This window comes from Panthera onca, chromosome B3 (assembly GCF_046562875.1).
Source record: "Panthera onca isolate mPanOnc1 chromosome B3, mPanOnc1 haplotype 2, whole genome shotgun sequence".
In the NCBI taxonomy this organism is placed as follows: domain Eukaryota; kingdom Metazoa; phylum Chordata; class Mammalia; order Carnivora; family Felidae; genus Panthera; species Panthera onca.
In genome coordinates, this window is record NC_138344.1 from 146,998,330 (window position 1) to 147,070,418 (window position 72,089).

The 72,089-nt window shown below is 43.9% G+C and overlaps 4 pseudogenes; all 4 read right to left on the bottom strand.

Annotated features, from left to right (window-relative positions):
* Positions 1 to 2,799: 2,799 nt before the first annotated feature.
* On the bottom strand, positions 2,800 to 4,325 carry LOC132675643 (immunoglobulin heavy variable 3-23 pseudogene; annotated as a pseudogene).
* A 10,150-nt stretch (positions 4,326 to 14,475) lies between these two features.
* Positions 14,476 to 50,753, bottom strand: LOC144616603 (disintegrin and metalloproteinase domain-containing protein 21-like; annotated as a pseudogene).
* Positions 50,683 to 53,612, bottom strand: LOC144616484 (immunoglobulin heavy variable 3-74 pseudogene; annotated as a pseudogene).
* Positions 53,613 to 66,267: 12,655 nt separating this feature from the next.
* Positions 66,268 to 68,618, bottom strand: LOC144616514 (disintegrin and metalloproteinase domain-containing protein 21-like; annotated as a pseudogene).
* Between the last annotated feature and the right edge of the window lie 3,471 nt (positions 68,619 to 72,089).

Genomic DNA, 72,089 nt, shown 5'->3' on the forward strand with positions numbered 1-72,089 from the left:
AAAATTCGCAAGAGAGTGTAGCAGCAGCGTTTCATGGATTATGGAAAATCACAACACACGTCTGGCATCAGGCTTCACCCTAAACGACCTTGTTCCACCAGCAGCGAATGTGGCCGTTTCCCGGGGTCTGCTGGGACCAGAGGGCTTTGGCAGTCTCCTCCAAATGTCCTTCCAGCAGTGCAACTGCCTCTCCCGGTGTGGCCTGAGAACATCCCGGACCCCACTCTGTTCCTGGGATTCTCCCTTCCCACCAGAGCACCTCCAGGTATCGAGCTGTGGAGTTGCAGCCTTTGCACTCCCCTTGTTTACAGTCTTAGTGGAATTTACATACTCTCCTTTCTCCTTTCTCCCTTTTTAGTTGAGTCCCTGTGGCTGTTTCCAATTTTCCACTTTCTCTCCAACTGCTTTTGGGGAGGGGTGCTTTTCCTTTATTCTCCCCCACTCCCCAGTCTCCGTCCTCTCTCCGCCTGCAAAAGCACCTCCCTTCCTGCAGCTTCGTGCTCTCCAAGGTCCCCTCTCCACGCCATGTACTTGTTGAATTCTGTGGTTCAGGTTGTGCAGATTGTTGTGTTAATCCTCAATCAGTTTTCTAGGTGTGTAGGATGGTTTAGTGTTGGTCTGGCTGTATTTCATGGACGCGAGACACACAAAAGTCTTCCATGTTGTTCCGCCATCTTGTCTCCTCCCCCATTGACTGCCTGATTTTCATTTGAACATTTGAGGATATTATGTCACTCCCTTCTTTCCTGCAGGTTTCTGTGGACACTTCTGCCATAATCTTTTATCTTCCTGTATTCATTAGCAAACTCTTTTGTCTTCATGTTTATAGGTTTTTTTAATCTGTGTATTTTGTGAGTTTTACTATGTTATGTCTCAGAGTCAGCCTGCTTTTTTTTTTTTAATTTTAATGGGAGTTCTCTGTGACTCATAGATGTGGACGTCTGTTTCCTTCACCATTTAGTGGAAATTTTCCACTCTAATGCACTCAGACAAAACTTCTCCCCTTTTTCTCCCTCTCTTCTTCTTCTGGGACTCCTTTGAAAATAATTTTATTACACTTTATGGAGTTGCTGATTCCCTAAGTATACGTATGTGATGCAATGTTTTAATTTTCCTCTTCTTTCCTGCTTCATTTCTCACAAAATTTTATCTTCCATGTCATTTACTCATTCATCTGCTTCTTTCTGCCTTGAGTTCATTATATCCAATCAGGTTCACGTCTCGGTTACAGCATTTTAAAAATTTCAGCCTGACTGGGTTTTAGGTCTTTTCCATCTGTAGTCAGGGTATTCTCATGTCTTCTAGGCTTTCTCAAGCATAGCTAGTATCCTTATGATAGTTTTTAAAAGTTCAGTTTCCTTATGAGAGGTATTAAATTTTGTTTGAGGCTTATTATTTTTATGTGTTTTAATTATATCCCTGGCAATGTCCGTTATGGCTTTTTCTTTTGGCATGAATTCCTCCATCACTCTGTATGTCCATGTCTCCGCTTTTTTTTTTTTTAACATTTTATTTTTATTTTTGAGACAGAGACAGAGCATGAATGGGGGAGGGTCAGAGAGAGGGAAACACAGAATCTGAAACAGGCTCCAGGCTCTGAGCTGTTAGCACAGAGCCCGACGCGGGGCTCGAACTCACGGACCGCGAGATCATGACCTGAGCCGAAGTCGGCTGCTTAACTGACTGAGCCACCCAGGTGCCCCTCTCCGCTTTCTTAAGTGTTTTAGTAAAATCCTGTTATGTTTTCTGCTTCTAGAGTAGTGTCTTTTTTGAGAAATGTTTACATACTGCTGACAACCTGACATTCTGGAAGCATTTCTTGCATGTGCTGTGTGCACTGTGCTGTCATGTATTGGCTGCTCTGTCCCTCAGGTCAGTCCTCTGCAGAGTTCTCCTTGCCTCCAGGGGAGAGTTTTTCAACTTTGTCCATAGTGTTGTGAGTTTTAACTAGGTGAGTTTGGTCTCCTTATTAAAAGAGGCTAATTCCTATTTCCCCTAGAGGTGAAGCTATGCCTCACTCTATGGTCAGTAGACTTGGTGCCTGTGGGGGTATATGGTGGTCTTTGGAGGGAGGGGTGCAATGGTGGTCTGGGTTGTAGGCACTCTTTCCCTAGTAAGGAAGCACCTGAGGAAGGAAAGGTGGGTATGTCTTGGTGTCAGTGGCTCAGTATCTACTGGGGGGTGTTGTGCTGCTCACTGAATTCTGTCCATGATAATTGGTGGGAGGAAATATTGGCATCAGCTCCTTCTCTAGTCCCTGCAGTTGGAGTTTCCAGCCACCCCTGTTCAGGAAGCCCCCACATAGAACAATCTGTACTCATGGGTCCCAGGCTTCCTTCAGAACCTGGCCTTCACCCTGCCTTTGTCCAATCCATTGGCACACCTGGCAGCTCAGGGCTCTTCTGTTTTATCTCAGGAGCTCTAGCTGGGTGTGAGTACACCAAATTGTATGAACTCAATGTGACAGGGACCCACTGATCCTCTGGGACAGTGTCTTGCTGTGATGTGGTTGGAGCTGGTTATCCCAGAAGGGCAGTTGCATGAACACTAGGAGCTTGGAGTTCATGGTGAGGAAGAACAAGAAGGCAGCATTCAGTTAGCTTCTCTCAGCAGAGGCTCCTATGCTAATGACCAGGGCAGTGCAATGGTGCCTGTCAGCTCTCCTGCCCCATGAGGGGCAATGCCCTGTCTCCCAAATGCACTCCAAGAAGGTAACTGTCTCACCCGATATGACCCAGGGGATCCTCAAACCGCAGCAGTCCCTATGGACCTCGGGGCTCCTTCTCCACAGGAGCACTGCTATACCACCAGGGTCCACCCCAGCGATGGCATGGAGTTGTAAATCTTCAGTTTTTGAACTCGACATTTACAGCAGGCTGACTTGTCATGATTACGTTTATGTGTCATCTTCACTGCGTCATGGGTGTCCAGATTCACGACTGTTTCTGTGTATGTCTGTGATGAGTTTCCAGAAGAGATTGGCATTTCCATCCATGGTTTCTTTCTGCCTGGGCATCACCCATTCCATCATAGTTCTGAGTAGAATCCACTGCAGAGGGAGGAAGAATTCCCTCATTTTTACTTCCCATGTGCTTGTTTGAACTGGAATAATTGGCATTGGTCTCCTCCTGCCCTTGTTCTTAGAGTTACATCATAGGCTCTGCAGGTTCTGAGACTACACACTAGTTCAGAATCAGGCGAGAATTATACCACAGGTTTTCCTGGCTCCCCAACTTGTGACAGTAGATCATGGGACTTCTCCACATATTTTGTCATGGAAACCAATGTGCCTTGGGTTCTGTTGCTCGAGGGAATCCTGACTAATACATGGAGATGATTTATCTCTTGTTTAGAGGAATTGAATAAAGCTGTAGCTCATTTAAAGTCCTGAGTAGCAAAGTGTCATGAAGGAAGTGTCACGTTGTTTGATTGGGACAAGGGCTGGGTGAAGATAATGGGGAGCTGTGGGAGCTTGTGGTCCTGGCTGCACAGGGAGTGCATCTGGGACTCATGTAAATGTTCAGCTGTTGTGCCTCAGGAAATCTGTAATTCACTCATGTTGAGGGACAGGAGTAAGGAATGCAAACAACTGTGTCTTTGTGCATTTTAGGGTAGTTTTCCTAGGAAAACAATGATCTAATTCACACAGGTTATGGTAAACACAGAATCCTGTGTCCAGAGAGGCTCCCTGGAGAAACTGCTGTGTGGACAGGAAGCCCCAGACCCTGAGAGGAAACCTGCCTGTAACCTCCATCTTCACCTGCTCCTGGCAACACAAAGCAGAATTGTGCATAGTGTGCGCCCCCCGGTGGTGCTGATCGCCTCCTGCAGGGAGGTTTGTGTCTGGGCTCCCAGCGAGGTCCCCTCGCCCTGTCTCTTGCATAGTAATATGTGGCCTTGTCCTCGGCCTGCAGCTTGTTCATTTGCAGATACAGCGTGTTCTTGGAGTTGTCTCTGGAGATGGGGAATCGGCCCTTTACCGAGTCTGTGTAGTATGTGCTACTTCCATCACTATAAATGCTTGCGACCCACTGCAGCCCCTTCCCTGGAGCCTGGCGAACCCAGCTCATTCCATAGCTACTGAAGGTGAATCCAGAGGCCACACAGGTGAGTCTCAGGGACCCGCCAGGCTTCACCAGGTCTCCCCCAGACTCCACCAGCTGCACGTCACACTGGACACCTGCAGACACAAGACATCTTGGTCAGGAAACTGTCACACATCCACTGTCTCACTCATATCCACTCACAGACTCAGTGTCTCCCATTCACCATGAATTACCTTTTAAAAGGGCAACCAGGAACACCCAGCCCAGCACAAACTCCATGGTGAGGTGTCTGTTCTGTCCTGACCAGAGAATGGGAACACCTGGGACTCCCGAGGCTGGGGCTCCTCTCCCAGCTGCAGAGTCTGGGATGGGCTGGTTTTATCAGCACAGAGAGGACCCCATTTGCATGTGCTCTGACATATACAAGCTCCAGTCTTAGATGTGATTCTTTAAAAGTGAACAACAGTGTTAGGGACGCACTTGTAGTTTAGTTTGTGTAGATGGTGCTGTGACAATTTGAATAATTGTATTCAGTGAGTACAGGTGTATTTGCAGTCCTGTGTGCATTTTTACAGGTCTTTCAACAACATAGAACATTTTCACTCTACAAGTATTTAATATACTTTTTGAAGTTTAACCCAAAATACTTCATTCTCTGCCATTTTCACTTGTATAATTTTGTTATTTATTTTGCATGTATTTTCATGCTGGTGTGTAGAATCACAGGTGGTTTATTTTTATTTATTTTCTTTGTTCATTTTGCATCCTGCTCTTTTCCTCATTTAAAAAAAACTGGTTCTAATATTTTTTGTGGAATCTCTAGGGTTTTGTTATGTTTAAGATCAATGTCACCTGCAAACAAGTAGTTTTCCTTCTTCCTTACTGATTTAAATGTCTTTTATTTTTTTTATTCCATATTTTTTTTCTGGTTACATCTTCCAGTTGTAGGAGAAGAAAGCTTTTCCCTTTTTTCTTCTGGGATTTAGCCAGTGTAAGGATTCAATTGACATAAGACATATCTACAGGAGAGAATAAATTTCATTTTGTAAGTGCATGGCCTTCCTAATGACATGACACCCAGAGAAAGGACAAAGCAGGTGGCACTTGTGTCTTTCAGACAACAAAACATTGGATTTGGCAAGAGTTAAGTTTGGGGTATTATGTTAGTCACCAAGTAAGTAGGTTTGTTTGCATAGCCTTCTTGTCCCTGTATTGTTTATTGTGGTGCTAAAGATGGTTCTTCCCTCTTGGTACACGGGAGGGAGATTTATATCCTGCTGTCAAGGGATGATGGAGAGTCTGAGTGTACTTGGGCTCTGTCTCAAGTGACTTTCACCCAAATAAGCAGTGTGACAAGATGACATAGTTTGAGGTGGCATATGTATTCTTCACGTTATCATGGGGAACACTTATGTTAGGGGTGACCATCATTGCCTGGCTCCTGATATGACAGGAAAGCCTTCTGCATTTTACCGTTCAATATGCTGTCAGGTGTGGGCTTTTCATAGTGGCCATGATCATGTGGAGGTAATTTCCTTCAGTTCCTTTTTAATTGGGTTCTTTTTAAATGATGAACATGTGTTGATTTTTGTCTAATGTTTTTTTGAATCAATTAATGATGGCTTTGATTCACTCATTCCCTTTGTTAATGGAGGATATCACATTTATGCATTTGTGTATGTTAAAGGATCCTTGCATCCCTGGAGTGAATCCCACTGGATTATGTTGTATGATCCTCTCAATGTTCTGTTGAATTCAGTATGCTCAGATTTTGTGAAGGAATTTTGCATGTATGTTCATTTGAGATAGTGACCTGTAGTTTCCCTTCTGGTGGTGTCTTTCTTTGGTTTTGGTGTGAAAACAATGCTGTCCTCACAAATTTCATTTGGGAGTGCTGTTTTTTTTTATCAGTGTTCTGTAATAGTTTGAGAAATATTGGCATTAATTCCTCTTTAAATACTTAGTAGAAGTTTTAATAAAGCCATGGACTCCTAGGCAGATTTTTTGGAGGGTGAGGTTTTAGATAGAGAAATGTTATTAATTTTTCTTTTGTTCATTTTGTATTTTTCCATGATACAGTCTTGGTGGCCTACATTATGGCATAAAATGTGTAATTTGTTCCTGGTGATCTAATTGTTGGCCTATAAATACCTAAGTTTTTCTTTAATGATCCTTTTCATGTCTTTATTTCAGTTTTGTCTCCATTTTCAATTCTGATTGCATTTGTTTGAGTCTTCCTTATTTCCCCAGGCTACGTATTTGTTTCAAATTTTACATACTTTTCCAAATACAAATTTTTATGTAATTGATTTGTTTTCTGTATTTGTGATAGTCTCTATTTTCTGTCTGCTTTATGTTTTTATGGTATTTTCATGTTTATCTTGTTATGTCAATAAAAATGCCAATGAGTTTTTTAAGGAATCTGAAAAATATACAATTCATATGAAAGCACACAACACATGGAAGCAACAAAACAATCATGACGTCGAGAGAACCTGGAGACATCACACTTCTCTCTTTCTAAAGATATTGCAGAGGTACATTAACCACAACAGTGTGCTGCTTGCATCAAATGAGACATTTAGGCCAGTGGAGCTCATTACGGAGCCCAGAAGTAGAAGTTTGCAGATGCAGTGAGCAAATCCTCCACGAGATTTCCAACAATGCACAGTGGGGGGAGGATAGTGTCTCCTAAACATGGTGTTGACTAGGGGCTCCTGTGTGGCTCCGTAAGTTAAGCGTCCCACTTCCACTCAGGTCATGATCTCACGGTTTGTGGGTTCGAGCCTCACATCAGGCTCCTGCTGACAGCTCGGGGCCTGGATTCTGTTTCTGCCTCTATCTCTGTGCCTCCCTACTCATGATCTGTCTCTCTCCCTCAAAAACAAAGTAAAAATTAAAAAACAGTATTGATATATACATGCAAAATAATAACATTTGGCCATAATCTTGCTTCATACATATACGTCGACAGAAAAAAATCTTAAAATGGATGAAGGATTAAGAAGAACACTTGAACCTAAATGCCTTCAAAGAAAACATGAAAGATAAATATGACATTCACTTGAGAATGGTTGATTTGATATAAAAGCAAAGTCACAGAGAACAAAGAAGGCAAGGGGGACTACATCATACTAGAAAAGGAGCAAGCAAATATTTGCAGAGCTAGAAGGCAGTCTATGGGAGGGTAGACATTACAATAAAAAATATCGAAAAGGAGTAATATCCAAAATGCAGGAGAGACAATAAGGTGTTCTCATTTCCCTGCCATCAGACCACACCTCAAGCTTCCCCCTTTCCCTATTGGAGACCCACCTCCATTCAAAGTGCTCCTCAGAGGATGAGTCTTAAAGATGTGCCCACTGGTGTCTGGGCCTCACATGCACAAGAGGATGGATTGCCCCCAGTGCAGAGCCTGTGCTCAGGGGGCCTGAGAAAGGAACTGCCCCCACCCATCAGTAGCCAGATGCCCTGTCTTGCAGCAGAGGGAGGACCTGACCCTGTAATAGACTCTGTTACCGCAGGATGTTCTTGCTTTACCTCCTCACCGTGTAACACCCCGATCTTGTGAGTAAAGAAAGAACAGAATTTGATTCAGATGGAAATCAAAGCTACTGATTTGTACAATGTAGGAACCATAAAGTCTTTTGTCATCTATTACACCCCCCACCATCTTTTGTCCCTAACTGGGCTGCTGCTCATGCCTCAATTCCTGGTGATGAAGATGCATTCCTGGGATGAACATCTGCTCAACTTTCTTGTCAATGCCATTGCACTCTGATTCACAAGTTCTCTTTTCATGTATGCTTGGGGAAGGCAACTAAGTTGGGCTCAATAGTACTCCAAGTTCTTGAAGCCAACTTACATTCTGTGACTTCACCCAAGGCTGCACTCTTGTTTCGTATGTCTGTGACTTGTCACTCTATTACCAAAGGAGTCAGAGAGCCCTTGCAGACTCCCCCACCCTCCTAAAGCACCAGCCGGTCAGGGCCATACACCCTCCTGTCTTCTTAATGTCCATGGTTGCAAACAGCTACTGCCAATGAGGACTATGTCACAGTGCTTCGAAAATCACCACAAAGTGTCTTGTCAGTTTTTCACATCCCTCTCACCTGTACAAAAATGCAGTTGCATAAGCTTCTAAGGAAACCTGGCTACTGCTTCCCAAGGACCCCTAACTTCACTGCCTTTGTCTCTGTGATCCCCTCACCCCTACCTGATGCTGCCACAGATTTCTTTTCGTGGCTTTCAGAGTCATTAACCTATTTTAAAGTGTTAATATTAGCTCTGTGCACACCCCAAACTCTCAACTGTATATCAACAACATGTTTCACCTTTCATTCCATGGAAATGGAGTGGCTGCAGGTATCCTGTGACAACCTGTGCCTCTCGGATATGTCCTATAACTTTCTTCCCATGAAAATTAGACCTTGGGCCATCAGGCCCCACTGCATGCTTGGGGTCTGGATACATTAGGATCCCCACTCACCTCTGTATTCCTCTCTGACAAGTTTGTAATTTCCAGGCCCACCACCTACCTACCAGCAGGCCACTGACCAACCCCTCCATCATCTTGTGTCATGTTAACAGTTTAAGTTGGGCTATCCCACTCCCCTCCCTAAAAAGGGAGACCCAGGACACCTGGGTGGCTCAGTTGGTGGGAATCCTACATCAGCTCAGGTCATGATTTCGTGGTTTGTGAGTTTGAGCCCTGCATCGGGCTCTGTGCTGTCAGCTGAGAGCCTGGAGCCTGCTTCAGATTCTGTGTCCCCCTCTCTCTCTGCTCCTCCCAACTCACACTCTTTCTCTCAAAAATAAATAAACATTAAAAACATTTAAAAGGGGAGACCCTACTTCATTCCACACGATTGCCCTCAGCTACAGGAATGGTTTCCGGGACATCTGGTGGTCAACCCTGAGTTCTATTTAAAAAAAAATTTTTTTTTTCTTTAACATTTATTTCTTATTGAGAGACAGAGAGACACAGAGCGTGAGCAGGGGAGGGGTAGAGAGAGGGGGAGACATAGAATCTGAAGTAGGCTCCAGGCTCTGAGCTGTCAGTCCAGAGCCCGATGTGGGGCTTGAACTCACAAACTGCGAGATCATGACCTGAGCTGAGGTCCATAGCTTAACCAACTGAGCCACCCAGGTGCCCCTCCCTGACTTCTATTTTGTGACAGCTTCTGTATGTGGGGAAACATAGGAACCACTCAGGCCAGTTTCCCTACTAGAAGTACTCCAGGCGTCGTCTCTGCCTGCTGTAAAATCAGTCTAAGCCACTGCGCTCCCAGGTTTTCCCAAGCTTGCACATCTGCAAAGGGAAAGACCGCCACTATTCACAGCCATTCCAGACATGCCCTGGAGTCTTCAGGGCTGTTGGCACCCTCTGGAAATCCCATAGGTCCTAACCGTCATGAGTACCAGAGGACAGAGGACATTTTGCCAGCAGGCCTATAATTGCTGCCCTATTATACGCAACTGATCTTTCTGCTAAAATTGCTAACAGTCACTCTCCAGCCCAAACCGTGAGGAGACTGTCACTATCTCTCCAGCGACTGACAGAGCTCACAAGGCTGTCAAATACACAGCCAAGATCAGAGGCCCCTGTCCTTTCCTTCACTTTAGAAGCCTGCCTTTTTCCTTGACTTGGACTACTGTTTATCATGTAAGTTCCTCACAATGGGAAAAGACAGGTGGACAGATAATGATCAGATGGGGTGTACATCGGGGTTGAGTGGGCCTCCTGAGACCCCTTTCTTCTCTCCTTTGGTCTTGCACCAACCCCATCAGATGGGATAATTAAGAAACTGAGAGACAGCGGGTTCTTCCCAGGCATCCACTAAACCTCTGACTAAATTATTTCCCAGGGTACTACTTGTAAATCTCTCCAAGTTTTGTGTAATATCAGCAGGCCCCAGGGAGTCCCTCTAGCCCCTCCCTGCCCACTGGGGCTCTCCAGATGGATTTGACAAATTGGCTTCCTGTTTGGTTAATGGCTGCTTGTTTGGTGGATGGACTGATGCTGTCTGACTGGACAGGCCATTGCCACGACTGTGGTGAAGAATGGAATGCCTGAAATGGTTCCTGGATTCGCCATTCCATTACGGATTTAGCCAGACCAAGGAACTCACTCCAGCACATAGACAAACTACGTACTTGCAAAGATTGGGGGTGATAATTAGAATTTCATACCCCACATCATCCTTAATCATCACAGAAGAGGACGATGAGGATATGTGGATTAGGGGAACAGATACGAAACATGAAAAACTAGACACAAAATTCCTTCAGGAAAAATCCGCCTAGAAACTGGCCTGGAACATCCAGAATCATTGTCCTTGGCCCTTAATGAGATTGGGAATGCTCCAAACATCAGGCAGTGACTGACCCCCTTTGCAAAGTATTTTAGAAAGGAATCCTTAACCCCTTCTCTACTGATTGAGTGAACTTTATGATAACTGATATGACCAAGTTGATGCCATGCATAGCCATGTCCAAGAACTAACAGGCGCACTTGGGTCATATCATCCACAGACAATAAGAACATGGCCTCTGCCACTGACTAGCCTTGCCACCCTTTGTACAGAATATGGGACACTCATCAGGTCTTCAGAGAGCACCCAGTGCCACCTCGCTGAGAAGGACCTTATGACGGACTGCTAACCGACTACACTGCCATCAGAATTAGGGAAAGATTCTTCTGGATTCACGCAAGCTGCACAAAATAGTTCCAGATCACCATTGTCAAGACCGTGTATGACCATCCCCATGATGACCATTGGTAAGGATTCCCAGAGCGAATTCCCAGGCTCCGGAAGCACATGGCATCACATAGTAGGTCACGGATCAAAAAACTGCATTTCCACCTAGTTTCATTTTCCGGCTCTTTCCTGTCAGGAAAGAAAAAAACCTTTTTAAAATGGAGGCTACCCGGGGCGCCTGGGTGGCGCAGTCGGTTAAGCGTCCGACTTCAGCCAGGTCACGATCTCGCGGTCCGTGAGTTCGAGCCCCGCGTCAGGCTCTGGGCTGATGGCTCGGAGCCTGGAGCCTGTTTCCGATTCTGTGTCTCCCTCTCTCTCTGCCCCTCCCCCGTTCATGCTCTGTCTCTCTCTGTCCCAAAAATGAATAAAAAACGTTGAAGAAAATAAAATTTAAAAAAAAAAAAATGGAGGCTACCCTTTCCCCACTATTAAAAGACCGACTACATTTCCTGCTCTCCCTCTGAACCTCTATGACTGTCTGTCTTCAGACTGCATCTGCCCCATTCACCTGTGTAGTTATCTCAGCAGGTCAGACACAGACCCTTACAGCAGTTTTCCAAGTCCCGTCTACAGTAAATAATCAGTCTGATTGTCAATCGTTTTGACATCAGGATAGCAAGTAAGCCCCCAAAGTCGTGTTATTTCCTGCCAATGCAAGCAGGTGAATGCACCATGTGGATGGACAAATGGAAGGGTGTAGTATCCACAACCAGAACGACAATGTCACTCTGCCTTTCCTTCCACTGCATTGATTGGGACCACAACTTTGATGGAGGCTTCAGGATGGTCCTTTGCTCAGGTGAAGTATTGGGAGAGAATACTTCCCTTTGTATGAAGACAGTCATGGTGCTGGGTTCTCTCTCTTGGTGACATAGCAAGGCAATCTGGTGCCAGGTGGTCACAAGGTGCTCCAGCATAACCCCCATGGCACAAACACTTTCCAGATCCCAAAATGTTTCATTGGCACTCAGACTACCTGTGCATCAAGTGGCATAGCTCAGCCACTTCCAGGTAAGGCTTCCTAACAGCACAAGTCATATGAGAGTAGACCGAAAATCTGGAGTAGCTCAGTCAGGTGACAAAACCCACCTTATAGCTGCTGAAGGACTGCAGGCCTCCCATGTCTCACAAACTTTCAGGAATGCATGATAATTGACCAGTGACAGTGACCCTCAATTGCCCAGACCAGTGGGAACTCATGACAGGCTCTACATGAGCTGGTCAGCCTAACATCTTGGCACTCTTTGGCCTGTTAGGAATTCCCAAGGCAGCAGGGTAGAGATGCACAGGTTGAGAGCAGACTGTGGCTGGGACTCCTTGGTCATCGATGCTGAATGGGACATACTGGCTAGCTCAGTCATGACAGAGTCTCCCCTGTAGCCCTTGAGATACCCTCAACTGCCTAGACAGTCTTGGGAATGTGAGCCATCTTATGGAGAGCTGGGCATTTACATTTCAGTAGTCAAGTGTAAAGCGCCACCTGTTAGGAGGGGGCTTTAATGCCCGTCAAGTGGGCAGACTGAAAGGAGAAATGGTGTGTTTAATGTCCCCGCTCCTTCAGCAAATCTTGAATTATGGGGTGCAATTACTCAGTCCTCTATTGCACACAATATTGATGTGCATATACTGTCTTAATTGGATGTAGGGGGGTGCAATTTGCAGTCCTACAGACTCCTGATATGTAGTTCCCCCCAGGAAAGCCAGGCACTGGGTTTGTTCCCACTGGCCTTGATGGCATGTGAGGGCATCCACATCATTAACAAGGAATTCCAGGAAACCTTGCATTTTCATGATGGTGTAGTGCCTGTCACCATTTCTCTCTTTCACACTGGTCCGTGGATATGTTGGTGTAGTGGTCTTGACAGGGAGGACCTGGGATAGAAGTTAGGTCTTTCCAGACACGTGTGCTGAGGCCTCCCACACTGAGGCGTCCCCCACAACACCTGTCAAATAGGGAGCCATTGTCAGCAGCAGTGAGGAATACAGCCAGTAGGGGGAGGTTGCCTTGGTCGTGTCCTCCACCCAGGGAGACATGATGCTCCTGGTAGAGTTGCTTCTGTCACTAGGTAGGCATGGCTAAGCAAACACAACACCAGGGTACTGGTTGCAACACAGTGGACCCAGCAGCTGGCGTCTTCTTCGACACTAATCTAGGGATATGGTCTTCGGCGTCCAGCAATATCTCACTTGGAGATGAGTAGGAAATACACACCTCTGGAACCCCAGGATGGTGCCTGATTGTTGGTCTCTGCAGGGAGTCTGACCTTTTATGGCACTGGTAACTTAGGGTGGGGGTTTCTGGCAACACCTGGCATCAGCCCAAAGCAAAGCTACAGACCACCGGCAAGCTCCAGCTCCTTCCCAGAGCAGCTGAGATGTGGGGGTGAGGAACGAGTGAGCCATTCTCAGTGCTAACACATTGTTGGAGGGCACCACCTAGGCCCCCAATCCCATCCCTGGGGACAAATGTGTTGGGGACCCCAGCTGTTGTACAAAATTAAGAACATGTAGACTGTATCCTGCTGAAGGAATAGGCAAGAGCCATTGCTCAGGGGGTGGACAGGTGGCTCCCTAGGCATCTGAGCTCTGGCTTTGGATACATGAGATGCATGGAGCCCTCCTGACTCAAGGTGGGGTTTCCGTGCACCCCCAACAAAGGAAATGGAGGCACAGGATTTATGACTCACAGGGCTCAGAAGCAAGCGTACACAAGGACCTTGGGAAGGGCAGGCCTCCTTCCCACAGTCCCAGTGATCAGGACATAGAAAACAGGGTAGCAAGTACCTGATTACTTGAGAATGGATGGGGCTGAAGTCCCTAACTTTTCACAGGCTCACCTCTTTGTGGTTATTCGAGAAGGCTCTCAGAAAACCAAAGTGGGAATCCTAGGCAGATCCTTATCTAAGATTAAACTCACTGAAAAGTAGGCAAGAGAAAGAGAGCAGGGATTCGCATTCATCGGGCTCCAACTGGATGCCAGAGTCATCCATAGGCACTTGTGCCTGCCTTTCTGATTCATTTCATTGGGTGCTCCATTCAGTCTCATGGTCTCAGTCTCCCACATTTGGAAATTTTGTCTCCAGGGAGGCACAGCTTGTGCTAGTGGAACCTAATGCCAGTCCCCTTCCCTCACAGCCCACAGACACCCCAGTGTGGAACAGGCAATGTGGGTTGGTGGTAGCCCTCCATTATCCTGAACCCACATTGGGACTGGGGGAAGACAGATTACCTGGAGAATGAGAAAATGTTCAGTGTGCAACCGCACAGTTTTGGAGACAACTCATGAATTTGTCCCTGAAAGAGCTTGTGTGAACGTCTCTTAATTCTGGAAGCATATACCTCAGTTCCGGACCCAGATGCTGACTCAGGTCCTCTGCACATAATCTCGGGCTCAGTTTGGGCTCTTGGAAGCTTAGATATATACGTAGAGGCCACAAGCATGCAGTGTTTAAGTTTTATTTCAGCGTTCTGGTCAGTGAGCCATGAGAGATGTGTGTCAGAGCCGTGATGTGCCTGTGGACCCCTGTGTCTCCTGCAGACCCCCGAAACGTGGATGTCAGCTCTGCAGCCTCATTACTGTATTTTCACACATGTGCCAGTTGGATTGTCTATAGTTGTTCAGCAGTCAGGAGGCTAATTATGGATTGTCGTCAGCAACAATCAGTCCCTTAACTTTCTCGGGGTTGATAATTTGACATTTGTGGCGACACCACAAGGAATGCAGCTATTATGGCTTAAATGGGACCAAATACTGCTCTGAGATATAACAGGGATTCATCACTTTGCCTCACTGGCCGCATTCTTGTTGGAGGGGTCCACTGTCCGTGCTCCCACCAGTGCCTCGTCCAGTGCACCATGGAGGATCCCGGCTTATGTGGCAATGGCAGTTCCTGTTAGTGTCGCACGACCCTCTGTGACTGCATTTCTCCAGGATACAGTCATAATTCAGCTGAGCCGCACTGCCAGTGCAGTAGGTATCCTGACAGATGTTTCCAGGAGCACATGACATACCAGTTTTCACATGACCAATATCGGTTGTGCTATGGCATGAATCCAGCCGCAAACACCAGAACCCTGAGATCTCAGACGGATGGAATCCAACATGCTCTTGCAGCTGAGGGAGATGTGTGATATTCCTACACTGCAGCCTTCCACACGGCTCGTCTGTGTGGGAACAGCGTTCAGCATTGAATTCCCCGGGGTCTTCTGCAGTGTCCATGTCGGCTGCTTTTTTGATTTATGGTCTAGCAGACATCTTCACCTTTCCAGAATTTTTGCAAAGATTTCTTGACAGTGCATAATGCAGTGAGTGCAGTTCCCATGATAGCAGCAGCCCTCTTCAGTGCACGGGGTTCCATCTTGCATATGGAAGTCATCAGGGCCCGACAAGGACACCCCACGGCAGGACTCTGGAAGATCACATATATTTTGGATTGGCCTGCCAAGTGTCCCAGCATCGAAATCGGTGCAGTTTGTATAGCATCTGCCTGTATTACATTTGTCCCCAGAGGTTAAAATACTATCACTCATACAGCATAGATTGCTATAGCACTGCTCTAAGGAGCTGCAGTCACAATGCTTGCCTGGGTCAGCCAAGTAGTTTCCGAAATGACTGTGGGTCAGGCTTTTATTTCAATGCACCATTTAGATGTTGAAGAGGCACTTGCCTAATCTGCCACTCATTTTGTGCTGCATGTGAATGAAGAAACACTTCCTGAAAGCTTCAGGTATACAAGGGAATTGGGTCCTAATGCAGTTGGACCTTTTCTGGCAAGCATATTCATCCGTGTCAACCGACAAACCAATATTTTTTGCAATCTGATGTGTTGCTATGACAGACAAGAGTAAATAATATCTGCCTAAATAACCCATCACGACGGGGCTTTGTGGATGGCATATACTACGTACAACTGGATTGAAATTAACTTCATGGGATCCATTTCGAATCGCAACTAAGGATGAATGTGGTTTAAGAATTCGAAAACCCTTGGACTCATAGTATTGAAAAAAAAGGGCTCTGATGCAACACATATTTGCCCATGTTAGCTGGATCTCTCTCATTATAAATTATCATGAAACCAATATAGTAACTTACATGAATCCCATGAAACAATGAGTCAATTAAGCTAACTAGCCTTATTAGGAATTGGGCACCTTTTGACCTGTGGTTGAACACACTATATATTGTTTTGGAACTGAGAGCAGAATTCCGTGATGGGATGACTACAACTTACTAGAGATCCTGAGGACTGTACTGGCATTTCCTTGAGGAACAGGGGTCCCTATGCTCCTTATATCCCAGGTTATAAGTAGGTCCCGTTGCATTGGTGTCTGCCACTATCTGAGAAACAATGTGTTCAAATGTTGGGAATCGCTGATGTGTCTGATTTCATAGGCAAGGTCATCCTACTTCATGATACCTTCAAGGCCCTGATAGCACGTGTCCATGGAGACCATGGAAAGAGGAATCTCCTCCAGGTAGCCGAGGTAGTAACAGTCTGGAGGCATGGAGGGGTAGTCCATCTGCAAGTCTCCCTGATCATCCTGAGTGATCATCAGCAGATGTCTGGACCTAAAGGGTTTCTTTGGCCACATGTGGATAACGGGTCTCTTGTCCCAAAACACAGGCTACAGGACAGCCAACCAGTCATCTGAATGCCCTTGCCATTGTGCAGCTCCTTCTTTGTAATTACCACCTCAAGGAGATGTAGAGCCATGAGGGACGACCTTGAGAACCCTGGACAGGAGCCAGCACTGCCCAGAATGCAAACTGCAAGAGGGATGCCCTCAAGGTGACCTGGCCCTCTGCCACCCTCATGCCCCTGCTCAGGGACATCTGCCAGTGAGAGTGGATAAGTGGGGGATCCTCAGCAAAGTGAGGTCTAGGCCATCTGACAGAACAGAGGGCTGTACCGGGTGGCCAGTCCCCTGCACCTGGGATCCACTTGTGGGTTTAGGTAACAGTCCCAGGGTGTGGCATTGTGTGACCCTGCACAACAGTTCAGCTGGGGTGGATGTGGGAGAAGTAGGTGAGCCAGTTCAAGCCGTGCTCACATGGACGTAGTAAGGACTTGGACCCAGAGACATGGCTGTATTCAACACATTCCATCTTTCCTCCAGCTAGTGAATATGGGATATGAAATTTTAACACCCTGAACTTCTCTACCAATTCCATGTCCTGTGGTACTGCTGGGTCACTTTCTATGGACGACTGCTTTTCCTCATTATGGAGACCAATGCTTCCTACTTCCTTGGGATGTGGAGGTGGACATTGTCAATTTTACCTTTATAGGTGACTAAAAAAATAGCTTTGTCGTTTTTCATGTCTCATTCTGGTTAGACATTAGTTTTCAAGCCATTTGATCCTTTGGTTTTTGGTTTGAAGCTTCCTCTGAGTTTACTGAGGAAACATTTCCCAGTATTCTGTCATGATTGGTGAAGTACAAGGTTGTATTTTAGTATTTTTTTATGCCAGCTGGGGAGAACAGAAAGTACTGCTGACCATGTGTGAGCCCCAGGGGTTTTCCGCTCTAATCCCTTATTGGGGTTCTTTCCTGGCCTCTGGCAGTCTCCTCCCATGCATGTGTGGTTCCCTCCTCAGCTGGAGATGCCAGGGAGTGGAGGTAACTTTGGCAGCTTGCACCGTGGAGTCTGCACATGATCAAAAGACGTTATCAACCATGGAACTCCCTTGTTTGATTAAATATGCTCTCCTCCTTTAAAACCCCCTGCGTCAGGGAGAAGCCTCAGAGTTGGCTTTTGGACAGGAGTCTGCATTCTTACCAGTGGCTGGCTTTGTGCATAAAGCTCAAATTCCTTTCCTACCAAAATTCAAACTTTGAATGTTGACCTTTCCAGCAACAGGTAGCTGAATTCGGGATTTGATAACAATAAAACAGAGTGGAGTGGCAGTTGCCAGGCGCTGGCAGAGAGGCGCAATGAGGGTTAGATATCAAGGTGTGTGATATTCTGTTATGCAAGATGACTAAGTTCTAGAGGTCTTCTCCACAACATTACATGTGTACTTAACAATATTGGGGGGTGGGAGGGAGGGCAGGGTGGGTGATGGGTATTGAGGAGGGCACCTTTTGGGATGAGCACTGGGTGTTGTATGGAAACCAATTTGACAGTAAATTTCATATATTAAAAAATAAAAAAAACAAAAACAAAAACAAAAACAAAACAATATTGTACTGTACGGTTAAAATTTAGTGAAGAGGGTGGATCTCAGTTTCAGTGAGATCTTACCACAATACACGAGTTTTGCTTCTCACACAAAGTATGCATGGACACACACTCTGTACTGATAAGTGAAAATAATTTAAAAAAATGTACATACTTTGGATCCTAACCCTGGGGATATGCCATTTACAAGTATCTTCTTCCATTCCATAGGTTGTCTTTTAGTTTTGTTTATTGTTTCCTTCACTGTGCAGAATTTGCTATTTTGAGGTACTCCCAAGAGTTCATATATGTATGTATTTAATTTTCTTGTAATATTTTAAATTTAAATTTAAGTGTGTTAACCTACAGTGTAGTATTGATTTCAGGTGTAGAATTTAGTGATTCATCACGTACATATAACACCCAGTTCTCATTTCAACAAGTGCCCTCCTTAATGCCTATCTCCCTTTTAGCCCAACTTCCCCACTTCCCCTCAGTTTGTTCTCTGTATTTAAGTCTCTTCCTGTTTCTTCCCTCTCTGTTTTTCTCTTATTTTATTTTTCCTTCTCCTATGTTGTGTTTCTTATATTCCACATATGAATGAAATCATATGATATTTGACTTTTTCTTACTGACTTATTTCACTTAGGTTAATACGTTGTTGTTGCACACACATTTTCATTCTTTTTGATGGCTGAGTAATATTCCATTGTATATATTTACCACCTCTTCTTTATGTGTTCATCTCCTGATGGATATTTGGGCTCTCCCACAATTTGCTTGTTGTTGATAGGGCTGCTATAAACATTGGGGTCCATGTGCCCCTTCGAATCAGCATTTTGGTATCCTTTGGATAAATACCTAGTAAAACAATTGCTCGATCACAGGATAGTTCTATTTTTAATTTTTTTCAGGAATCTCCACACTATTTTCCAGAATGGCTGCACCAGCTTTCATTCCCACCATGTTAATTTTAGCCATCCTGACAGGTGTGAGGTGTTATCTCATTGTGGTTTTGATTTATGTTCCCTGACGAGGAGTGACAATGAGCCTCATTACACGTGTCATTTCGCCATCTGGAAGTCTTCTTTGAAAAATGTCTATTCATGTCTTCTGACCATTTCTTCACCAGATTATTTGTTTTTTTTTCAGTGTCGAGTTTGAGAAGTTCTTTATAGATTTTGGATACTAAGCCTTTATCTGATAATGCCATTTGCAAATATCTTCTCCTATTTTGTCAGTTGCCTTTTAGTTTTGTTGATTGTGTCTTTGCTGTACAGAACCTGTTTATCTTGAGGTCCCAATAGTTCATTTTTGCTTTTGTTTCCCTTGCATCTGGGACATGTCCAGTAAGAAGTTGTTCTGACCGTGGTCAAAGAGTTTGGTTCCTGTGTTTTCCTCTAGGATTTTGATGGTTTCCTGTCTCACATTTAGGTCTTTCATGCATTTTGAATTTGTTTTTGTGTATATTGTAAGAAAGTGGTCTGGTTCCATTAGAGTTTCCTGTTGCTGTCCAGTTTTCCCAACACCCTTTGTTGAAGGGACTGTCATTTTTCCATTTGATACTGTTTCCTGTTTTGACGAAGATTAGTTGACCATATTGTTATGTGTCCATTTATGGGTTTTCTACTCTGTTCCATTAATCTATGTGTCTCTTTTTGTGCCAGGACCGTACTGTCTTGATGACTACAGCATTGTAATATAGCTTGAAACCCAGAATTGTGATGCCTCCATTTTTTTCTTTTTTAGGATCGCTTTGGGTGTTCAAGGTCTTTTGTGGTTCCATGATAATTTTAGAAATATTTGTTTTAGCTCTGTGAGGAATGCTTGTATTATTTGACAGGGATATTTGCATTGAATTATTTGCATTGAATGTCTAGATTGCTTTGGGTAGTATCAACATTTTAACAATGTTTTTTGTTTTAATCCATGTGCATGGAATATTTTTCCATTTCTTTGTGTCTTCTTCAATTGGTACCATAAATGTCCCAGGTTTTTCAGAGTAAAGCTCTTGTAACTCTTTAGTGAGGGTTATTTCTAGGTATCTTATGTTTTTTTGTGTAATTGTAAATGGGATAAATTCCTTGATTTCTCTTTCTCCTTCTTCATTATTGTTGTATCGAAATGCACAAATTTCTGTATGTTGATTTCATATGCTGCAGCTTTACTGGTTTATTGTATCAGTTCTAGTGGGGTTTTTTTGGTGGAGTTTTTTAGGTTTTCTGTATGTAGTATAAAATTCAGCTCCAAAACTGAATAATCCTATTAAAAAATGAGCAGAAGGCATGAATAGACTTTCCAAAATGCAACATACAGATGGCCAATAAACACATGAAATGATGCTCAACATCACTCATCAACAGGGAAATATAAATCAAAACTACAACGAAATATCAACTCACTCCTGTCAGAATGACTAAACTCAACTACATAAGGAACATCAGGTGTTTGTGAGGATACAGAGAAAGAGGAACACTTTTGCACTGCTTGTGGGAATGGAAACTGGTGCAGCTTGTCTGGAAAACAGCATGGGCATTCCTCAAAATGCTAAAAATATAACTACCTTATGATTGATCAATTGAACTACTAGGTATTTACCCAAAGGATACAAAAGTACTAATTTAAAGGGGATTGCAACTCTATATTTATAGCAGCCCTATCAAAAACAGCCCAGCTATGGAAACAGCCCAAGTAAGCATTGACTCATAAATGGATAAAGTATATGTGGTATATCTACACACACACACACACACACACACACACACACACACACTCATACTCATACACTGGAATGTTTCTCAGCCCTGAAAGGAATGACATTTGCTATTTGTAATGATATGGATGGAGTTAGAGAGTATTATGCTAACTGAAACAAGTGAGAGAAAGACAAATATATGCTTTCATTCATATGTAGAATTTAAGAAACTTCAAATGGGAAATGGGACAAAGAAGAGAGAAGAGCTACACCAAGAAATAAACTTTTTTCAATGTTTTTAAATTTATGTTGAGATAGAATGGGGGGAGGGGCAGAGGAAGCGGGAAGGAGAATCCCAAGCAGTCTCTTTGCTGTCAGTGCAGAAACCAAAATGGGGCTTGATTTCAGAATCCATGATATCAAGACATGAACCCAAATCAAGAGTCTTAGGCTTAAGCCATGGAACATATAAACCCAACAAAACAGATTCTTACCTATACAAAACAAACTTATGGTTACCAGAGGGAACGTGGGAGGAGGTTTGGGGAAGTAGGTGATGGGGTTGCAGGTCCGCACTCATAATGAACACTGGGTGTTGTATGGAAATGTTGAATCGCTATATTTTACACCTGAAAGTAATACTACATTGAATGTTTACTATGTGGAATATGAATAAAATCTCAAATGATGTATTTACAGTGTCTGCAAATGGCCTTCTTGGCATAGAGCCCATGAAGAAACATTTATTCCAGAAAATATACTGACAGACGGCAAAGCTAGAATTTTGAGCTAAGGTATGTGCCTTTCCTTCCCCACCCCAGCTCAGCAAATGGAAACTCCAGTGCAAGGAGCTGGGACTATAGGCATGTGCCACTGAGCCTAGCTGCAACCTCCCCTCCAGACTGTTGCAACCAATACCAGGGTTCCTGGTGACCAGCTCCTGTTCAGAGGACTCTTTCCCAGAGGGACAGGATGTCAGTGGCCCTAAGCTGTTTGCTGTTGAGGCCAAGCCCCAGCAGGTGCCACTGAGATGTGGGACTCACTCATTGTTTGCAGCCCCACTCCCAGGATGGAAACTCTGCCCTGGGCACAGTCCACTCGGGATGCTGGGAGCCTGGTCGCCCCAGACCTGACTTGTACGGCAGGGGTCTCATGCCACTAGGACAAGCAAGGCTCAAAGAAGTGCAGCTGCCACTCACCCCTAAACTGATCCTTCATTTTGTCCCCACCTGCAGCTGCAGAGTTTTGCCCAGGGCAGGGGGGAGCTGGAGCAATCCACTAAACCAAGGTGCAAATCTGTTTCAGTATAACTGACTTCATTTACAGATGAGGGTGAGGAAGGTCTGGGCCTCATGTTGTGGGAGAGTCAGGTGCAGGAGACAGATGGTTTCAGTGGAGTATTCCTAACCTACTCCTCCTCACCTGCAGGAGAGAGCCAGAGCCAGGGACAGTGGAGGGAACAGCTCCTGTCAGAACACATGTCAGATTATGGCCTCAACAACTCTCCATTCAGAGGAGTCCGAGGTTGTAGGGTTTAGTCTGTGGAGAGTTGAAACATGAGAGCATTGTTTGTTTTTTTTTGTTTTTTTGTTTTTTTATTTTTTAATATATGAAATTTACTGTCAAATTGGTTTCCATACAACACCCAGTGCTCATCCCAAAAAGTGCCCTCCTCAATACCCATCACCCACCCTGCCCTCCCTCCCACCCTGCCCTCCCTCCCACCCCCCATCAACCCTCAGTTTGTTCTCAGTTTTTAACAGTCTCTAATGCTTTGGCTCTCTCCCACTCTAACCTCTTTTTTTTTTTTTTTTCCTTCCCCTCCCCCATGGGTTTCTGTTATGTTTCTCAGGATCCACATAAGAGTGAAACCATATGGTATCTGTCTAAAACATGAGAGCATTGTTGAGCGCAGGACAGCATTCAACATGAGGCAGAGGAACTTATCATGTGAATGTTGGGCAGAAAGAGATAAAGAAACCCAGCCAAACACTGTCATCTGGGCTGGCTGTGTGAATGTCCCAGGCCACACCACCTCTGTAGTCTTTGAGACGACTTCCCTTCCCTCATATCATGTCTTTGAGGTTCTCCTAGTTTCAATTCTGCATCAATAGCGTCACATTTCTGTGGCAAAGCATCCCATTGATGGAAGTTTCATACTTGGTTTATTCCTTTTTATTTAGAAAGACTTTTGCCTTATTCCTAGCTTCTAACACTAAGATGCTATAAATATTTACACACCATTTATTTTGTGAGCATGGGATTTCACTCTGGAGCAGACACTCGGGAGTGGTATTTCCAGGTTACATGTTAAGTCATCCATGTATAATTTCATAAGCAACAGCCAACAGTTTTCCAGAGCTGGTGTTCGTGTTTCATTCCTACCTGCAGTGTTTGAGGCCCCACGTGTGCTGGATGCTCACCTGGATGGTGTTGCCAGTGTTCCCTTCATACCTGAGCCCTCAGGATGAGTGCATAGGGCATCTATTGCATTCTTGATTTGAATTTCCTTGACAGTCGATGGTGTGAAGAGTCTTTTCCTGTCCTTACCTAATGTGTCTATAACCTCTAGGATGGGATGTTTACTACGCAAGGCTGTGCTTGTTTTATAGAGTGTTGTTTCCTTTCTTCCTATTGACTGTTGAGGGTTCTTAGCATATTCGGGATGCAAGTCCCTTGGTGGTTATGCAATTTGTGAATATTGTCTTTTCCTCCGTCAGTTGTCTTACTACTATTGATTGCCACGTGTTCAGAAAAAAATTATTTGATTTTCACAAAGCCCATTTATACTATTTCTTTTTATGGGCCTTTGGTTCTTAGGTATAATTTTGGTTTTCATAATGATTGATTGCTTGTGACTGATAATTTTTTTTTTAATTTTTATTCTTGAGACAGAGAGAGAGAGAGTGCAAGTGGGCGAGAGGCAGAGAGAGGGAGACACAATCAGAAGCAGGCTCTAGGCTCCAAGCTGTAAGCATAGAAACTGACACGGGGCTCAAACCCATGAACCGTGAGATCGTGAACTGAGCTGAAGTCAGATGCTTAACTGACTGAGCCACGCAGGCACCCCAGTAATTTCTTGATTTACAATATAACTAAAATCTTTTTTTTTTTTTTTCTGGTGTCTCTCAATGCTGACTTGTTCGCTAACTGGTCTCTGGTCTCTGTTGTTTGTTTTTAAGTTTATAGTGTGTAGTAACTCATTTTCATGGCATGGTTTTTTCATAATATATGGAAATTCTGTTCTCATGCTGAAATTGAACTCAAGTTTCACAAGATATGCTGTGTGTGTCTTTTTGGACAGATTGTTTATCAGATTTGATAGATGTGCTCCGGGGCCAAAAAACACGTTAACCTTTCCAAGTTTTGGGGTTTCTATATGTGTCAGGAGCCATTGAGCTCTGTGCCCACAACCAAGTTCATGACTCAAGATGTTTCCTTCACAATTCTATGCGAAACGCTGACAATTCATTCTGTGCATTGTCACTGTCAGACACTTCATGAATAGAACACATGAAACTGTTTTATCATTTCCTGCATTTATTTTTTGTTTTGCATGTTTGGGAGTATAAGATTTCTTCTTCCTTCCAAGGGGAGCTCATACAGCATTTGTGGAATTATTCCAGGCTTCTCATGTCCTAATGCTTTTGCAACGTGCTGTACAGTGTTTCACTAAGTGCATATTTAGGTTTATTTGTACTCTGCCACTTTGGGTGATAGGAGCCCATGAGACAGGCTGCACCATATGGGTTTTTATTTGTCCCCATGTAAGTGATCGGTCATATTGAACATTTATAGAACACATAGCCCCTCACTTTCATGCACCAGAAACAGGGGACATGCTTCTTTTCAAAGAGAAGGGAAAGGAATAAAAGGGAGTGGAGCCAGCAAGGTCGTGGGAGGAAACCCAGAGCCTGGCAGGAATGGTCATCTCTCCACACTTTTCAGTCCTGCAGATGAGGGTCCCTGCTGTGGTCCAACCTGGGTTCTTGTGCAGGTGTCTGGACAAGTTGCCCATGGGGTGTCGGCACAGTGGAGTTGGGAAGGGCAGCTGTGGTTTGAATTCCAGCCCACCTGGAACCACTGTAAAAGTCATGAGTATGTTAATTAATGTCCACTAGCAGTTAGGGATAAAATGAGTAAATGCAAGAAGTTAGACTCACTACCTTAGATTCCATGTTCACGACAATTTGTGACAATGTTTCTCCCTTCCTTTTTTTCCACTTTTCTAACTTTTTAAGTTTGTGTTTAAATTTTTATTAGATTACATACTGTGTGATATTAATTTCAGTAGTAGAATTCACTGATTCATCACCCACATTCATATCCAGTACGCATCAGAACACTTGGCCTACTTAATCCCCATCATCCATTAACGCATCCCCTACACCCCTGTCCTCCAGCAACCCTCAATTCGTTCTCTATCCTTGGAGTCTTTTATATTTTTTCTTGCTCTTTTTTTCCCTTTCCCCTATGTTCATCTGCTGTGTTTCTTAAATTCCCTATATAAGGAAATAATATCATGCTTGTCTTTCTTGGACTGCCTTATGTCACTTAGCATGATATCCTCTAACTGCATCAACATCTTTGCAAATGGCAAGATTTCATTCTTTTTTATGACCGAATAATATTCTAGTCTATACATATATATGCATATTCATCACTCGGTGGGCTTTTGGTCTCTCTCCTCACTTTGGCTCTCATTGTTAATGCTGCTATAAACATTGGGGTGCATGTGCCTCCTCAAATCAGAATTTTTGTATCCTTTGGGTGAATACCTAGTAGAGCAATTACTGGAGTACAAGGTAGTTTCAGTTTTAAGTATTTAAAGTGTTTTCTGGAATGGCCACACCCCTTTGCATTCCCACCAAGAGTATAAAAGGGTTCCATTTTCTCCTCATCCTCATCAATATCTGTTGTTTCCTGAGTTGTTAATTTTAGCCATTCTGAGAGTTGTGAGGTCCTATCTCATTAAGTTTTGATTTGTGTTTCCCTGTTGTTGAGTGATGATGAGTATTTTTCATTAGCCATCTGGATGCTTTGTTTGGAAAAGTGTCTAGTCATGTCTTCTGCCCATTTCTTCACTGGATTGTTTGTATTTTGGATGCTGAGTTTGATATGTTCTCTATAGATTTTGGATAGAAAGGCTTTATGAGATATATCATTTGCAAATACATTTTTCAATTCTGTAGGTTTCCTTTTAGAGTAGTTGATTGTTTCTTTAGTTGTGCAGAAGCTTTTCATTTTGATGAGGCCCTGGCTGTTAATGTTTGCTATTGTTTCCTTTGCCTTCTGAGACACGTCTAGTAAGAAGTTGCGATGTCCAATGTCAAAGAAGTTGCTGCCTGAGTTCTCCTCTAGGATTTTGATGGTCTCCTGTCTCACATTTAGGTCTTTCACCCATTTTGAATTTATTTTTGTGTATGGTGTAAGAAAGTGGCTCAGTTTCATTCTTCTGCATGTTCTGGTCCAGTTTTCCCAACACCCTTCATTGAGAAGACTGTCTTTTTTTTTTTTTCCCCATTACATAGTCTTTCCTACTTCATTCAAGATGAGGTGACCATACATGTGTGAGTCCATATCTGGGCTTACTAGTCTGTTCTATTGATCTGTGTGTCTCTTTTGTGCTTGTAGCATACTGTCTTGATGACTACTGCTTTGTAATATACCATGAAGTCTGCAATCATAAAGTCTCCTGTTTCTTTGTGTAGCATAGACATGTCAACAATACTTGCTCCTTCAATCCTGAACATTGACTGTGTTTCCATTTCTTTGTGTCATCCTCAGTTCTTTCATCGTGTTTGTATTTTTCAGAGTATAGATCTTTTAACCCTTTAGTTATCCTATTATTTTTGGTGCAATTGTAAAGGGGATGGAATTTTTTTGGATTTGTCTTTCTGTTTCTACATTATTACTATATACAAATGCAATAGATTTTTGCATGTTGATTTTGTATCTTGTTACTTTGCTGAATTTGTGTATCAGTGCTTGCAATATTTTGGTGGATTCTTGGGTTTTCTATATAGAGTGTCATGTCATTGTGAAGAGTGAACGTTTGACTTCTTTCTTGCCAATTTGAATGCCTTTATTTCTTTTTGTTGTCTGTTTGTGAGGATAAGACTTCCAGCTATGTTAAGTAGAATGATGGGAGTGGGCATCCCTCTTGTGTTCCTGACAGTAGAGGAAAAGGTTTTTTCCCTACTGTGGATAGTACCTGTGGGGTTTTCATATATGGTCTTTATGATGTTAAGGTGTGTTTCCTCTATGCCTTGTTGAGGGTTTTTATTAAGAAAGGTTGCTGTACTTTGTCAAATGCTCTTTTTCACATCTATTGAGAGGATCATATAGTTTTTATCCTTTATCTTATCGATGTGTTGTATGACATTGAGTCACTTGTGAATATTGAACCACCCTTACAACCAAGGAATGAATCCCACCTGATCGTGGTAAATGATAATTTTAACGTATTTTTGGATTCAAGCTGCAATTATTTTCTTGATAATTGTTGCATCCATGCTCATTAGGGCTAGTGGCTTTTAAGTCTCCTTTTTAGTTGGGTTTTATTTGATTTGGAACCATGGTCATACTGTTCTTATAGAATGAGTTTGGAAGTTTTCTTTCCATTTCTATTATTTGGAACAGTTTGAGAAGACTAGAATATTCTATGCTACTTAAATAGATTATTTACACTCTTCTTTAAATATCAGGTAGAATTCACCTGTGAAGCCATCAGGCCCTGGTCTTTTGTGTTTCAGTAGAGTTTTGATTACGGATCAATTGCTTTGTTCATTATCAGTCAGTTCAGGTTTTCTGTTTCTTCCTATTTCAGTTACTGTAGTTTACATTACTGTAGGAATTTATCCAGTTCTTCCAGATTGACCAATTTGTTGGCATATAAATTTCCAAAATATTTTCTTCTAATTGTATTTCTGTGCTATTAGTTGTGATCTCTCGTCTTAAATTTGTGGTTATATTTACTTAGTCCTTTCTCTTTTGTTTTTGGCAAACCTGGCCTTGGGTTTATCATTTTTATTTATGATTCCAAAAACCAACTTATATTTTCATTGATCTGTCTAATGTTTTGTTTGTTTCTTTATCATTTGTGTGCTCTAATGTTTTTTATTTACCTTCTGCTGGCTTTAGGGTTCATTTGCTGTTCATTTTCTAGCTTCTTTAGTTGTGAAGTGGTTGTGTGTTTGAGATTTTTCTTCTTTCTTGAGTTTGGCCTGTATTGCTATATATTTCCCTCTTCCAACCACTTTTGCTGCATCCAGATGGGGCACTGGCATGTTTTCATTTTAATTTGCATCTATGTATTTTTTATTGCTTCTCTAATTTCCTGAAAACCTCATTCATTCTTTACCACAATGTTCTTTAACCTTAGGTATTAGTGGTGTTGCCAAAGTTCTTGTGGTTGACTTCACGTTTCATAGTGTTTGGTATGAAAATGTACATGTATGATCTCAGTCTTTTTGAACTTGTAGTGAGCTGATTTATGACATAGTATGTGATCTGTTGTGGAGAATGTTGCATGTGCAGTCAAAAAGAATGAGTATTCTGTTGCTATACGGTGGAATGTTCTGAATATATCTGTTAAGTCCATTTGGTCCAGTGTGCCTTTCTAAGCCATTGTTTCCTTATTAATTTTGGCTTAGGTGATGTGTCCATTGCTGTAAGTGGAGTGTTGAAGTTCTCTATTATTATTCTTTTATTATTATCAATAAGTTTTTTGATGTTTCTTATTAATTGATTTATGTATATATCAGTGCTTACCCTTTCAGTGTATAAATATTTAAAGCTTTATATCTTCTTGTTGGATAGACCCCTTCATGATGATGTACTGACTTCCTCATCTCTTGTAACAGACTTTGGTTTAAAATCTAGTTAGTGTGATATGAGTATGGTACTACACCTTTCTTTTGATGTCCATTAGCCTGATAAATTGTTCTCCCTCCCCTCACTTTCCATCTACAGTTGCTTTAGGTTGAAAATGAGTCTATCGTAGGTAGTGTACAGAAGGTCTTGCATTTTTTTAATCCATTCTGATATCCTTTGTCTTTTGATTGGACCATTTTTCCCTTTTACATTCACAGTGATTATTGATAGATATAAACTTTTGCCATTGTGTTATCTCTAAAGTCCCTGTTTCTGGAGATTTTCTCTGCTTATTTCTAGTCTTTGTTTCTTTTAGTCTTCCTTTTCCACTCAAAGAGTCCCCTTTGATAATTCTTGCAGGGCGCTTGTTTAGAGGCCATGAACTCCTTTGGTTTTTGCTTTTCTGGGAAATTCTATCTCTTCTTGTATCCGAATGACCCTTTCTGGACAAAGTATTCTTGCTGCATAATTTTCAACTGTGCATGTTGTGGATATCATGTTACTCCCTTCTTGCCTGAAGGTTTCTGTGGATACATCTGCCATAATCTTTTCTTTTGTCTTCCCTGTTTATTTAGCGACCTCTTTTGTCTTGGTGCTTATAGCGTTTTCCTTCTTCTGTGTATTTTACCAATTTCTCTCTGATATGTCTCAGTGTTGGCCTGCTTTTTTAGAATAATGGCATTCTCTGTGCCTCCTAGATGTGTATGTCTGTTTCCTTCCCCATTTTGGGGAATTTCCCATGGTAATTCACTCAGATAACTCTTCTTCCCTTGTTTTCTCCCTCTCCTTCTTCTGGGACTCCTTTGAAAAGAATTTTATTACACATTATGGAGTTGCTGAGATCCCTAAGTATATGTTTGTGAGGCAATACTTTAATTTTCCTCTTCCTTTCTGCTTTATTTCCCCCACAATGTTATCTTCTATGTCACTTGCTCATTCATCTGCTTTACGCCTTGAGGTCATTATATACCATCAGTTTCACATCTTGGTTACAGCATTTAAAATTTCAGCATGCTAGGTTTTAGGTCATTTCTATCTGCAGTAAGGGTTTCCTTCATGCCTCCTATGCTTTCCTCAAGCACAGCAAGTATCCGTATGATAGTTGTTAAAAATTCTATTTCCTTGTGAGAGTTTTTAGAAATTCTGTTTGAGGCATATTAGTTATATGTGCTTTAATAATATCCCTGGCAATGACCTTTTATCATTTTTTCTTTTGGGATGAATTCCTCCATCATGGTGTATGTCTATGTCTCTGCTTTCTTAAGTGTTTTAGAAAATCCTGTTTTGTTTTCTGCTTCTAGAGTAGTGTCTTTATTGAAAAGTGTTCAATTGCTGTTGAGGGCTTGACTCTTTAGGAAGCATTTGTTGCATATTCTGTGTGCACTGTGATGTTGTGTATTGGCTGCTCTGTCCCTCAGCTAAGTCCTCTGCAGAGTTTCTCCTTTTCTCCATCGATGAGTGTTTAGACATTGTCCACAATGTTGTGAGTTTTAACCAGGTGAGTTTGTTCTGCCTGTTAAAAGAGGCTAATTCCTATTTCCCCTAGAGGTGAAGCTATGCCTCACTATATGGTCAGTAGACTTGGTGCCTTTGGGGGTATATGTCGTCTTTTGAGGGAGGGGCGCGGTGCTGATCTGGTTTCCAGGCCCTCTTTCTCTAGTAAGGAAGCACCTGAGGAAGGCAAGGGGGGGTATAGCTTGGTGTCAGTGGCTTAGCTTCTACTGGGAGGTTCTGTGCTGCTCACTGAATTCTGTCCATGCTGATTGGTGGGAGGAAATATTGGCATCAGCTCCCTGTCTAGTCCCTTGAGTTGGAGTTCCCAGCTTCCCCTGTTCAGGAAGCCCTCCCACAAAGAGAACAATCTGTACCTGTGGGTCCCAGGCTTCCATCAGAACCCTGCCTTCACCCTGTCTGTGTCCAAACCATTGGCCCACCTGGTGGCACAGGGCTCTTATGTTTTATCTCAGGAGCTCTAGCTGGGTTTGAAAACTCCAAATTATATGAACTCAATATGACTGGGACCCCAGTGATCCTCTGGGAGAGGGTCTCGCTGTGCTGTGGCTGGAGCTGTTTATCCCAGGAGGGCAGTTGCATGAACACTAGGGGCTTGGAGTTCATGGTGAGGAAGAACAAGGAGGCAGCATTCAGTTAGCTGCTCTCAACAGAGGCTCCTATGCTAATGACCAGGGCAGTGCAATGGTGCCTGTCAGCTCTCCTGCCCCACGAGAGGCAATACACCTTTTACGAAATGCACCCTGAGAAGGGAACTGTCTCTCCCCAAGTCCCCCAGGGGATTTCAGACCACAATGCCCCCTATGCGACTCTGCCTTCCTTCTCCATAGAAGCACAGCTATGCCCACCAGGCTCCATGCCAGTCATGGCATGGACTTCTAAATCTTCAGTCTTTGACCTGCACATTTACAGGAGGTTGACTTGTCATGATTACCTTTATGTGTCATCTTGACTGCATCATGGGTGCCCAGACTCCCCACTGTTTCTGTGGATGTCTGTGATGTGTTCCAGAAGAGACTGGCATTTGTATCCATGGTTTCTGTCTGCCTGGGCATCACCCATTCCATTAAGGTTAAGAATAGAAACTGATGCAGAGGGAGGAGGAATTCCCTCAGTTTTACTTGCCATGTGCCTGTTTGAATTGGAACATTGGTCTCCTCTGGGCCTTGTTCTGAGAGTTACATCATCAGCTCTTCACGTTCTGAGACTAGAAACTAGTTCAGCATCAGATGAGAATTACACCACTGGTTTTCCTGGGTCTCCAGCATGTGAGAGTGGAATGTGGGGCTTATCAATGTACTTAGTCATGGAAACCAAGGTTCTTTGGTTTCTGTTCCTGGGGAGAATCCTGACTAATACATGGAGATGAATTATCTCTTCTTTAGAGGAATTGAATAAAGCTGTAGCTCATTTAAAGTCCTGAGTAGCAAGTGCCAGGAGGGAAGTGTGTCACATTGTTGGGACAAGTGCTGGGTGAAGATAATGGGGGTCTGGGGGATCCTGTAGTCCTGGCTGCACAGTGAGTGCATCTGGGACTCCTGTAAAGGTTCAGCTGTTGTGCGTCAGGAAATCTGCAATTCACTCATACTGAGAGACAGGAGTAAGCAATGCAAACAACTGTGTCTTTGTGCATGTTAGGGTAGTTTTCCTATGACAACACAGTTGCTAATTCAGAGAGAGTTAATAGATAAAGACAGAATCCTGTGACCAGAGAGGCTCCCTAGAGAAACTGCTGTGTGGAGAGGAAGCCCCAGACCCTGACAGGAAAGCTTCCTGTAACCTCCATCTTCACCTGCTCCTGTCATCACAAAGCAGAATTGTGCATAGTGTGCGCCCCCTGGTGGTGCTGATCCCCCCTGCAGGGAGGTTTGTGTCTGGGCTCCCAGTGAGGTCCCCTCACCGTGTCACTTGCACAGTAATATGTGGCCGTGTCCTCGGTCTTCAGGCTGTTCATCTGCAGATACAGCGTGTTCTTGGCGTTGTCTCTGGAGATGGTGAATCGGCCCTTCACGGAGTCTGTGTAGCTTGTGCTACTTCCATCATATTTAATATATGCGACCCACTGCAGCCCCTTCCCTGGAGCCTGGTGGACCCAGCTCATTCCATAGTTACTGAAGGTGAATCCAGAGGCCACACAGGTGAGTCTCAGGGACCCGCCAGGCTTCACCAGGTCTCCCCCAGACTCCACCAGCTGCACGTCACACTGGACACCTGTAGACACAAGACATCTTGGTCAGGAAACTGTCACACATCCACTCTTTCTCAGTCATGTCCACTCACATACTCAGTGTCTCCCATTCACCGTGAATTACCTTTTAAAAGAGCAACCAGGAAAACCCAGCCCAGCACAAACTCCATGGTGAGGGGTGTGTGTTCTGTGCTGATCACAGAATGGGAACACCTGGGACTCCCGGGGCTGGGGCTCCTCTCCCAGCTGCAGGGTTGGAGCTGGACTGGTTTAATCAGCACAGGGAGGGCCTTATTTGCATATCCTCTGACTATATATCAGGCTCCAGACTTAGATTTGTTTCAAATTTAAAACCAGTGTTTGAGAGGCACTTCTGGATCACTTCTTGCAGAAGGGACTGTGACAGTATAAATAATTCTGATCTGTGAACACAGTGATCTTTTCATCTGTGTTTGCCATTTTACATGTCTTTCTCCCAGCACATCATGTTTGGTATACTATTTTACTTTTTAGTGAAATTTAATCCTAAATACTTTATTTTGTGCCATATATTTTAATGTGTGTTTATTTTTGTGTGACAGAGGGAAGGAGAGAGAGATCAGAGAGAGAGAAGGGGACAGAGAATCCCAAGCAGGCTCTGCACAATCATTGCAGACCCTGCCTTAGAATTAAACTCAGGAACCATGAGATCATGACCTGAGCCAAAATCAACAGTAGGCACTTAACGGATTGAGCCACACAGATGCTCCATTTTGTGCCATTTTCAATTGTGTGATTTTGTTATTTTTTTCATATACTATGTTTTAGGTGTGTGGAAATACAACATATTTTTGTATGTTGATTTGTACCCTGAACTTTTCCTGAGTTTATTAGTTCTAATACTTTTTTTGTGGAGATTCTAAGGTTTCACTATATGTAAGTTCATGTGATTCTCAAACAAATAATTTTCTTCTTACTGATTTACATGTCTTTATTTCATTTTCTTACCGAATTTTTATGGGTACATCTGCAACTTATAGGAGCAGCAAGCTTTTTCCTTCTTTGCTTCTGTGTTCTTTGTCTGGTCTAAGGATTCAATTGACATAAGACAGATCTACAGAAGAGAATAAATTTCATTTTGCATGTGCACAAGCTTCCTAATAATATGACACCCAGAGAATGAAGAAAGTAGGTGGCCCTTGTGCCTTTTAGAAAAAAAAAATGGATTTGTGAAGAGTTAACAAGACAGAGATTTGGGTTTGGGCAAGTCAATTAGTGAGGAATTAACAAGGCTTGTTTGCACAGCCTTCTTGGTGCTAAAGTTCCCATTTCTGGTGTAAGGATGGTTCTCCCATTCTGGTAGAGGGAAAGGAAGTTTCCCAGGAGAGATTTATGTCCTGCTCTCAGGGGGACAAAGAAGGGTCACAGATTGCTTAGACTAGCTGTACTCTAGTGACTTTCCTCCAAATAAGCCATGTGACAAGATGACATACATTGGGTGCCATATTTTACTGGTCTTCATGTTACCATGTGGAATACCTATGTAGGGAATGAGCATCCTTGCCTGGCTCCTAATGTGACAGGAAAAGCTTCAGTTTTTCACTGTTAAATATGCTGTCAGGTGTGGCCTTTTCATCTATGGCCACGATTTTGTGGAGGTAATTTCTTTCTTTCCCTCAGTTGCTGAGATTTTTTAATAATGACAATTTGTTGAATTTTGTCTAGTTTTATATGTATCAATAGATGATGATCTAGATGATCAACAGATGTGACTGCATTGTCACATATGACCCTTTCATTGTGTTGTTGCATTCACTATGCTAGGAGTTTTGCATGTATGTCCATCTGAGATATTGGCCTTTAGTTTCCCTTCTTACGGTGTCTTTCGATTTTGCAGTATAGTAAGGTTGGTCTTGTAGATGAGTTGGGGCGTATTCCTTTCTTTTCAGTTTTTGGTAAGAGTCTGAGAGATATTGTCATTAAATATCTTTTATATTTTGATATAATTCATAGATAAAGTCCTCTGTTACCAAGCTGACTTTTTTCTTTTGGGGCGGTGTATGATTAGATTTTAGATTCAATCTTACTTGCTTTAATTCTGTTAATTTTCTGTTTCTTCATGTACAGTCTTGCGCATTGTATAACTCTAGAAACTGCCTAGTTGCCCCTTAGTTATCTAATAATGGGTCTATAATTATCTAGGCATTTTCTGTTATTGTTTTTCACTTCTTTGGTATCAGTTATGTCCCCTCCTTAATTCTGGTTGTATCTGTTTGAGTTTTACCTATTTCCTAGTAGAGATGCTTTTTCAATTGCATTTAGCTTTCCAGATATCTATTTCAATTTGTTAATTTTTTGTATTATTACACTTTTTATTCCTTTTATCTGTTCTAATAATTTCTAATATTAGTTGAGTTAATAAAAATGCCAATGAATGTATCTGGGAAATTCTTATTTATATGGTACCAAAAAGCTCACAGAAGTGAGAAAACAATCCTGAGAAAGAAGAACAAACCTGGAGACAGCACACGTCCTCCTTTCTAAGTATATTGCAGAGGTACATTGTCTATAACACTGTGCTGCTGGCACAGAGTCAGACACACAGACCAGTGGAGCAGATTACAGAGACCAGAGTGAAATGTGTCTGGATGCAGTCAGCAAATCCTCCATGAGATTTCATAGAATTAAAATTAGGGAAAAAATGGCCTCTTTCACAAATGGTTTTGAATTCCAGTGAGTAAAATAATGACATTTGGTCCTTATCTTATACCATACAGATATGTAGACTCCCATTCAGCCCCTTCCCTGGAGTCTAGCAGACCCACCTCATCAATTAGCTACTGAAGGTGAATCTAGAGACTGCACAGGAGATTCTCAGGGACCCCCTCCCCTGCCGGGCATCATCAGGTCTCCCCCTGACTGGAACAGCTCCACGTCACACAAGACAACTAGAGATACAAGTCAGGAAAATGTCACACACCCACTGTTTCTCTCACTCATATCCACTATCATAGTCAGTGTTTCTTGTTCATCATGAATTACTGTTTAAAATAGAACCATGGAAAACCAAAGTGAACCCAAACTCCATGGTGAGATGTCTGTGTTCTGTTCTGATCACTGAATGTGAACACTTAGGGGCTGGGGCTCTTCTCCCAGCTACAGTTTCAGGGATGGGAGGGTTTAATCAGCATACAGATGTCCTTTGACAATATAGTAAATTTTGCAACAGAATCCTCAAGAAGCCAGTGACCTTTGGCAGGTGTAAGGGATGGGGCAGTGTTTGGTGTCACAATATCTTTCAGGACATTGTGATTTATTAATTTGTGATTTTGCTGCAGTGATTATAAGTACCCATGATAATCCTTATTTTCACATATGAACCCAAACACTTGAGGTAAGAATCAGTATACCACCATTGTACAGGTTAACAGATACACTGCGGCAGAGACAGAGTGTGTGAATGTCCAAGATCACGTATGAGGTGAGAGTAGTCCCAGTATCTGGACCTGTGCTCTCCATCAGGGGACCCACCGGCCTCCTGAACCACATGCAGGACAAGGCTGGACATCCCAGTGAGGTTTGCAGGTTCCTGACTTTCTAGAAGTCCCAGGAGAGTGATGGGTGGAAGCCAGGTCTATTCTGTCACAAATTGGAGAGAGTGAGAAGCCTCGACAGAGACTCACAGAGCTGATGGAGATGCCAGGGGTTTTCTACAAACACAAGGGGTCATTTACACATGAACCCTATGAGGACATCAATGGAAACCCTCTATATGGAGCCTCTGGGTGGCTCAGTTGGTTAAGTGTCCGATTTTGACTCAGGTCATGGTCTCACAGTTTATGAGTCTGAGCCTTGTGTCGCGCTCTGTGCTGACAGCTCAGAGCCTGGAGACTGCTTGATATTCTGATACTGTGTCTCCTCTCTCTCTCTTCCCCTTGCCCGCTCGTAGTCTGTCTCTCCCTCCCATAACAATAAATAAACATTAAAAAAAGAAAGCCTCAATAACGTTAAAATGGTTGAATTTTATTAAAATATGTTGAAGGCAAAACACCTGAGAACAGGAAGGATGATGTTAATTAAAAATATTTCTTCATCTATGAAATGGAGATCATTATTCTTCTAAACTCTTGTTAATGTGAGAATGATCAAAGATGTATTTATCCCAGTGTCTGACCCTGGGAAAATTGTGTATTCCCCTTATCATGGTTTATTTAAACAGGGAGGACACTTGTGTGTTTCCACAGCTTTACAAACTCTTTGCTGTGTTCATATCAGAATAAGTGTGCAGAGTCTGGATCTGAAAGCCCTTCCGAGGAGACCAGTCCTCAACCAATCTCTTGTCCTGGATCATGAGCTCCGTGGTCTCTGAGTTCCCCCTGGTGGTTGTGATTGCCCCCCGGTGGTCCCCGTGCTCCTGTTGTTTCACAGACCCCTGCAGAGATACAGTGACTCCTTTCCTTCCCTCCCCATTTATGCAACATGCAAGGGTGAGACCTTTCCATCATGAGCACTGCAGACCCTTCTGTTCACAGGATGTCTCCTCCTACATATTTTCCATCTTTGAACCCTTCACTCTGCTTCTTGCCTATAAATATACAGTTATATTTCCTTTAATCATTGGTGAGGAACAATCTTGAATAGTTATCCTTATCAGCTGGCAAGAGTCAGAAGAACTTTTCATTTGATAATAGAGAGAACAAAAGAAAGATTTTTGGGCTCAGAAATTCTACCTTCATGAAACTGGGATAAATGTGCTCAGCTTCAGACATGTACCTCCTTTAAGAAAAAAGGAAGTGTCAATCCCAGAGACACGTTGGAGTCTGAGATTCAGAGCATTCTGTCTTTGAACCTAACGGGTTTCCCCAGATTGATAATCAAATTGTTTCTTGTTGGTGATGCACTTCTAAATTACACTGTATTTCTTCTGGGATAGGAATGTCAGTACCTGTTATGTTATGGTTACCATGCAGAAGCATTCAGAAAACAAAAATGGTTTTCTAGAAATGCAGGTCGGCTGATGGAGAGGGTTTCACCCCAGGATGGAAGGTACCACGGTCTCACCCTACCCAAGCTACATGGTTAGATTTGGGGTTTTAGAGGTAGTGAAATTTAGGAACGTTTTGGACTTGACTTAATATGTAATGATTTGACATGTTGCAGGATTTGGGGGTGTGGTAATGTGAGTGTCATGTGGGAGGGAGGTGAACTTCCCTGACATCAGTGTGGACTGTGGTCATCTATGTCATTCTTGAACCTGTGTAGAATAACTTATGTGGCCAAAGGGACTTGTCACATGAGATTAATTTTGACACACTGATATTACTGCCATGTGTATGAGTCTGGGGATGGAGTTCAGGACACAGATGGGCAGTCACCAAGTGTCCGCCTCGGAACTGAAGATGAGTGGGTCCTGAAGACAGCACATCTGTGGGAGGGAATACCTTGAGAATTGTGGGATGAAACCCCTCATCACCAGGCACAGACACTTTCTTGCATGAAGTTCAAGTCTCCCTCTGGATCTGAGTGTCTAACTGAACCCAGGTGGATATGCATGGATGTCCCCAAAATGCTCTGAGGTGAAGAGAAACAGTAAGGAAAGAAACATGAAGAAAGACAGATAACAGCAAGGAAAGTCACATAAAGGAGTCGTTGCCATTGAGAGAGGACTTCTGGGGCTGACATGCATCCCGTTTTCTGCAGCCTTGATTGGACGATGTTGGACAATAGCCAGTGGAGTTCGGGGGCAGCCCTACAAACTGGGCTCTGGGATGTAAGAACAGAACCATAGCCACCCCCAAAGCTGACTGTATTGTGGACAAGTGACATGACTCGGGAGGTCCCTCACCTGAGGGTAAAGAGATGTCCTGGCCACCCTGTGGCCCCTCCACCCTCTGAGGTCACTCCCTCCAGATGTTATACATTCACAGCTTCTATTGTATGTGAAATGTACCCTCTCTCAGTAAGGCGATGGTCCACTGCTGGTTCTGGGAGGATCCGTCCTTGTGACCTTGTCTCTGGTATAAACCTCTTCTCTGTCTTCTAAGAATGAAAGCAGAGTTCCCCTTAACATGCAGCTAAAATCCAATATTGTGCCCTCACTTGGATCCAATTATTTTTTGGTGTAAATCACTAGTGAAATTGTCATCTGTTTGGAAATTCCCTTCAGAAGCAAGTACTGGAATACATGGGTGGTGTCAGGTGGTGTAGACCAGTGGAACAGCACATGGTAACCATGCATCCTCAAGGCTGAGCTTGTTCCCTAGTGAGGAATGGGAAGTACAAGGAATGCCGGGTGACACTAGTCTGTGCTTTCTGAGTACCCAGCAGACCTGGGTGAATGAGCCTGGTCCAGGAGCAAGGACGTCTACACACAGGCAGTACATAGATGCCAGCTGTCTAGACAGACTGCCCATGAGATGTGGTCACAGAGAAGCAGGGATGGGCAGCTGGGGTTTGAATTCCCACTCACGTGGCACCAACATTGGGAATCCTGAGTATGTTTGTTAATTAATGTCCACTACCAGTTAGGGATAAAATGGGTAAATGCAAGTTGTTAGACTCACTGCCCTAGATCCCATTGGTTATGGCCATTTGTAACAACATTTGTCCCCTTCCTTTTTTCCCCTTGTTTTTTAATATATGAAGATTTTATTTATTTACATCTTTGTTAGTTAACATGTAGTGTAGTTTTAGTTTTGGGAATAAAATTTAGTGATTCATCACATACATTAACACCCAGTGTGCATCACAACAAGTGACCTACATAATCTCTATCACCCGTTTAGCTATTTGAATCAGAATTTTTGTGTCCTTTGTGTAACTACCTTGTAGAGAAATTGGTGGGACATAAGGTAATTCTATTTTAACTTTTTAAACTCTTCTCCAGTGTGGTCACACCACTTTGCATTTCCACCAAGAGTATAGGAAGGTTCCTCTGTCTCCACATCCTTGCCCATATCTGTTGTTTCCTGAATTGTTCATTTTAGCCATTCTGACAGGTGTGAGGTGGTATCTTATCATGATTTTGAATTGATTTTCCCCAATGATGAGTGATGTTGAGCATCTTTTCATGTGTCTCTTAGCCATCCAGATGTTTTCTTTGGAAAAGTGTCTGCTCATGTCTTTTGACCATTCACTGGATATTTATTTGTTCTTCTGTGTTTGTTAAGTTCTTATAGATTTTGGATACTAACTCTTACCATGTATGTCATTTTCAAATATCTTCACTCCTCTGTCAGTTGCCACTTAGTGTTGTTGACTGTTTCCTCCACTGTGCAGAAGCTTTTTATGTTGATGAGGTCCCAATAGTTCATTTTTTGCTTTTGTTTTCCTTGCCTCTAGAGGCGTGTCTATTAAGAAGTTGCTGAGGTCGAGGTCAAAGAGGTTTCTGTCTGTTTTCTCTTATAGATGTTGATGCTTTTTGGTCTTACATTTAGGTTTTTCATCCATTTTGAATATATTTTTGTGTTTGCTGTAGGAAAGTGTGCCAGATTCATTCTTCTGCATGTTACTATCCAGTTTTCCCAGCACCATTTGCTGAACAGACTGTTCAGCAAATCTGGTTCTCTATTCTGTCCCATTCATGTATGTGTCTATTTTTGTGCCAGTACCATACTTTCTTGATGATTACAGCTTCGTAATACAGCTTGAAGTCTAGAATTGTGATGCCTCCAGCTTTGGATTTCTTTTTCAACATTGCTCTGCCAATTCGGTGTTTTCTGGTTTTATACAAATTTTAAAATTCTTTGTTCTTTTTCTGTGAAGAATGTTGGTGTTATTTTGGTAAGGATCACATTGAATGTGTAGATTGCTTTGGGTAGTATTGATATTTTAACAATATTTGTTTCCCAATCCATGACCATGGAATGCTCTTCCTTTGTGTCTTGTGTAATTTGCTTCATATGCTTTCTATAGTTTTTAGCATACAGATCTCTAACATCTTTGGTTAGGTTTATTCCTAGGTATGTTATGATTTTTGGTGCAATTGTCAATGGGTCTGATTCCTTAATGTCTCTCTTTTCTGCTTCATTTTTGGTGTATGTATATAGTGCCAATAACTTGATGTTGTCTTTGTATCCTACAACTTTTCTGAGTTTTGTCTCCGCCCTAGAAGTCTTTTGGTGGAATCTTTTGGATTTTCCACATAGAGTATCATGTAATCTGCAAAGAGTGAAAGTTTGACTTACTCCTTTCAAATGTCTATGCCTTTTATTTTTTTCATTGTTTGATTGCAGAGACTAAGCCTTCTAGTACTACGTTGAACAAAATTAGTGACAGTGGATATCCCTGTCATGTCCCTGACCATATGTGGAGAGCACTCAGTGTTTCCCCATTGAGGATGATGTTAACAGTGCGTGTTTTGTATATGGCCTTTATGTCGTTGAAGAATTTTCCATCTATCTTTACTTGCTCGATGGTTTTTATCAAGAAAAGATAGTGTCGTTTATCAAATGCTTCTCTGCATTTATTGAAAGGATCATTTGGGTCTTATCCTATTATTGATATGGTGTATAACTTTGATTGATTGTTAATATTGATCCATCCTTGCACCCCAGGAATAAATCCGACTTCATCCTGGTAAATGATTCTTTTAATGTACTGTTGGATTCAATTTGTAAGTATGTTGTTGATAATTTTTGCATCCATGTTCACCTGGGCAATTAGTCTGTAATTATCCTTTTCTAATTCTTCCTGTTGAAATTTTGGTAGTTTACATGTTTCTGGGAATTTATTCATTTCTTCCAGATGGCCTAATTGGTTGGTATATAGTTTTTCATAATATTCTCTTATAATTGATTGTATTTCTGGTGTTGGTTGTGATCTGTCCCATGAAATTCATGATTTTGTCTCTTTGGGTCCTTTTTCTTTTCTGTTTGAATAATCTGGTCCAGGAAGTTCAATTTTATTCATTCTTTCAGAAAGCAACCTAAAAGTTTTGTTGATCTTTTCTACTGTTTTTGTTTCTTTCTATGCCATTTATAGGTACTCTATGATTGTTTACCCTCCTCGTCTAACTTTAGGCTTCATTTGCTCTTCCTTTTCTAGCTTCTTTAGGTGTAAAGTGGTTGTGTGTTTAAAATTTTATTTTTATCGTGTTAGGCCTGTACTGCTATCTACTTCCATCTTAAACCTGCTTTTGCTGCATCCCACAGGATTTGGACCGTCAACGCTAACATTTTCATTTGCTTCCATGTATTTTTATTTCTTCTTTAATTTCCTGGTCAACCGCTTTATTCTTCAGTGCAATGGTCTTTTACTCCAACTATTAGTGGTGTTTCCAAATTTTTCCTTGTGGTTGACTCCAAGTTTCATAGTGTTCTGATCTGAAAATATGCATGCCATAGTCTCAATCTTTTTGTACTTGTAGGGGCTGATTTATGACCCAGTGTGTGATCTATTCTGGAGAATGTTCCATGTGCACTCGACAAGAATGTATTCTGCTGCTTTAAGATGGAATGTTTTGAATATATCTGTTAAGTCCATCTGCACCTGTGTCATTCAAAGCCATTGTTTCCTTCTTGATTTTCTTCTTACACTATGTGTTCATTGTTGCAAGTGGGGTGTCCCCTACTTACAAGTGAAAGTCCCCTACTCCTAGTGTATTATTATCAATGAGTTTTTTTATGTCATTAATTGCTTTACATATTTCAGTGCCCCAATGTGTGGTCATAAATATTTACAGTTGTTAGTGCTTCTTGTTGGATAGACCACTTTAGGATATAATGCCCTTCTTCATCTCTTTTTGCAGTCTTTGTATTTTAAATCCAGGTTGCCTGACATGAATATGGTACTACAGCTTTCTTTTTATGTCCAGTAGCATGATAAATTGTTCTGCAACCCCTCACTTTCAATCAACAGGTATCTCTAGGTCTCAAAGGAGTCTTTTACAGGCAGAATATACCTGGATCTTGTTTTTTTAATCCATTCTGATACTCTGTGCCTTTTGACTGGACTCTTTAGTTCATTTACATTCACAGTGATTACTGAAAGATATGATATTAGTGTAATTGTGTTATCACAATGTTTCTGTAAAGTAATTTTTTTTTCTGGAGATTTATTCTATTCCTTTCTAATGTTTGTTGCTTTTGGTCTTCCTTTCCCCCTCAAAGAGTCCCCTTTAGTATTTCTTGCAGGGTTGAATTAGGGGTCACAGACTCCTTTAGATTTTGTTTGTCTGGGAAGCTCTTTATCTCTCCTTCTTCTCAATGACAAACTTCCTGGATAAAGTATTCTTCCCTGCCCATTTTTTTCCCATTCAGCACATTGAATGTATGATGACACTCCCTTCTCTCTTGGTAAGTTTCTGTGAATGGAACTAACCTTATTTGCCTTCCCTTCTTAGGGACTTCTTTTCTCTTGCTGCTTTTAGGATTTTTCCTTTATCTCTATATTATGTCAATTTTCTGATTTCTCTTGGTAATGGCCTACTTTTGTTGATTTTGATAGGAGTTCTCTGTGCCTTCTGGATTTGGATGTTCATTTCCTTCCTTGGGTTAGGGCAACTTTCAGCTACAATTTGCACAGATAAACCTTCTGTCCCTTTTTCCCTCTCTTCTTTTGGGACTCCTCAGAAAGGAATTTTACTACACTATACAGAGTGGCTGAGTTCTCTAAGTCTACATCCATAACCCAAGAAGTTAGTTTACCCTCTCTTTTCTGATTCCTTATTTTCCATAATTTTACCTTCTATATCCTTATATAGAAGGATATAACCTTCTATAACCTTAGTCATTCCTATGCTGCTTCCACCCATTATTATGTGCAGTAAGCATCATGTCTCTTTCATATAATTTTTAAATTTCACCGTTGACCAGTTTTTATGTCTTTTATCTCTGTGGTATGCATATCCTTGATGTCTTCTATGCTGTTCTCAAGCCCATCCATTATCCTTACTATTGTTGTTTTCAGTTCTGTTTTAGGCCTATTCCTTATATCTGTTTTGATTAGATCCCTGGATACGGTCCTTTCTTGTTCTCTCTTTGGGGATGAATTCCTCCATATTCTCATATTGTCTAGGTCTCTGTGTTCTTCTGTGTTTTAGAAAACCTGTTATGTTTTCTGCTTCTGAGAGTCATGGCTACATTAAGAAGAGTTCGTATGCTGTACGGAGACTGGCGCTTCAGGAAGGGTTTGTGGTGAGTGCTGTGTGCACTGTGTTCTTGCGTTTTGGTGTCTTGGTAAGTGGGCATCACCCAATCCATTACGGTTATGAATAGAATAAAAATAAAAGTGAAGCAAATTCTCTCATTTTTACTTCTTGTGTGCCTGCTTGAGCTGTAACATTGGCTTCCTCTTGCCCTTGGAGTGAAAGTTAAACCATCAGGTCCCCACATTCTCAGACTTGAGTCTAGTTTGGAATCAGATGAGAATTACACCTTTGACTTTACTGGGTATCCAGCATGTGATAGTATATCATGGGACTTCTCTTCCTATTTAGTCATGTAAGCCAATGTGCTATGTGTTCTGTTCCTCAGGATTATCCTGACTAATACATGTAGATGCTTTTTCTCTTGTAGTTTCAAGTATTTGAAGAAAACTGTAACACATATAAAGTTCTGAGAACCTAAGTGACATGAATGAAGTGTCATGGTGTTTGACTGGGACAAGAGCAGGGTGAGGATAACCAGGAGCTATGGGATCCTGGGTCCTAGATGCAAAGTGAGCGCACCTGGGACTCCTGTAAATGTTCAGTTGATGTGCATCAGGATACGTGTAAACCATCGATATTTAGTACAAGGGTAAGCAATTGTAAGAGACTCTATCTCTTGTTCATGTAAGTATAGTGTTCCTGGTAAAACAAACTTTGTAAACCAGACCCGAGTAGGTAAGCACAGAATCATGTGTCCAGAGAGGCTTCCTGGGGGAAACTGCTGTATGGAGAGGAAGCCCCAGGCCATGGCACAAAACCTTCCAACAACCCCTACCTGCACCTGCTCCTGGGAACACAAACAGAATGGTGCATAGTGTGCACCCCCTGGCGGTCTTGATCTTCTTCTACAGGGTGGTTTGTGTCTGGGCTCACACTGACAACCCCTCACTGTGTCCTTGCACAGTAATACATGGCCATGTCTGCAGACCTCTGACTGCTTAGCTCCATGTAGTCTGTGTTTGTGGATGTGTCTGCTGTCAGAGTGAGTCCGCTCTGGAAATTCTGTGCATAGCTTGTAGAACCATCTTCAGGGTTAATGCTTCTCATCCACTCAAGCCCTTGTGCAGGAACGTGTCGCACCCAGTGCATAAAGTAATCAGTGAAGCTATATCCAGATACTTTGCAGAAGATCTTCACTGATGCCCCAGACTTCCTCACTTCAGCCCCAGACTGCACCAGCAAAACCTGGGAGTGCACACCTGTAGAGAGGGGACAAGAGTGGATGAAATCAATGTTGACTGGTCCTGGTCCTCTCCTGTGTCCAGGGACTTGGCTGACCCTTACCTGTCGCCACTGCCACCAGGTAGAGGATTCTCCAGCTCCAGTCCATCGTGAGGGGATGTGTCTCAGGGTCTCCGGTAGAGGATGGCGTTGTACGGTGATGCTCTCAGGGCACAGACACACCCATACTTAACCTAGTGCTCTTAGGACTATTTGCATAGCCATGAGACAGAGTATTTCATACACAGGACCAGAACCATCTGGAGACGGTCCCAGAGACCATGTACATTGGGACTCAGAGAGCACCAGTCTAATCCTTGTTTGAGGACATGGGTCCTTGGCCAGGTTCCTGAACTGTGTGCAGACTGAGCTCCTGCCACTGAGTGATAAGACCTTACAGGAAATTCTCCCCATTGTGGACCAGTATTGAATGAGGCAGAGACCACCTGAACCTGTTGTTGGCTCTGATATCTGTACATCTTATTCCTGGATAAGCATGACTCCAAACTGTTGCACAAAATGGGGTAATATATGCATCCTGGCTTCCATCTCTTAGATGAAGATATCTATAAGCCCTGGACTAGCAGCGTCAAGTGTCTTCTCACTGCCTGAGTTCATTAAATGCTCTGATGGAACAGGATATTTAAACACCCTTTAGCATCCATCATCCTGCTCATATTTTAGATTGCTTTCTGGAAAAGGAAACACTGGCTTCTACAGAAAAGCCTTCCTCACCCCTTGTGCACCTACTCACCTGGGGTAGCAGCCTGGTGCTGGGTAGTACTGAAAGCTCCCTGCAGTCTAGGCCCGGCCCTGCAGGGAGGTTCCTGTCAAGACTCACAGGACATTTATTCCCGTGTCTCTACTCCAGCATTACATGGTAGAGGGGAGCAGAAAATGCCACCCCAAATATGCCACTGTAATGAAACATGCTTGAGAAACAGCCAGTACAGAGACGCACTGACCATCCTTTGTTCCCTAAACAGAATATAAATCTCCTATGTGAAATACACCCTTTTTGTACCAGGAGGGGAGAACTGTCCTTAGCACCAGAAAAAGGAATATAGGCCCCAGAATGCTGTGCAGAGAAACCTTAGTTCTTCACTATTGTAGTAACACTAAGCACATTGAAGCTCTCACTTTTTCCCCATTGAGGATGATATTAGTGTTGGGTCATTCATATATGGCTTTTATGATCTCGAGGTATGCTCCTTCTATCCCTACTTTCTTGAGGGTTTTTATCAAGAAAGGATGCCGTATTTTGTCGAATGCTTTCTCTGCATCTATGGAGAGGATCATGTGGTTCTTGTCCTTTCTTTTATTGATGTGATGAATCACGTTAATTGCTTTGCAGATATTGAACCAGCCCTGCATCCCAGGTATAAATCCCACTTGGTCGTGGTGAATAATTTTTTTAATGTATTGTAGTATGTGGTAGGCTAATATCTTATTGAGGATTTTTGCATCCATGTTCGTCAGGGAAATTGGTCTATAGTTCTCCTTTTTAGTGTGGTCTCTGTCTGCTTTTGGAATCAAGGTAATTCTGGCTTCAGAAAGAGTCTGGAAGTTTTCCTTACATTTCTATATTTTGGAACAGCTTCAAGACAATAGGTATTAACTCTTCCTTAAATGTTTGGTAGAATCCCCTGGAAAGCCATCTGGCCCTGGACTCTTGTTTTTGACAGATTTTTGATTACTAATACTATTTCCTTACTGGTTATGGGTCTGTTCAAATTTTTATATTTCTTATTGTTTCCATTTGGTAGTGTATATGTTTCTATAATTTGCCCATTTCTTCCAGATTGCCCATTTTATTGGCATATAATTGCTCATAATATTCTCTTATTGTTTTTATTTCTGTTGTGTTGGTTGTGATCTTTCCTCTGTCATTCTTGATTTTACTTATTTGCATCCTTTCCTTTTTCTTTTGGATCAAACTGGCTAGTGGTTTATCAATTTTGTTCATTTTTCAAAGAACCTGCTTCCAGTTTCATTGATTTGGTCTACTGTTTTTTGGGTTTCGATAGCATTAATTTCGTTTGTAATCTTTATTATTTCCTGTCTTCTGCTGGTTTTGGGTTCTATTTGCTGTTCTTTTTCCAGCTCCTTAAGGTGTAAGGTTAGGTTGTGTATCTGAGATCTTTCTTCCTTCTTTAGGAAGGCCTGGAATGCTATATACTTTCATCTTATGACCACCTTTGCTGCGTCCCACAGGTTTTGGGTTGTGGTGTTATCATTTTAATTGACTTCCATATATTTTTTAACTTCCTCTTAACTGCTTGGTTAGCCCATTCATTCTTTAGTAGGATGTTCTTTAGTCTCCAAGTATTTTTTACTTTTCGAAATTTCTTCTTGTGGTTGATTTTGAGTTTCACAGCATTGTGTTCTGAAAATATGCACAGTATGATCTCAATCTTTTTGTACTTACTTAGGGCTGATTTGTGTCCCAGTATATGGTCTATTCTGGAGAACCTTCCATGTGTGCTGGAGAAGAATGCATATTCTGCTGCTTTAGGATGAAATATTCTGAATATATCTGTTAAGTCCATCTGGTCCAGTGTGTCATTCAAAGCCATTCTTTCCTTGTCCATTTTTTGTTGAGATGATCTGTCCATTGCTGTGACTGGGGTGTTGAAGTCTCCTAATATTATGGTATTACTATCGGTGAGTTTCTTTATGTTTGTGATTAATTGATTTATATATTTGTGTGCTCTCCCATTTGGCACATAAATGTTTACAACTATTGGGTCTTCTTCATCTATAGACCCCTTGATCATGATATAATGCCCTTCTGCATCTCTTGATACAGTATTTTTAAGTCTAGATTGTCTGATATAAGTATGGCTACTCGTGCTTTCTTTTGTTGACCATTAGCATGATAGATGGTTCTCCATCCCCTTATGTTCAATCTGAAGGTGTCTTTAGGTCTAAAGTGGGTCTCTTGTGAACAGCATATAGATGGATCTTGTTTTCTTATCCATTCCGTTACCCTGTGTCTTTTGATTGGGGCACTGAGTCCACTGAGGTTTAGAGTGAGTACTGAAAGATGTGAGTTTATTGCCATGATGATGCTTGTAGATCTGGAGTTTCTGATGGTGTGCTCTGGTCGTTTCTAATCTTTCTTGCTTTTGATATATATGTATATATATATTTTTTTTTCATCTTTTGTCCCCTCAGAGAGTCCCCCTTAAAATTTTTTGCAGGGCTGGTTTAGTGGTCAAAAACTCTTTTAATTTTTGTTTGTCTGGGAAACTTTTATCTCACCTTATAATTTGAATGACAGCCTTCCTGGATAAAGAATTCTTGTCTGCATACTTTTCTGATTCAGCACACTGAATAGACTCCGCCACTTCTTTCTGGCCTGCTGAGATTCTGTGGATAGGTGTGCTGCAAACCTGATCTGTCTTCCCTTGTATGTTAGGGACTTTTTTTTCCTTTCTGCTTTCATGATTCTCTCCTTGCCTGAGTATTTTGTGCATTTGACTATGATATGCCTTGTTGCTGGCCAGTTTTTGTTGAATCTAATGGGGGTCCTCTGTGCTTCCTGGATTTTGATGTCTGTGTCTTTGCCCAGGTTAGGAAAGTTTTCCACTATGATTGGCTCACATAACCCTTCTACCCCTATTTCTCTTTCTTCCTCTTCTGGGACTCCTATGATTCTGATGTTCCTTTTTAATGAGTCACTGATTTCTCTAATTCTTAAATCATGCCCTTTTGCCTTAATCTCCCTCTTTTTTTTCTGCTTCATTATTTCCTATTAGTTTCTCCTCTGTATCGCTGATTCTCTGTTCTGCCTCATCCATCCTTACCACAGCTGCATCCATCCGTGATTGCAGTTCAGGTATAGCATTTTTCATTTCATTCTGGCTATTTGTTTTCTTACTTCTCTTAACTCTTCAGGAGGGATTCTAATCTATTTTTGACTCCATATAGTGTTCTTATTATCGTGATTCTAAATTCTGGTTCAGACATCTTGCTTGTACCTGTGTTGGTTAAATTCCTGGCTGTCGTTTCTTCGTGGTCTTTCTTTTGGGGTGAATTCCTTTGTTTTGTCATTTTGAAGAGAGAAAAGGAATTAATGAAGTAGAAATATTGAGATAAAACAAATAAAATTACAAAAATATTAAAATTAAAAATTAAACACACACACACACAAATCTAATAGTTAATGCTTGATCCTAGGTGTGTTTTGTTTCGGTGTTGAAAGTGGTTTGACAGATTAGGGAAAAAAAAGGGGGCAAAGGAAATCACTTGAGAATTTGAAAAAATGAATACACTGATGTAGAGTAAAATGGGTAGATGGGAGTAAAAGAGAATTTGAAAATAATATAGACAAAAGTAAAGTATATAGTAGAAAAAATTAAATAAAAATATTTTTAATAAAAATTATGAATTTTTTGTTGTGTATTTAAGAAAAAAGTAAAGAAATGAAAAAGAGAATAAAGATAAAGAAAAGAAAAAAAAGAAATAATTTGATAATTTGAAAAAGTGAATATACTGTAGTAGACTAAAGTAAAATGATGGAAATAAAAGGTAATTTGAAAAAATTTACATAAAACTAAAAAAACATACTAATGACAATTAAATATGATTATTTTGTAAATATGAAATTTATTGTCAAATAGGTTTCTATACAACACCCAATGATCATCCCAACAGGCGCCCTCCTCAATACCCATCACCCACCCTCCCCACCCTCCCACCCCCATCAACCCTCAGTTTATTCAGTTATTAAGAGTCTGTTATGGTTTGACTCCCTCCCTATAACTTTTTTTTTCCCCCTTCCAATGGTCTTCTGTCAAGTTTCTCAGGATCCAAATAAGAGTGAAAACATACGGTATCTGTCTTTCTCCATATGACTAATTTCACTCAGCACAACACTCTCCAGATCCATCCATGTTGCTACAAAAGGCCACATTTCATTCTTTCTCAATGTCAGGTAGTATTCCATTTTGAATAGATACCACAATTCCTTTATCCAATCATTAGTTGATGGACATTTAGACTCTTTCCATAATTTGGCTATTGTTCAAAGTGGTGCTATAAACATTGGGGTACAAGTACCCCTATGTATCAGCACTCCTGTATCCTTTGGGTAAATTCCTAGCAGTGCTATTGCTGGGTCATAGGGTAGACCTATTTTCAATTTTTTAGGAACATCCACACTAGTTTCCAGAAAGGATGCACCAGTTTGCATTCCCACCAACAGTGCAAGAGAGCCTTACATCAAATATAGTGCCTTACATCAATCCCTTGAAGCATTGAGTCAGTCAAACTAACAAGCCTTATGAGGAATCGGGCACATTTTGACACGTTGTTGAACACACTATACATTGTTTTGGAACTGAGAACAAGTCCTTTCAAAATCCCACGATGGGATGAATACAACTTACTAGAGATCCTGGGGGCTGCACTGATATTTGCTTGAGAGAACAGGGGGTTCCTAACCTCCTTATATCCCAGGTTATAAGTAGGTCCCGTTGCATTGGTGTCTGCCACTATCTGAGAAACAACGTGTTCAAACCGTTGGGAATGGCTGAGGGGTCTGATTTCATAGGCAAGGTCATCCAACTTCATGATACCTTCAAGGCCCCCATAGCACGTGTCCATGGTGACCATGGAAAGAGGAATCTCCTCCAGGTAGCCGAGGTAGTAACAGTCTGGAGGGATGAAGGGGTAGTCCATCTGCAAGGCTCCCTGATCATCCTGAGTCATCATCAGCAACTGTCTGGACCAAAAGAGTTTCTTGTGCCTCATGTGGATAACATGGCTCTTGCCCCCAAAATGCAGGCTATAGGACAGCCAGCCAGGCATCTGAACGCCCTTGCCGTGGTGCAACTCCTTCTTGGGAATTACCACCTCAGAAGAGATGTAGCGCCATGAGGGACGACCTTGAGAACCTTGGACAGGAGCCAGCAATGCCCAGAGCGCAAACAGCAAGAGGGGTGCCCTCAGGGTGACCTGGTCCTCTGCCAGCCTCATGCCCCTGCTCAGGGACATCTGCCAGTGAGAATGGATAAATGGAGGATCCTCAGCAAAACCAGGTCTAGACCATCAGACAGAACAGAGGGCTGTACCAGGTGGCCAGCACCCTACACCTGGGGGCCACCTGTGGGGTTAGGTAACAGTCACAGGGTGTGGCATTGGGTGACCCTGCTCATCAGTTCACCTGGGGTGGATGTGGGAGAGTCAAGTGGGCCATGGTCAACAGTGCTCACATGGACATGGGTAGGGACTTGGACCCAGAAACACGGCTCTATACAACACATTCCATCTTTTCTCCTTCTACTTGGATACGGGATATGCAATTATAACACACTGAACTTCTCTACCAATTCCATGTCCTGTGGTACTGCTGGGTCACTTTCTCTGGATGACTGCTTTTCCTCATTATGGAGACCAATGCTTCCTACTTCCATGGGATATGGAGGTAGACTGTCAACTTTACCTTTGTACGTATTGAAAAACATCGCTTTGTAATGTTACATGTCTTATTCTGGTTGGCTATTAGTTTGCAGGCCATTTGATCCTTTTGGTTTTTGGTTTGAAGCTTCCTCTGTGTTTACTGAGGAAACATTTCCCAGTATTCTGTGTCATTATTGGTGAAGTACAAAGTTGTATTTTAGTATTTTCTTATGCCATCTGGTTAGAACAGAAAGTACTGCTGAACATGTGTGAGCCCCAGGGGATTTCCCCTCTAATCCCTTATTGTGGTTCTTTCCTGGCCTCTGGCAGTCCTCTCCCATGCCTGTGAGTTTCTCTCCTCAGGTGGAGATAGATGCAGGGGAGTTGAGGTTACCTTGGCAGCTTGCACTATGGAGGACGCACATGATTGAAAATGGTATCCACCATGGAACTCCCTTGTTTAAGTACTGTCTAGCCCTTTAAAATCCTCTGGGTTGGGCACAAACCCTCAGAGTTGGCTTTTGGAGAAGAGTCTGCCTTAGCTCCGGGTGGCTGGTCTCCTAAATAAAGCTCAACTTCTTTTCCCACCAAAACTAAAACTTTGAACATTGACCTTTCCAGAAATACTCAGCTGAATTTGGGATTTGATAACAATAAAATGGAGAGTGGAATGGCAGTTGTCAGGGGCTGGCAGGATGGGGCAATGAGGAGTAGATCTCAAGGGCTATGATTTTCTGTTATGCAAGATGATTAAGTTCTAGAGGGGTCTCCACAACATTACCCCTGTCATTAACAGTACTGTACTGTATGGTTCAAATTTTGTGAAGAGTGTTGGTCTCATGTTCAGTGAGATCCTAACACAAAACAAAAGTGGAAGACACGAATTTTACTTCTCACATGACAGTATGCTGAACTGCATGGACACACTCTCTACTGATAATGTGAAAATAATTTAAAAGAATTTACATAGTTTGAATACTAACCCTGAGGATATGTCATTTACAAATATCTTCTTCCATTCCATAGGTTGCCTTTTAGTTTTGTTGATTGTTTCCCTCACTGTGCAGAAGTGTGCTATTTTGAGGTAGTCCCAATAGTTCATATATGTATGTATTTAATTTTCTTGTTTTATTTTTAATTTAAATTCAAGTCTTCAGTCTTTGAGCTCCACGTTTACAGGAAGTTGACTTGTCATGATTAACTTTATGGGTTATCTGGACTGAGTCATGGGTGCCCAGATTCACCACTGTTTCTGTGGATGTCTGTGATTTGTTTCCAGAAGAGACTGGCATTTCCTTCCATTGTTTCTGTCTGGGCATCACCCATTCCATTAAGGTTGTGAATAGAATCTGATGCAGAGGGAGGAAGAATTCCCTCATTTTTACTTCCCATGTGCTTGTTTGAACTGGAACAGTGGTCCCCTCTGGCCCTTGTTATGAGAGTTATATCATCAGATCTCTACGTTCTGAGACTAGACCCTAGTTCAGAATCAGACATATTACACCACTGGTTTTCCTGGGTCTCCAGCTTGTGACAGTAGATCATGGGACTTCCGAACCTCTTTAGTCATGGAAACCAATGTGCTTTGGGTTCTGTTCCTCAGGAGAATCCAGACTAATACATGGAGATGATTTATCTCTTCTTTAGAGGAATTGAATAAAGTTGTAGCTCATTTAACGTCCTGAGTAGCAAGTGCCATGAGGGAGTGTCACGTTGTTTGATTGGACAAGGGCTGGGTGAGGATAATGGGGAGCTGTGGGATCCTGTGGTCTTGGCTGCACAGGGAGTGCATGTGGGACACCTCTAATGGTTCAGCTGTTGTGCCTCAGGAAATCTGTAATTCACTCATGTTGAGGGACAGGAGTAAGCAATGGAAACATCTGTGTCTTTTGTGCATTTTAGTGCAGTTTTCCTATGACAACAGGTATCTAATTCAGAGAGTTAATAGGTAAGCACAGAATCCCGTGTCCAGAGAGGCTCCCTGGGGAAACTGCTGTGTGGACAGGAAGCCCCAGACCCTGACAGGAAACCTGCCTGTAACCTCCATCTGCACCTGCTCCTGGCAACACAAAGCAGAATTGTGCATAGTGTGCGCCCCCTGGTGGTGCTGATCCCCTCCTGCAGGGAGGTTTGTGTGTGGGCTCCCAGCGAGGTCCCCTCACCCAGTCTCTTGCACAGTAATATGTGGCCATGTCTTCAGCCCTCAGGTTCATCTGCAGATACAGCGTATTCTTGGCGTTGTGTCTGGAGATGGTGAATCGGCCCTTCACCGAGTCTGCATAGCTTGTGCTCCTTCCATCATATCTAATATATGTGACCCACTGCAGCCCCTTTCCTGGAGCCTGGCGGACCCAGTTCATGTCGTAGCCACTGAAGGTGAATCCAGAGGCCACACAGGTGAGTCTCAGGGACCCCCCAGGCTTCACCAGGTCTCCCCCAGACTCCACTAGCTGCACGTCACACTGGACACCTGCAGACACAAGACATCTTGGTCAGGAAACTGTCACACATCCGCTGGTTCTCACTCATACCCACTCACATACTCAGTGTCTCTTGTTCACCATGAATTACCTTTTAAAAAGGCAACAAGGAAAACCAAGCCAAGCACATCCTCCATGGTGAGGTGTCTGTGTTCTGTCCTGATCACAGAATGGGAACACCTGGGATGCCTGGAGCTGGGGCTCCTCTCCCAGCTGCACGGTCGGGCTGGGCTGGTTTTATCAGCACAGAGAAGGCCCTATTTGCATGTCCTCTTACATATATATCACACTGAAGACTTAGATTTGCTTCTTTAAAAGTGAATGGCAGGTTTAGGGATTCACTTCTAATCATCAGAGATGATGCAGAGATGCACTAATCATCAGAGAATTCCACCCCCGATCCACTGAGATATCACCTCACAACTGATAGCAAGGCTATTATAAAATAAGGCAAACACAACCAGAACATCTCAAGTGTTGCTGAGGATGTGGAGAACAGGCAATCCTAGAATTCACTTGATGGGAGTGCAACATAGTGTAGCTACTATGGAAAAGTGCGGTGAAATAACCCACTAAACTGAGTTCCTAATCTGCTCCCATACAGTTGACTTCATGTCCAGCTGAGTGTGAGGAAGTTCTGGGCCTCATGTTCTGTGGAGAGGCAGGTGCAGAGACAGGTGGATCCAGTGGATGATTCCTTAACTACTTAAGTAGAATGGACCCCTGGCTGACCGTTTTGTAAGACTTGACTCAGTGTGCCTCCCCACTGGTTGTCTCTGGCTTCCTGAACTGGATGGAGAAAAAAAGCAGTGAAGAGTAGAAACTACTCTTTTCTCTCACAGGAACGTGTATATACTGAGAATCCTTGAGAGAAAGTCGTGGAGTTGATGAAGATGCTGTGGGGTTTCGACAACCACAAGGTTCTTTACTCATGGTCTCTCTTCATGGGCATCAAAGGAAAACCTTAAGGAAAATAAAAGGAGAGAGGAGCTGCTCAAGTATATTAAATTTAGATCACTTGAATGAGTCAGTCTCCTCTGTTTGAAAATCACTTACATCTATTTTAAATGGTGGCCCGTGTACTTGTGAGGCACAGGTCTGTATATGAATTGATTTATCCCCGAGCTTGGTCTCTGTCAAGGTCGACACTACTATATGACTGTTCACTCTAAATGTTAGAAGACATCTGTGTTTGTAAATGGTTTAGGAAACAGTGTGTACTGTTTACTGGTCAGGATGAAGTTTGCAGGGCATGATGAGAAAGATGCTTCACAGGAAACCTGACCCTGAAACACTGGTTCTGGATATGAATTCTGAGATCTTGGGTGCCCCCTGGAGACCTGTGAACCTCCAGGTTCCCTACGTGGCTCCTGGTGTCCTGTGTGTTCCTGATGACCTGAGTGCCCCCAGGTGAACTGAGTGGCAGCTAGTGACCTCAATGCCCTATGGAGACCTGAGCATCCCCCTGGAGGTCTGAGTGCTCCATGCAGAACTGAGCGACCCTGGTGTCCTCAGCTCCCCCTGGTAACCTGAGCACCCCAGGAGATCTCAGTTACCCCTGTTGTCCTGAATGCCCCCTCGTGACTTTTAGGTAACCTCAGGGCAAATCACAATTTTTGGGCCGATGTTCAGCTCTCAGAAGTCCTTTGTGGTGTTTGAGCCAGCTCTGTGGCTAGGCCTATCCTGTCCTGTTCACCCTTAGAGGCGGTTCTGATTGTGTTGCTGTTAATCCTGGGGGAACCTCCAAGGGGGTGGCCAGCACCTGCTTCATCCCTCTTCCTCTTGCCTAACAAACTGCCTAACTCTTGGACATGTGGCTCTTGTGGTCTGGACCCTAGTATGTGATATAGAATATATGATAGTATGTGAACCATCCACTGCATCCACTCTGCTGGGGTCGGTGGATCCAATTCCACCAGAAATTACTGGTTGAGATGGAGAACCCCAAGATGCTGCTAGTGAGGTGCAGAGTGTGCAAGGCACTCACCAGTTGGGCACAACCCCTGCAGCTGCACCTGGGACAGGACCCCTGGGGACAAGGAGACGCAGCCTGGGCCAGTCACCAGCAGTCACAACCATTCCCATCATCCCACATCTGACATCTGAAACCCTCACCTTTGGGACCTCTCACCAGGCACAAGGAAGGCCCTGCAGTCTCTTCTGTTTCTCGAATACAGTTCTGCCTTCCTTAGGGACTTCAGCACTGTCTGAGGAGAGAGCGGTGTGGGCTCCCACACCCTGAGATTGAACTTTACTCTAGATCTTGAGAAGTTTGCCTGTGTGGGAGGGAGCATGTCCTGATAAGTGGGCAAAAATTGAGTCAGGCTCCCCTTGTCCTTCCAGGTCCACCTGTGGGCATCTCTTTGTGGATCCGCAGGCTTGTTGGTCCTCGGTCAAGACAACACTTGGTCTATGAATTGTGTTGGAGGCAGGTCAAGTGATCGCCTCACCTTTCTGATCAGATAGTGAACAAATGAGTGGACCACAATTCACTATATTCTATCTGTCCGAAAGATATTTGAAGGGATCCATACTTTCTCCAGAAAACTTTCCAAATCAAGTCTTTAAATACATTCAATTTTATCAGTCATTCCACACATAACTGCATAGGAAAAATCTATATTGATGTCCAGTCTGGTGTAAATATAACAAGCAAAGGACACTTGTTCCCAGGATCATATTTCTTTTAGTTTCCACACTGATGTATTAACCTCACCTGACAACTACCTGCAGAGCTTGAGCACACCTGGAGACTTCTGATCTTGATGGTTCTCTGCTGAGGGGGTTTGCTTCCTCAGTCATCTGCAAAGTTTGGAAGCAGTGCAGACATCTTTAAGTGCACAGACACCAAGACATGGACACCTTTCTGTCACCTGCAGATATGATTCCCATGCATGGCTGTTGTCTCCATCTCCTGAGAAATCCCCATCCAACACAAGGGGCTGTTAACTCAGGGAGGAGGCACAGATGTCACAGAAAAGTGGGGGACTCTTCACTGATATGGACATAGACCATCAGTATCTGAGGTAAGAAGTTAATGGCACTAAAACAACCACATTAATGAAAATGGATTGGCTGACCTGGACATCATTGGAATCTAAAAATCCGGAGCCTAAAGAAATTGTAGAAAATGTGTTCATAGTCCTGAAGGCATGTGCCAAGAGGATAAATGCTGAGTTAGCTGAATAGACCTCAAATAGAGATCAGAATGCTAGATAGTAAATAGATAAGAGGATAGGTGATGGATGATAGAGGGTAGATAGATGATAGATAGATAGATAATTTTATGTTATATTAAAGTCATTATAGAGGATTCACATCATTATGAATGTATTATAATGAAATTATCCACTATTGGCAATATTTTTTAAAAGACCATAATTTCATACGGAAAAGAATATTTGACACCAACTTGAGATATACAAAAGAAATAATTATGACTTCAATTTTTTCTGAATACAGCTTCCACATGGGGTAGCACATGCCTGCTTGTAGATTCCTCCTCCCTCTGGGCCTTTGGCTTCCATTCCCATTTGTTCCTAGGGTCTCCCTTCCCAGGATGTCCTGAGCTCTGGGATGTGCAGGGACAAGAGCTCTGTCCTGGATCTGGACCATCGTCCCTCTGGCCTAACATTTACAGCTCCTTCCAGGCCCTTGCTCAACCACCAGGCTTCTGCCCACCAGGCTCCATGCCTGCATCCACCACCTGCCAGCCTCCTTCTGGACTCTTCCATTCATTTCCTGTGGATTTAACAACAGTTTATTAGGTTGGCAGGTCTCCTAATAATAATTCGCATTGAGGAAAGAACTGTATAGGTAAAACATGACAGACTCTCTCCATAATAGCCTTGAGTTCATTCCCATGATGTTATTATTTTGCACCCCATCTCAGCCCCTTGACCCCACAGTCTTGCCTTAGAAACTGTCACTTTCACGAACGGAACTAAATCTGTCCCCCCTACACACCTGGTCCATCCTATCTATCTACTCTATATGGTCATCAGACAACCACCAAGCTGAGAAGGAACACAATACAGAGTGTGAAGACATAAGTATTTATAGAAATAATTTTATAAAATTTTATCTAATAATCAAAGTAATGAGATATTAACAGAAGTAACTTAAATATGGTAAATGACCATGTTTATTATAAGATTCTATGAGTTTAGATGAACATAATCAAGTTACAGGACAACCGAGTAACCACAGGTCAAAGAAATGTATCCTTCTCAGGTCTATCCAAACCCTTTCCTTTGCACACCAATCAGTTTCCTATCTCTCCCTTTCTCTCTGGGCCTTGCATGTTCTCTGTCTCAAAAATAAATAAACATTACAAAATAAAGATACGTACAGGTCAGTGATATTTAAGGGAGAACCCAGAAATAATCCCCTTCATCTTTAGTCAACTGAATTTTGACAAGAGCAGACAACATGACATTGGGGAGCAAATGGTCTTTTTAATAAATGGTGCTAGACAGCTGGCTATCCATGTGCAGAGGAATGAAATTGCGTCCATATCTCACACCATATACAAACATCAAATCAAAATGGATCAACAGTTTAAATGTAAAATTATGACCTCTGGAAGCAATATATCGAGATAAATCTTCATGACCATTGGGTTTAGCAATGCTGTTAGAGATGACACCAAAGCACAAGCAAGGAAAGAAAAGTAGATAAATTTAGTTTTCTCAACATTAGAAACCTTTGTACACCAGAAGATGCTATCCCCAAAGTGAAAAGCCAAAGCCTAATGGAAGACAATATTTGCACAGTATTTGTCTGGTAAGAGCCTGTTATGCAGAATGTATAAAAAGTTTTTACAACTCATCAACAAAAACACAACCCAATTTTTAATATGGACAAAGGATTTGGATATATCTTTCCCCAGTGCAATCATACAAATGGTGAATACCACTTGAAAAGATATTAAACATCAATCGTCCTTATGGAAATGGAGATTTAAACAGCAGTGAGATACCCTTTTACACACACTAAAAATGCTCTAATCAATACAACTATAAAATAACAAATGTTGGTAAAGATGTTGAGAAATTGGAACCCTTCAACCTTGCTTGTGGAAATGTAAAATGGTGGAGACTGTGTAAAAGAGTTTGGCAATTCCCCCCCCCCCCAAAAAAAAGATAAAAACAGAATTACCATATGGCCCAACAATACAACTCCTAGATGTATATCTCGAAGAATTGAAAACAGTTGTTTAAACAAAGTGCATGTGCACATACATAGCAGTACTGTTCACAATAGCCACATTGTAGAAACTATGCAAATGCCTATCGGTGTGTGAATGGATAAACAACCTGGGGCAGACCTTTAAACAGGAATATTATTCTGTCATACAAAGAAATAAAGTAAAATGTTGTGGCTGTAGAGAATACTGGTTTCTCAGAAAGCTATCACAGAACTCCACATCTGCACTTACATCTGGAAATTTAAAGCAAAGCCTTGAGCAGGTATTCATGTTCCCGTATTCATAGCAGCTTCTTCACAACAGCCAAAAGATGGAAGCAACCCAAGTAACTATTCACAGGTGAGTAAATAAACAAAATGTAGTATATACACAATGGAATATAATTCAGCCTTCAAAAGGAAGAGAGTTCTGACACACACTAGCACACCGACTGAACTTGGCAGTCATTATGCTGAGTGAAATGAGCCAGTGACAGAAGGAAAATACACTATGTTTCCACTTAAGTGACGTGTCCAGAAAAGTCATACTCAGAGACACCAAGTAGAATATGGCTGTAGGGGCCGAGGGGAAAGGGGAATTGGGATTTAGGGTTTAATAGATACAGAGTTTCCCTAGGGGAACATGACAACGTTCTGGAGATGGATGTACAACAGTGTGAATGCAGTTAATGCCAGACAACTGTATGCTTAAAGTGACTTACGTGGTAAGTGTTATGTTACATACATTTAATCAGAATTTAAAAAGGAAGGACTGATACACATCACAACATGGTGAATGCAGAAAACATCCTCAGTGACAGAAGCCATCCAGAAAAGGCCACTCAGGAACCATCTTGCTCCTTTTTTTTTTTTTTTTAACATTTATTATTTATTGTTGAAAAAGAGAGACAGAGACAGGTCATGATAGGGGGAGGGGTTAGCAAGAGGGAGACACAGAATCTCAAGCAATCTGTAGGCTCTGAGCTGTTAGCACACAGCCAGAAGCAGGTGCTCGAACCCATCAACTTCAAGATCACGACCTGATGTGAACTCGGCGTTTAGCAGACTGAGACCCCAGGAGCCCCAGGAACCACCTTGCTCTTTAAATCCCCCCAGGTTACACAGATAGGGGAAAGTCTCAGGAGCACTTCCCCAAAAGAAGCCAGATCAGATTGGGAAAAGACATTTCACAGTGGGGCAGGTGGGGACACTTGAAGTGGGCCTGTGGTCAGGGGTCTAATGTGGAAACGCAGGGATTTCCTCATTTGGGGTTCTGTGGTGGTTTCTCTGGAGGGTGTCCCTGTTTGGGGTAAAACGCACCAAAGTATCTCGTGTGAAGTGGCAAACGCGGCAAAGAAACGAGCGTCCAGGTAAAGCGTATTTGCGCTACCGTGACACGTGCACTGCACGTCTGAAATCACAGAGTAAGGTACTCCTGCAAACAACAGTGTCAGCCCCACACGATAGAAGCAAGAGAGGGGTCAAACGCTGTGACGTAGGCCCACGCCCAGACCCAGCTCACCCAGGCGGAGAGACCACGGGCCCTGCAGGAGGCAGCACGTGAGCCAGAGGCACGTGGGAGGGTTCTTTTTTTTTTTTATTTTATTTTTATTTTTTTTATTTTTTAATATATGAAATTTACTGTCAAATTGGTTTCCATACAACACCCAGTGCTCATCCCAAAAGGTGCCCTCCTCAATACCCATCACCCACCCTGCCCTCCCTCCCACCCCCCATCAACCCTCAGTTTGTTCTCAGTTTTTAACAGTCTCTTATGCTTTGGCTCTCTCACGTGGGAGGGTTCTATTGGTGGCCACGTGTCTTGGGTGCAGCGGAAGCAGTGGGATTTGGAATTCAGATTTTCCACAAGACGCCACTAAGAAGCTGTTAGAACTGCGAAAACCAATGAAGGGACATCTCCCGGAAGTGCACTCGGGAGGCGGGGAGGGGAGCCTGGAAGGCGGAGCCCACCACCCAGGGTCAGGCTGGGGAACAACCCACCGCTACAGACCCAAGATTAGAACCCTCCGCGGAGAGAACCCCCCGGCTCAGGCCCCACCAGGGGAAGCTGTGCCCTGCGGCCCCTGCAGGAAACCCACCGCGCCTGCAGCTGGGCCCGGGAGGCGCCTGCTCGCCCTGCAGCCCTGCTTTCCTCCTGCGGACTTCGCTTCAAAACCACGCTCCCAACTTCCTCTTCTCCGCGAAACAGCGTTCGTCTCCGTGTGCTCCCCGCTCGGCCGCGGTTTTGCCACAGCTTGCTGGGCCCGGATGGCAATTCTCCGCTACTCCTGAAGAAACCCACCTTGGCTGGTAACATAACTGGCGGGTTATTTCCAAGGGCAACGGAAGGAGCAACGAGGACACTCGCAGGATAGGAGAGCAGCACACACACACCACGTGCACGTCTGCACGCTCCTGACGACCCGTCGGAAAGAGAAAGGAAGAGACGGTGCCATTTGCAAGCGCGGCGGAAGGAACGACGTGCCCCAGAGGAAATCTGAGCAAGGAGGTGGCAGGCCTGCTGTCCCAGGACAGGGCACTGGGGACAGAAAGGGAGGAAGACGCACGGGGGCGGAGAGCTGCTCTGTGCTCCTGGCCGCGGAGGAACCGCCCCTGTGAGCACGTCTGTCCTGCCCGGAGCCATCTGCAGCTCCGGGGTGTCGCCCAGAAGTCCCCACGGCGCCGTCGCAGACTCGCAGACTCGGGAGGGACACCCCGCCCCGCGCGGAGGCCGAAGGGACCCGCGAGGCCAGAGCGGCGGGAGTGCGAGCTCCGCCAGGGGAGCCCGCTCCTGGACCGCGAACCGCATGAGGCAGCGGCGGGAACCGAGTGGGCGCGGAGCAGGAAGACGGCTGCGCGGCCCCGCCGCCCGGCGCCGGTGAGGTAAGCCCCGCGGGGGACACAGTGTCACCGCGCACGAAGCCGCGCGGGGTCCTTTCCCCCCAGGGTCTGGCGAACAGCGCCCCCCTCAGCCTCCAGGTTCCGGAAGCTCCTCTTCCCGGGGCCTGGCTTTCTCCTCGCCTGCTCCTCCCTTGGCGGGAGCTGAGGAGACCGGGTTGTTGTCAGTGTGGACGCGGGGCCACGTCCCCCTGAATCCTCCACAGCGGGTCCTGACGAAACCGGGTTCTTGTCGGTGTGGACACGGGCCCTCATCCCCCCGAAGTCTCCACAGAAGGTCCTGTGGAGACCGGGTCCTTGTCAGTGTGGACGCGGGGCCACGTCCCCCTGAATGCTCCACAGTGGGCCCTAGGAGACCGGGTTCTTGTCAGTGTGGACGCAGGGCCACGTCCCCCTGAATCCTCCACAACGGGTCCTGAAGAAACCGGGTTCTTGTCGGTGTGGACACGGGCCCTCATCCCCCCCCCCCCCCCGAAGTCTCCACAGAAGGTCCTGTGGAGACCGGGTTCTTGTCAGTGTGGACGCGGGGCCATGTACCTCTGAATCCGCCACTGCGGGTCCTGAGGAGACCCGGTTCTTCTCAGTGTGGACGTGGGCACTCATCCACCCGATGTCTCCACAGCGGCTCGTGAGGACCCCGGGTCCTTGTCTGTGTGGACGCAGGGCCACGTCCCCCTGAATCCTCCACAGTGGGTCCTGACGACACCGGGTTCTTGTCGGGGTGGGCACGGGCCCTTGTCTCCCTGAAGTCTCCCCAGCGGGTCCTGAAATGCTGGGTTCTTGTCGGTGTGGACACGGGCCCTCATCCCCCCGAAGTCTCCACAGAAGGTCCTGTGGAGACCGGGTTCTTGTCAGTGTGGACGCGGGGCCACGTCCCCCTGAATCCTCCACAGTGGGTCCTGAGGAGACCGGGTCCTTGTCAGTGTGGACACGGGGCCATGTACCTCAGAATCCGCCACTGCGGGTCCTGAGGAGACCGGGTTCTTGTCAGTGTGGACGCAGGGTCACGTCCCTCTGAATCCTCCACAGTGGGCCCTAGGAGACCGGGTTCTTGTCAGTGTGGACGCGGGGCCACGTCCCCCAGTGTGGACACAGGGCCACGTCCCCCTGAATCCTCCACAACAGGTCCTGAAGAAACCGGGTTCTTGTCGGTGTGGACACGGGCCCTCATCCCCCCCCCGAAGTCTCCAGAGAAGGTCCTGTGGAGACCGGGTTCTTGTCAGTGTGGACGCGGGGCCATGTACCTCTGAATCCGCCACTGCGGGTCCTGAGGAGACCGGGTTCTTCCTAGTGTGGACGTGGGCACTCATCCATCCGATGTCTCCACAGCGGGTCGTGAGGACACTGGGTTCTTGTCTGTGTGGACGCAGGGCCACGTCCCCCTGAATCCTCCACAGTGGGTCCTGACGACACGGGGTTCTTGTCGGGGTGGGCACGGGCCCTCGTCACCCCGAAGTATCCACAGCGGGTCCTGAGGAGACCGGGTTCTTGTCAGTGTGGATGCAGGGCCACGTCCCCCAGTGTGGACGCAGGGCCACGTCCCCCTGAATCCTCCACAGTGGGTCCTGAGGAGACCGGGTTCTTGTCTGTGTGGACGCAAGCCCAGGTCCTCCCGAATCCTCCACAGCGGTTCCTGACGAAACCGGGTTCTTGTCAGTGTGGACGCAGGGCCACGTCCCCAGTGTGGAGGCAGGGCCACGTCCCACTGAATCCTCCACAGCGGGTCCTGACGAAACCGGGTTCTTGTCGGTGTGGACACGGGCCCTCATCCCCCCGAAGTCTCCACAGCGGGTCGTGAGGACACCGGGTTCTTGTCTGTGTGGACGTGGGGCCACATCCCCCTGAATCCTCCCCAGCGGGTCCTGAGGAGATCGGGTTCTTGTCCGTGTGGACACAGGTCCAGGTCCTTCCGAATCCTCCACAGCGGGTCCTGAAAAGCCGGATTCTTGTTGGTGTGGACACGGGACCTTGTCCGCCCGAAGTCTTCACAACGGATCCTGAGGAGACCAGGTTCTTGTCGGTTCGGACGTGGGCCCTAGTCCACCCCAAGACTCCACAGCGGGTCCTGTAGAGACTGGGTTCTTGTCGGTTTGGACCTGGGACTTCGTCCTCCGAATCCCCCACAGCGGGTCCGGATGAAGCCGGTTCTTGTCAGCATGGACACAGGCCCTAGTCCTCCTGAATCCTCCGCAGGGGGTCCTGTGGAGACCAGGTACTTCTGGGTTTGGACGTGGGCCCTAGTCCTCTTGAATCCTTCACAGCGGGTTCTGACGAAACCAGTTCTGGTCGGCGTGGACGCGGGCGCTCCTCCACCGGAAGTCTTCACAGTGGGTCCTGAGATCAGGTTCTTGTCACGTGGACAGGAACCTATGTCGTCCTCTTCCCCCACTGTGCATGTAATGGCACAGACTTAAGGTCAGAGTGGTCCTTCATGAAGAACTCCTTAGATTGTGTTGTCAAGGGTCTCTACTCCAGGTTGGAAATGGTCAAGGATCTGGGCACATGACACAAGGCAAAAACAAAAAACAAAAAACCCACACTCTTTGAATTGTCCCCATTCTATCTTAGAGGTGGATGGCGTCACCTGGGCTTGACCTCTCCCAGTGGGCCTGTGCTGCCATGCCATAAAAATCCAAGTCCCAGGAATCAGAGCTTCTTTCTTCCTACCTCTGTGGGCTCTGGGGGCTTGGGGAGCGTCTTCCTCAGAGCCTTCCCCCTTTTTTTTTTTTTGCCTGTGTCTCCTGCCCTGTGCCTTGGTGTGCTTGTCATGGTCTTTTGATAGAGTGAAAAGTCTGGAGGCTCCTCTAGGGTGTCTCTGTAAACAGGCTGTGGATACTTTGAGTTTTTCAGTGAATGATGACTTTGGCGGTCTTGGAACAATCCAGCCAGCTGCAGCATGTCAAGCGTTGTAAGGAACAGCTCGGAGGCAATGACGAAGACCCACAAAAGCCAATCAGTGTCCTTGTCTCCCTCCCTTTGGACAAATGATTCTAGGAAGCCTTGCATTTCCATGATGGTATAGTGCCTGTCACCATTTCTGTCTCTCACGCTGGTCCTTGGACATGTAGGTGTAGTGGATCGTGACAGGGAAAATCTGGGATAGAAGTTATTTCTTTCCAGAGTCGTGTTCTGTGGCCTCCCACACTGAGGTGTCCCACTCAACACCTGACAAGTGGGAAGCCATTGGTGACAGCAGCTAGGATTGCAGCCACTAGGGGGAGCTTGCCTTGGCCAAGTCATCCACCCTGGGTGCCATGATGCTCCTTGTAGATTTGCCTCCATCACTAGCTAGGGCTGGCTAATCAAGCACAACACCACGGTGCTGGCCGCAACACAGTGGACCAAGCAGCTGGCGTCTTCTTCAACACTAATCTAGGAACACTGTTCTCGGTGTCCACCTCCTTTGGAGGTGAATAGGAAGTACACACCCCTGTACCCCCAGACTGGTGCCTGCTTGTTGCTCTCTGCAGGGAGTCTGACCTTTTATGGCACTGATAATTTAGGGTGAGGGTTTCTGGCAACACCTGGCATAAGCCCAAATCAAAGCTACAGACCACCAGCAAGCACCAGCTCCTTCCCACAGCAGCTGAGACGTGAGGGTGAGGAATGAGTGAGCCATTCTTAGGTCTAAGGCATTGTAGGGGGGCATCAGCTAGGCTCCCAATCCCATCCTTGGGGATAAATGTATTGTGGGACCTCAGCTTCTGGATTGAATTAAGAACATGTAGACTGTGACCTGCTGAAGGAAGTGGCAACAGGAAGTCACAGTGGGTGACAGGCCGGTCCCTAGGCATCTGAGCTCTCACTTGGGGTACATGAGATGTGCGGGCCCCTTGTGACTGAAGGTGGGGTTTCAGTACACCCCCAACAAAGGAAATGGAAGCACAGGATTTATGATTACAGAGCCCAGAACAAGAGGGCACAAGGACCCAGGGAAGGGCAGGCCTCCATCCCACATTCGCAATGATCAGGACATAGAAAACAGGGTACCAAGTACAGGATTTCTTGGGAGCGGATGGGGCTGAATTCGCTAACTTTCACAGGCTCACCTCTGTGTTATTCTAGAAGGTGCTTGGGAAACCAAAGTGAGAACCCTAGGCAGATTCTTATCTACGGTTAAACTCACTGAAAAGTAGGCAAGAGAAAGAGAGCAGGGATTCACATTTACCAGTCTCCCTCTGGATGCCAGAGTCATCCATAGACACTTGTGCCTACCTTTCTGATTGATGTATGGGGTGCTCCTTTCAGCCTCATGGTCTCAGTCTCCCACATTTGGGAATTTGCTCTCCAGCGAGGCACAGCTTGCACTAGTGGAACCTAATGCCAGTACCCTTCCCTCACAGCCCGCAGACACCCCCATGTGGGACAGGCAGTATGGGTGGGTGGTAGCCCTCCATTATCCTGAGCCCACATGGGACTGGGGTAAGACAAATTACCTGGAGAATGAGAAACTTTTCAGTCCACAACAGCGTAGTTTTGGAGAAAACTCATGAAGTTGCCAATGAAGGAGCTTGTGTCAACTTCTCTTAATTCTGGAACCAGACACTTCTGCTCAAGACACAGCTCTGACTCAGGTCCTCTTCCGAGAAACTAAGGCTCAGTTTGGGTTCTTACAGGCCTAAAAACTACATAAAAGCCAGAAGCATGCAGTTTTCAAGTTTTATTTCAGAGTGCTGGTCGGTGACCCATGAGAGACCTGGTGTCAGAGCTGTGATGTCCCTGAGGACCCCTGTGTCTCCCGCAGACCCTTGGAAACGTGGATGTCAGCTGTGCCGCCTCAATACTGTATTTTTACAGATGCACCAGATGCATTGTGTATAGTTGTTCAGGGGTCTGGAGGCTAAATTATGGATTGTCTTCTCCAAAAATATCTTCCTTAACTTTCTCTGTGTTTATAGTTCTGACATTTCCAGAAACAACAAAGAGGAATGCAGCTATTATGGCATAAATGTGACCAAAACCCACTCTGAGATATACCATGGATTCATGACTTTGCCTGACTGGCTGAATTCTTCTGGGAGGGGTCCACAGTCTGTGCTCCCACCAGTGCCTTGTCCGTGCACCATGGAGGATCCCAGCCTGTGTGGCAGTGGCAGTTCCTGTTATGGTTGCACATCCCTCTGTGACTGCATTTCTCTGGGATACAGTCATAATTCAGCTGAGCCCCACTGCCAGTGCAGTAGGTATCCTGACAGAACTTTCCAGAAGCACAGGAAGTACCAGTTCTCACATGAGGAATCTGGGTTGTTCCTGTGCTACGATGTGAATCCAGCCCCAACCATCTGAACCCTGGATCTCAGACAGATGGAATCCAACATGCCCTTGCAGTTGAGGGAGATGTGTGACATTCCTACACTGCAGCCTTCCACATGGCACACCTGTATGGGAACAGGTTCAGCATTGAATTCCCCGGGGTCTTCTGCAGTGTCCATGTCGGCTGCCTTTGTGATTTATGGTATAGCAGACATCTTCACCTTTCCCAGAATTTCTGCCAAAGATTTCTTGGCCATGAATAGTGCTGTCAGTGCAGTTTCCATGATAGCAGCAGCCCTCTTCAGTGCACGCGGTTCCATCTTGCATATGGAAGTCACAAGGTACGCCAAGGTCACCCCATGGCAGAACTCTGGAAGATCACGTATATTTTGGATTGGTCTGCAGAGTCTCCTAGCAGCGGAGTTGGTGCAGTCTGTATAGCCTCTGCCTGTATTACATTTGCCCCCAGGGGTTAAGATACAATCACGCATACAGCCTAGATTGCTGTAGCACTGGTTGAATGAGCCGCAGTCACACTGCTTTCTTGGATCCACTATGTAGTTTCCATAATGATAGTGGGTCAGGCTTTTATTTAAATGCACCATTTCAGTGTTGAACATGCACTTGCCTGTTCCACAATTCATTATGTGCTGCATATGAATGAACAGTTACTGAAAGCTTCCATTATACCAGTTAATTGGGTCCTAATGCAGTTGGACCTTTTTTGGCAAGCACATTCATCAGTGTCAATGCACAAGCCACAATTTCTTGCCATCTGATGTGTTGCTATGACAGACAAGAGTAAATAATGTCTGCCTAAATAACTCAGACTGATGGCATATAACCCACTGGTGGATGGCATATAGAATACACAACTGGAGTGCCACGAACCTCATGGGGCCCATCTCAAATCACATTAAGGGTGAATGTGTTTTAAGAAATCGAAAATACTTTGACTCATCCTACTGAAGAGACAAAAGGACTCTGATGCAACACATAATTGCCCGCGTGAGCTTGATGTCTCTCACTATAAATGACCATGAAACCAATAACTTACATCGATACCATGAAATATTGACTCAATTAAGCTAACTAGCCTTATTCGGAATTGGGCACTTTTTTGCACGTGGTTAACACACTATACATTGTTTTGAAACTGAGAGCAAGTCCTTTGAAAATTCCATGATGGGATGAACAGAACTTACTAGAGATCCTTGGGGCTGCACTGCATTTCCTTGAGGAACAGGGGGTCCCCTGTCCTCCTTATATCCTAGGTTATAAGTAGGTCCCATTGCACAGATGTCTGCGACTATCTGAGAAACAAAGTGTTCAAACCATTGGAAATCACCGAGGGGTCTCATTTCATAGGCAAGTTAATCCAACTTCATGATATCTTCAAGGCTGCCATAGCCTGTGTCGATTGTGACCATGGAAAGAGGAATCTCCTCCAGGTAGCCGAGGTAGTAACAGTCTGGAGGCATGAAAGTGTAGTCAGGATGCTCCCTGAGCATCCTGAGTCATCATCAGCAGAGTCTGGACCAAAAGAGTTTCTTGTGCCGCATGTGCATAACATGTCTCTTGCCCCCAAAACGCAGGCTATAGGACAGCCAGCCAGGCATTTGAATGCCCTTGCTGTGGTGCGGCTCCTTCTTGGGAATTACCATCTCAGAGGAGATGTAGCACCATGAGGGATGCCCTTGAGAACCCTACACAGGAGCCAGCACTGCCCAGAGTGCAAACAGCAAGAGGGGTGCCCTCAGGGTGACCTGGCCCTCTGCCAGCCTCATGCCCCTGCTCAGGGACATCTGCCAGTGAGAATGGATAAATGGAGGATCCTCAGCAAAACTAGGTCTAGACCATCAGAGAGAACAGAGGGCTGTGCTAGGTGGCCAGCACCCTGCACTTGGGGGCCACCTGTGGGGTTCGGCAACAGTCCCAGGGTGTGGCATTGGGTGACCCTGCACATCAGTTCGGCTGGGGTGGATGTGGGAGGGTCAGGTGGGCCATGGTCAAGAGTGGTCACATGGACATGTGTAGGGATTTGGACCCAGAGGCATGGCTGTAGTCAACACCTTCAATCTTTACTGAAGCTACTTGCATATGGGCTATGCAGTTATAACACCCTGAACTTCTCTACCTATTCCATGTCCTTTGGTACTGCTGGGTCACTTTCTTTGGATGACTAATTTTCCTCATTACAGAGACCACTGCTTTTGCTTCCTTGTGATGTGCAGGTAAACATTGTCAATTTTACCTTTATGGGGGATGCAAAAAATCTCTTTGTAGTTTTGTGTGTCTTACTCTCCTTGGCTATTAGTTTGCAAGCCATTTGGTCCTTTTGGTTTTTGCTTTGAAGGTTCCTCTGAGTTCACGGAGGAAAACATTTTTCTGTATTCTGAGTGATGATTGGTGAACTACAAGGTTGTATTTCAGTATTTTCTTATGCCAGCTTGGGAGAACAGAAAGTACTGCTGACCATGTGTGAGCCCCAGGGGTTTTCTCCTCTAATCCCTTATGGGGGTTCTTTCCTGGCCTCTGGCAGTCTCCTCCCATGTAGTTTGGTTCCCTCTTCAGCTGGAGATGGAGGGGAGTTGAGGTTACTTTGGCAGCTTGCACCATGGAGTCTGCCCATGATCAAAAGATGGTTTTGACCATGGCACTCCCTTGCTTGAATAAGTACCCTCTACTGCTTTAAAACGCCCTGGGTCAGGGAGAAACCTCAGAGTTGGTGTTTGGACAAGAGTTTGCCTTCTCCCCAGTGGCTGGCCTTCTGAATATAGCTCAAATTCTTTTGCCACCCAAACTAAAACTTTGAACATTGACCTTTCCAGCAACAGGCAGCTGAATTTGGGTTTTGATAACAATGAAATGGAGAGTGAAATGGCAGTTTCCAGGGCCTGGCAGGGAGGGTCAGTGAGGAGTAGATCTCAAGGGCTATGATTTTGTGTTGTGCAAGATGATTAAGTTCTAGAGGGGTCTCCACATCATTACCCCTGTAATTAACAATACTGTAATGTATGGTTAAAATTTTGTGAAGAGTCTGGGTCTCATGTTCAGTGAGATCTTACCACAATATAAAAGTGGAAGACACGAGTTTTGCTTCTCACACAACAGTGTGCTGAACTGCATGGACACACTCTCTACTGATAATTTGAAAACAAGTTAAAAAAACTTATACGTTTTGGAAACTAACCCTGAGGACATGTCATTTACAGATATCTTCTTCCATTCCATAGGTTGTTTTTTTGTTTTGTTGATTGTTTCCTTCACTGTGCAGAAGCTTGCTATTTTGAGGTAGTCTCTCTCTATATATAATTTTCTTGTATTATATTAATGTAAATTCAATCTGTTAACATATAGTGTAGTACTGATTTTAGGGGTAGAATGTAGAGAACCATCGCATACATATAACACCCAGTTCTCATTTCACCCAGTGCCCTCCTTAATGGCCACATGCCATTTAGCCCACCTCCCCCACTTCCCCTCAGTTTGTTCTCTGTATTTAAGAGTGTCTTCTGGTTTCCTCCCTCTCTGTTTTGATTTATTTTATTTTTCCTTTCTGTATGTTGTGTTTCTTATATTCCACTAATGTGTGAAATCATAGGATATTTGACTTTTTCTGACTGACTTGTTCCACTTAGCATAATACACTGTAGTTCCATCCACATTATTGTAATTGGCAAGATGTCATTCTTTTTGATGGCTAAGTAATATTGCATTGTATATATTTACCACCTCTTTATGCATTTATGTGTTGATGAGTATTTGGGCTGTTCCACAATTTGTTTTTTGTTGATAAGGCTGCCATAAAGATTGGGATGCACGTGCCCTTTCGAATCGGCCTTTTGGTATCCTTTGGATACCTTTGGTATCCTTGGATAAATGCAATTGCTTGATCACAGGATAGTTCCGTTTTTCATTTTTTGAGGAATCTCGACACTGTTTTCCAGAGTGGCTGCGCCAGTTTGCATTACCATCAACAGTGCGAAAGGGTTTCGCTTTCTCTGCATCCTTGCTGACATTTTGTGTGTTCTGAATTGTTAATTTTAGTCATTGTGACAGGTGTGAGTTGGTATCTCATTGTGGTTTTGCTTTATATTTCACTGATGAAGAGTGTTGTTGAGCATCTTTATTCCTGTCATTTTGCCATCTGGATGTCTTCTTTGGAAAAATATGTATTCATGTCTTCTGCCCATTTCTTCACTGGATTATTTGTTTTTTGAGCGTTGAGTTTGGTAAGTTCTTTGTAGATTTTGGATACTAACGCATTGTCTGAGATGTCATACAAATATCTCCCCCCATTTTGTCAGTTGCCTTTTAGTTTTGTTGATTTGTTCTTTGCTGTGCAGAAGCTTTTTATCTTGATGAGATCCCAATAGGTTATTTTTGCTATTGTTTCCCTTGCCTCTAGGGACATGTCTAGTAGGAACTTGTTCTGGCCAAGGTCAAAGAGGTTGGTGCCCGTGTCCTCCTCTAGGATTTTGATGGTTTCCTGTCTCACATTTAGGTCTTTCATTCAATTTGTATTTATTTTGGTGTGTACTGTAAGAAAGTGGTCCAGGTTCCTTACAAGTTCACGATGCTATCCAGTTTTCCCAATACTAGTTGTTGAAGGGACTTTTTCCATTTGATAGTCTTTCCTGCTCTGTCAAAGATTAGTTGATCATATAGTGATGTGTCCATTTCAGGGTTTTCTAATCTTTTCCATCAATCTATGTTTTTTTTTTTTTTTTTTGCCAGTATCATCCTGTCTTGACGACTACAGCATTGTAATATAGCTTGATATCCAGAATTGTGATGCCTCCAGGTTTTTTTCTTTTTCAAGATCTTTGGTTATTTGGGATCTTTTGTGGTTCCATGATAATTTTAGAGTTATTTGTTCTAGCTCTGGGAAAAATGCTGGTATTATTTGACAGGAAATTGAATTATTTGCATTGAATGTCTAGCTAGGTTGCTTTGGATAGTATTGTCATTTAACAATGATTTTTCTTTTAATCCATGTGCATGGAATATTTTTCCATTTCTTTGTGTTTTCTTCAATTTCTTCCATAAATGTCCCAGACTTTTCAGAGTACAGATCTTTTACTTCTTTACTTAGGTTTATTTCTAGTATATTATGGTTTTTGGTGTAATTTTAAATGGGATTGATTCCTTGGTTTCTCTTTCTCCTGCTTCATTATTGGTGTATAGAAATGTAACAAATTTCTATATGTTGATTTTGTATGTTACAAATTTACAGGTTTATTGTACCAGTTCTAGCGGGGTTTTTTTTTGGT